The 72,089-nt window shown below is 37.1% G+C and overlaps 1 protein-coding gene across 2 annotated transcripts; it reads right to left on the bottom strand.

Annotated features, from left to right (window-relative positions):
- Positions 1–28,345: 28,345 nt before the first annotated feature.
- Positions 28,346–63,520, bottom strand: LOC149842217 (casein kinase II subunit alpha-2-like). Of its 2 annotated transcripts, XM_089999003.1 has the most exons (11): positions 63,116–63,497; positions 63,010–63,027; positions 62,622–62,751; positions 61,821–62,015; positions 58,518–58,675; positions 44,012–44,102; positions 43,872–43,937; positions 29,315–29,397; positions 28,907–28,970; positions 28,768–28,836; positions 28,346–28,687 (listed from the first exon to the last, which is right to left on the bottom strand). In XM_089999003.1, exons 1-11 carry the CDS (start codon positions 63,418–63,420, stop codon positions 28,628–28,630), a joined length of 1,239 nt encoding a protein of 412 aa, XP_089855129.1. In that variant the 5' UTR covers positions 63,421–63,497; the 3' UTR covers positions 28,346–28,627. The 2 variants fall into 2 exon arrangements, with proteins under 2 accessions (XP_089855129.1, XP_089855130.1); XM_089999004.1 differs by lacking the exon at positions 63,010–63,027 and having other exon boundaries at positions 63,116–63,520.
- Between the last annotated feature and the right edge of the window lie 8,569 nt (positions 63,521–72,089).

Raw genomic sequence — 72,089 nt, 5'->3', positions numbered from 1 at the left:
CCAAGGTGTTTAAGGTCCTGCGCCAATCCAAGAAGCCCAAGACATCTCCCAGTGTGGTTTTTCCTCTTCCAGAGTCCTACGTCAAGGAGTCACCTCTTGGAAGGACTCCTCTTCAAAAAAGACTTCTATTGATTATAATTCTAACATGGAAAACCAAACCAATAAGCACTCCAAGGTGATTGAAAATTTTAGAGCCCATATGTTTTTTTGTTGTACTCTTGTTACCTACATAAATAAAAGAGGTTCCCTCCTCTTTGCGTGAAATAGAGAGAGAATGAGAGTTCATCGTGGATGTAGGTCATGTTAGACCAAACCATGTTAAATCGTGTACCTTTGTGTGCATGTGTGTTGTTCAAGACAAGTTTGTATCATTTTTATGGTATCAAAGCCTAACACTCATCTATTGTTTCTCTTATCAAAGTTCTCCTCTTCCTGGTCGTGTTTCTCATGGCTTCAAGTTTAGTCGCGTCTTCGTCAAATCTCTCATCCCTAATCTAGCCATCCAGTGAAATGCCTTTTTTTCATTGGTGTTGATCAAACTTGATAGACACAAGTATCTATTGTGGATCTTAGATATAGTGTGTCATGTTTTCTCAATATCTTATCAAGTATGTTGATAGATCCTTTCCTGCTCTAAGTTAGTGTATTAAAGAGGAATATGAGATGAAGCTAAATCCAAAATACATGGTATGGAAAATGGTTGATCACTAAGTTGGATATGTGCTACTGTTATTGAGCCTCTGTTGGGACCGATCATTCGTAATTCGTCTGCTCATGAAGCATGGATCACGTTGGAACGTGCTTACTTGTCTCAATCTAGTATTTAAATCCTGCAATTAAAGGACTTGCAGGATGTCAAAAAGGAAGATAAAAATATGGTAGAGTATCTAAACCATATAAAATTTATTATAGATTCCTTGTGTGTTGTTAGTGAACTCATTTTAGATGAAATTTTGGTTCACTACACGTTAGGAATGGCACTGGACCACGGGAAAATGGGGCCCCGCCTTGCCTCGTTTAGATCAGGGATGAAGGACATGAAATGGGAATAGAGGTGGGGATGGAGGTTAAAATCAAAACCCATGTAGGGATGGAGGCGGGGATAAACTTACGCTTTTCCCTGCCCTGCCCCATCTCCATCTCTAGTCCTCGCTTTGCCATGCCCTACCTCGTCCCCAATCCTTCTTTAGGGATGATAGTGGACTGAGAGGAAACAGGTCGGGGCCCCAACCCGCCATGCTCCATTTGGATTGGGGATAGAGAGCATGAAATGGGGATGGAGGTTAAAATCAAAATTTGTGTGGGGATTGTAACGCCCCAAAATCTTAACCCAAGTTTTGAAAATTTATTTTTTAATATATTACAACAGAAACAAGTAATACTATAAGGTTAAGCATTCTGAAACATTACAGTGGAGAGCAAGCCAAATCATTTATTTCATTTTATTATCAAATGAATAATAACATCAGAGTTTAATGACATGTTCTAAAAATGAACTCAAGCTATCCCAAGAACAATAAATCCAAAGTCTCGATCGAAGCCTCATCCCACAGTCACTCATAAACTCTATTCTTCACCTGAAAAATGATAAATTTATAGGAATTAGACTACAACTGTCTAAGTAGGAATTATTGTAGATTTTCTTGCAGGTATATCATGTGTCAAGTATGTGATGTGGGTGTCATGTGTGATTTTCAGCATATACTAAAGCAAGTAAAGCAAACTATGCAACAACAGTAACAGACATATACATAAGCAAGTAAAGCAGACTATGCAACAACAATAACCGACATATACATAAGCAAGTAAAGCAGACTATGCAACAACAGTAACATGTATAATCTTCATGTAACAGTCATAATATGAATTCAATTATCTCACAATTACAATTTCCAAAGCATACTGAAATTTAAGAAAATACATTCTGCAAGAATAGGTAAGACTAGCAATATACTAAGTTTACTCAATGTGATACCTAAACTGTTCTAATTAGTGTTTATCTTTTCTTATCTCGTGGGTACACACGAGCCAAGGCAACCGTAACAGAAAAGAATATTTGGGGTTATATTATTCAAAGGTATTTTATTAACTCGAAAGTTCTAACTGAAACTGAAATCCCAAGGGAGCGGTCAGTGAGCGAGAGAACCTCCCAAGGGCCAAACCAAAACAGGATGCATCCCTAACTTCTGCAGAAGAACATGGAGCTATCACCTAGGACACATTTGTAGTCTGGGTCCCCCCAACTCTAAGGACTGGAGACCAACGAGTCATTTTTGCTCGAAACACAAAACACATGTCTCCGAAGTTTTGTACCACCTACCCTCTCTAAGGTAAGTCTAAATCTGAGTGGGTTGATCTTTTTATTCAATTATTTTCCCAAAGTACAGGGGCATTTTCCCCAACTACCTCCTACTACCATAGTAGTAGGTTCCCAACCTTAGTCATTCTACTAAGGTATATACATATCCCATCCATTTCATATTAATTGCACGAACCCCACTCAGAGTGCTCTGGTGCCTTTAAACCAATCATGCACACAAGCCCTGGTACCTTTAAACCAGTCAGGCCACAGAAATTAAATTTAAGTTTTCCATCTGTTTTATTGCCATAGCACACAAGCTAACAGTCCAAGTACATGCATCAGGTATCTATTTAGTTATGTTGACCCAACTGATTCATCTATGGATCGTACCATGAAATCTCAAGGGTGTTATAACCCATTTATATATATATATCAATTTCATATGCAGCTAAGTAGTAACTTGAATAACCACTTAATATGCATCTAAAAAAGGCATTAAGTATCAGCTTGATATGCAGCCTAGTATGAGGTTGACGCCCGCTTAATATACAGTTATACAGGCATCAGATTAATGTGCAACTTCCTATGAAATAAAATATCATCATAATAGGCAGCTAACTAGGCAGTAAGCATCAGATTAATATGCAATTTCATATGAAACAGAATATCATCATAGCAGGCAGCTAACTTGTCATTTGAAAATATGGAATACATGTAGCTTCATGTGAAATCGAAGATCATTATAATAGGCAGCTAAATTGTCATTGATTACTCATATGAAAATCAAAAGAATGTGCACAGGTCCTAATCCAGCTACAAACATCCATTCTTGTCATTAAGATAACACAATATTTATATTGTTTTTCATTAGCACATACTGCAACAATCTGATGATCAATTAAAACACAAGTGATTCCATCTAATATTTTAGTGTGTACAGGAATCTGTAGTATACTTAACCATGCATCACTTTTCCGGAGAGTACACATTTTACGAGTTTATCGCATAGTCCTAACACAGAACTGGTGCCTTATACAAACATGCTATTCATGTTACCCTATGTACAGAAAATCACAGTGAATGACAGAAATAGAAACAGTATGTGGCATACAGCTTGTGCCCGGAACTTAACATAGAAACATAATTTTGTTATGGATCCATACAGCAATTCAATTTCTACTAATAACCTACCCTGTCTAAGTCATTCAACACTTACATTTACCCCTAATTATCAATTGAGAACATGTAGGGCACTTCCTCAAGTCCTATTTAATTGGCTTCAGGAAGTCCCAACAACCAACCCAACAATCCATGCAACTATATCTTTTTCTTTCAAAGGTCACCTCTTCGTACCATTATAATTTCAAAAGAAATTCCCTAATTGAGTTATGTATTCAGTTTTGATAAGACTGTACCACATCTTTCTGGATATTTACAATAATGCAGTGATTAATTTTAACAAGGAAGAGGAACAACAACAGAATGGTAGCTGCCTTGTACCCAACAAAACAATACTTTTTGCATCGTGGAGTTCAAACAGAATTCGATTACAATCAGTGCATACAAACTTCATTGTCATCGAACCCCATCCATACCAATTTCTGTCAAAATCCCTCCCTCCCATAATCCATGTTAAGATCAGGCTAACGCTGAATAAGAAAAATGTATTTTTTCAATGTCACTCTACCGATTCAAAATATGTGTATGATACAAATTAAGTATTATATGTGAGCAAGCATATCAGCGTGCCTTATGGCATATTTCCTAGACTATTGTTCAAAACTTAGTCCACCTAAATGACTGAGTAACTTCTCATGAGATACTTGAGACAATCATTCTACTGAATCATGGAAACACCAACAGTAAAATTGAAATCTCATAAAGAAACTTTTCACACTGCAATACCGTGCATACGGGACATCCACACCTGCAAAACACTGAAACCCTTTACCTAAATCCCAAGGGTTGGATTTGGGGGTTTTCCTTTTTGTTTCCCATGCACACACCCGAGCACAAATATAGCTACAGGGAAAGTTACAGAGATCCTACGATTGTAGATGGCTACAAGACAGGGCTAGTTATAATTATGAAACTTAGGTTATTCATTGTGCATCTTTCAAAATTGGGATTAGTTGGCCTACTGGATCAGATTGATTACCAAAATGATAAACAAATCATGCTTAGTATATCCTAAAAGCAAGAACTAGATTTTGAAATCTTTGGGTCTTTCCAAAACCCACACACACAGAATGTGTTTTGCACCCTTAGAGAAGAGACTTTCAGTCCTGTGGAAGCTTCCTCAGTCTACAAATATAAATCATCGAACCAGCTTAGTCTACGAAGGAAGATCACCCAAACTTTTTTTTTTCTACAGAAATCCAAAAATGAAATTGTGTTTTAACCAGCATATCTCAAAATCCCAAAAAATTCTAGGTATTAGTTACAAGAGAATACTAGGTAAAGACTATTGTATGGACTCTGATCAATTAATTTAGCCCTTAACATGCTTATTTACCACTCAAATGACACTTCGTCTGTGAGAAATCATTTTATAATGAATAGCAAAGATTAGTCATGCAACACAGGAAGATATCATAATACCAACCCCTAATCTGCCGAACATTCCTCCTTGCAACCCGACACCAATACCCTTAACAGAAGTCTGAAAACAAAACAAAAACACCCCCCTTTTTTTTCAATTAGACACCTAGCAGTCGGAATTTTTACAGTAGCCAAAAATCCCTAATTTCTTGTTTAATTAGAGTTTCCTTTCATGGCAGCCGAAATCCCCAAATCAATTGATTTGGGGTTTTCAGACAACCCACACCGCATACCCGAACACACAATGTACCCTAAAGAAAAGGGACAATAAAACCTACCTCGTCCGGTGTTTTTCTAATGATCGAAGACGGTTGTCGCGAGAGGATGGCCGGCCAACAACGATTTCTCCGCTGCCAAGCTCGGGTCGAGAGGGACAAAGAGGAAAAGACAGAGAGGGAGAGAAGAGGAGAGTGGGAGGAAGAGGATTCGGGGACCCCTTCTTGTAGGAGGGTGCTCAAAAAGGGAGGAACCCTCCCCGGCGGCTGCGCAGTGCCCCCTTCCTTAGCCTTCTCACCTTTACGTTGTGTTAAGGTTCTAAAACAAACCCTAACACTCGTTTTTATATGGTAGGGCTTTTGTTTGTTTGTTTTTTTTACTTCACAGGCTCGTGGGGCGCAGCTTGGGACCGGGTCCGAGACCCATGATCAAACCGTGTGTTGGATATGTGTCTCTCAAGCGATGTGGATCCACGACAGCTTTACAGAGTGGATCTGAAGGTTGGATTTAAATAGATCTAACTATGGATCCACGCATTATGTTTATTATATATATATACATACTATTATACATATATATATGGTTTCTTTGTGGATCCTTACTTGACTTATCCAAATCCGTTCGTGGATCCGAATCTCTTTCTTAGGTGTTAAAGTATTATATTCTTAATACATTTGGTTTATTCTTCAATACAATCGTGTGGGTCTTTCATAGGTTAATATGGATCCATTTACGTTATCCAAAATTTGGCATAACTTAATATGGATCCAGGATCCATTGTGCTTCATAAATCCTTTTAATAAATCTGGATCTAGGAAATCTGAAGTTTTGATCATAGGATTTGGAATTATGGATCCAAATAAATTATTATGGATCCAACTAAATATACATTGATCCTTATAGTTTCGATACAAGAATCCAAACTAATATTTAAGTTTCGATGTCGAAGATCCAAATGCAATATTGTGGATCCGAACATCGCCTAGGCTATACCAATCCCACTAAAGTGTTGTAGGCCCAATATAGAAATTTTCTCATTAAAAATTTGATTTAAACTTCGAGGATCAAATCCATATGACCAAAATCTATTATTAAATATTCAATTTAAGGTTTGTGATCTGATATCTAAGATCTGAATGGAATATCAGAGTTCTGAATAGGATATTAGGGATCCAACATTGAAGATCCAAATAGAATATCAGAGTTCTGAATAGGATATTAGGGATCCAACATTGAAGATCCAAATAGAATATCTGAGCTCCAATTATGAATAAACAATTAAAATAATAAAAATAACCTTGTACCAGCTTAATGGCCTAAATTTCAAGTTTATTTATCTGATAAAATTCACGAGTATTACAGGGATGGAGGGCAGGATTTTGAGATGGGGCGGGGGTGGAGACCTTTTCTCCCGCCCCTTCCTTGTTCCACTGCCATCCCTACTATGCGTTAAATGGCCTCTCGAGAGATAGCGAAAGCTTTGTTACTTCTATTTCCACTTGTGAGTCCTTGCCCAACTTTATAAAAATTTATGAATTACTGTTGAACCAAGAGAAGAGGTTGCAAATGATTAATAAGCAACTCCCTCAATGAGAAACATTCACAACTACCTTCTTTTTTCAAAGAGGGTGTGGGAGAGGTGGTGGATAAGGTAGAGCTAGAGGTCATTCTAGAAGAGGTGTTGGATGATTTTTTAGAAATTTCTAAAATTTTAACAAGGATAATCAAGGTGGACAATCTCAATCATGTCTCCCTCATAAAGTGGGACAAGTAGATTGTCAATTTTGTGTCCATCGTAATCATATTGCTCGCACATGTCATGATATTCTGAAAGTGTTTGTAGTCACGACACTCAATAGTATGCAGAGTTCAATGTAGTACCCGAACATGTGCCACACACTATGTCAAGTTTCACATATAACCAACAAAAATAAATATCAAGATTCAAATAGCATCATGGTAGGGAGCAGCTCACAATTGCCTATATGCAATACATGTAATCTTTCTTTAGAATATGAAAATAAGACTTTTATATTGAAAGATGTTCTACATGTGTTTTCTATTAAGAAGAATCTATTGTCAGTAGTTAAGTTTACAAGAGATAATCATTATTTTTTTTAATTTGATGCTAATGAGTTTTGTATAAAGGATATGTGAAATGGGACTACTCTCCTAAAAGGACCGAGTAAGCAGGACTTTACTCTTAGCCAAATGAGCAGTGTGAAAAAAATCAGACCTATGAGGTTAGTTTTGTTAAAGTTAGTAATAATAAGTTTAGATTTTCTGATAAAGTTTGGCACTGTCAGTTGTGACATTCTAACCTCAAGGTTTTGAAAAATTAGAGAAAAATAAATTTATTGTATTCATGAATAATGATTATGCGTTATGTTCAACATGTGTTATAATTAGCAAAACTCACAAATTGTCATTTGCTAAATCGAAGTCGTCCGCTCAATCTCCTCTAGAGTTGGTTCATGTGGATCTTTGGGGTCCTACCTCAATGTTGTCTCGTGAAAGGTATAGATTTTACCTATTTCTCGATGATTTTTTAAAGTTCTTTTGATTATTTTCATTGGTCGAGAAATCATATATTTTTTAATGTTTCATAAATTTTAAAATTATTATTGAAAAACAAATTAAAAATTAAATTAAGATATTTTATAGTGATGGTGGTGGAGAGTTTGTTATCCAAGAGTTTATTGTGTTTCTTAATGAGTGTGATATCAAATATTGGTTGTCTTGTCCTCACACCCCTGAACAAAATGGTGTGGTAGAGCAAAAATATAGACATGTAGTTGAAACAGGGTTGCCGCTATTATTTTATGCATCATTGAACCATAACTTTGGGGTAGATGCCTTCATAATTGTGATGTATCTGATCAATTAGCTTCCTACACCAAAACTTGGTCAAAAGTCTCCATACGGGCTCCTGCTCGAACATGTATCTAGTTATGAGCACATAAAAGTTGTTGGGTGCACACATGTTACCCCTATCTGGTTCCCTACACCAAGTCCAAACTTGATCCAAAATCTAAGCTCTACATTTTTATTAGGTATGGATCTAACTACAAAGGATACATATGCTATGACCCAATTACCAAGAAAACCTTTATCGCAAGGCATATTATTTTTTATGAAAGAAAATTTTTTATACCAAAAAGAAAGAGCTTATGACGTTCAAGAAGTGTCAAATTGGATCCATAGTCAGAAACCTAGTCTATCTGAGAGTCCTAACGTGACTGACTTTACTAGTAAGAATTACCTCTTAAACCCAATTTATCTACCCAATATTGTCCTCCTACGTAGTCCTGGGACCTCCTATGAAGTCGTGCTACCCTCTCCAACACCTAATATGGCCTATCAATCTCTTCATGAACCTGAAGTCCTAACTCCTACCCAACTGAGTCAGTCAAATGATTCTAATGATCCTTGTGTGCTGCATAGATCTCCATCCTCAAGATTGAACCTTGTTGTTGATCGTGCTAATCAAACACTCACCAAAACCCATTATATGGTTATAAGGTCTCAAGATGAAACATTAAAACCAAGGTTATTTTTTTGCTCCAAATATCTCATTGTTCTCTTGAGCGAAGTAAGTCAAGAATAATAAGAACCACATTTCTTTAGTCAAGTAGTTACCTAAACTAAATGATGTCAAGCCATAGAAGAAGTCAAAACTTTTTACCAAAATTATACTTGGACCCTTGTCCCTCCAGATAAAGCTATCAATCTTGTTGGATGTAAGTGGATCTATAAGATTAATAAGCATGCTGATGGAACCATAATCAGGTATATGGCATGCCTAGTTGACAAAGGTTATAGTGAGCAAGAAGGGATTGACTAATTTGAAATGTTTAGTCCCGTTATAAAACTCACATCAGTCAAAATGGTGTTGTTGATTACAGTTAGTTTGGATTGGCCAGTGCATCGGTTAGACGTAAATAATGTATTCTTTCATAGTATTCTAAAAGAAGTTTACAGGAGTCAACCACCAGGTTTTGAAGACAAGAAATAACCTAATTTTGTGTATAAGCTCAATTGAGCTCTCTATGGGTTAAAACATGCTCCTTGAATGTGGTTTGAAAGGCTTCATTTATATTTAGAGAAATTGGGATTTGTTGAGTCCAAGGTTGATCTATCTTTCTTCGTTTGTCACAATAAGGGTTGTCTTGATATATGTTGATGACATTATTATTACAAGGAATTCATGTGATAATGTTAAATGAATTATTCATAACTTTGCTTTTGAGGTGATTCATAAGTCCTGAGGAATTGTGTTGTGTCAAATAAAATATATTTTGGATCTCTTGCTCAAAACGGGCATGATTGCAAGCCTGTGATCACTTCAGTTGTACTCAATGTTGTCCAGTCTAGACATGGGAGGACACTACTAGAAGACATCACTCAATATCTAAGCATTGTTGGCATCTTACAATATGTAATGTTCACCAAGCCTAATATAGCACACTCAATCAACAAAGATTGTCAGATCATGCAAGAACCAAATCAGAATCATTGACTTCATGTCAAAAGAATATTGAAATACCTCAAGGAAACTTTTAATTTGGGTCTTCAAATCAAGAAGTTTTGTTCTCTTCGCTTGTCTACTTATTCTGATGATGACTAGGCAAGATGCTCAAATGATAGTAAGCAGATACTTGACCTTTATGGGACCAAATTTGTTGTCATAAAGCTCAACCAAACAACATACTGTAGCCAAGTCTATCACAGAAGCAAAATACAAAGTAATTACATGAGACGCTTCTAAGCTCGCTTAGCTCAAACAATTACTCTTAAAATTGGATATTGTTCTAGGTGAAGTGTCTACTCTATGGTGCGACAACTTAGGGGATACATATTTGGTTGTCAATCTCGTGTTTCATTATGCTCGCACAATGCATATTGAAATTGACTACCACTTTGTTCGAGAAAATGTTTCTAAAGGTAAAATTGAAGTTCACTTCATCTCGTCTCAAAATCAAGTTGCAGATATTCTTATAAAGCCTTTATCTAGTCCTAAATTCAATCACTTCATAGACAAGCTCAACCTTATGGAGGTTGGCTTGAGGGTGTGTGTTGAGATTAATGTCTAAGGTGTTCAAGGTCCTGCGTCAATCCAAGAAGGATCCAAGAAGCCCAAGACGTCTCCCAGTGTAGCTTCTTCCCTTCCAGAGTCCTACATTAAGGAGTCACGTCTTAGAAGTACTCCTAATGTAAAGAACTTCACTTCATAAATGACTCCTATTGATTGTAATTCTAATATAGAAAAACAAACCAATAAAAACTCTAAGGTGATTGGAAATTATAGAGTCCCACATAATTTTGGTTGTACTCTTGTTACCTACATAAATAGAAGAGGAGTGAGGGTTCATCATGGATGTAGGTCACGTTAGACTGAACCACGTCAAATTGTGTATCTTTGTGTGCGTGTGTTGTTCAAGACAAGTCTGTATCATTTTCAAGTCTGACAAAAGGTCATGCATAAAAAATTTAAAAATATATAATAGTACAACCATTAAATGCAAAAAATTATAAAGCATTTTTACTGCATTAGTAACAAGATAAAAATGAGATAAACTCAAATGGTCCATACTTTGAGAATATAATGATTTTTTGTTGGGGTATCATGCCGGCTTCTTATTTCAATAAAACAATTTTTTGTTACATAGAATGACATAAGACATGAACAAAACACTCTTCTAAGAAGATTATCGACAATAATCCAAAATGTTTTAACAAAAAAATTATCCTCAATAAATTGGGAGCCCCAGACATACATGGTCAGACATGACATAGTTAGGGATTGCTAGGTTGCATGGTAGTCCGATTGTTGCTGTTTCTCGTTGGCACTGTGGGACGGCTGCAGTGTGGCGTCACCTATGTTTCAGCCTGCAGCTGACCACTTGTCTGCTTTTTGTTTTGTTTCTACTCTCCTGATTCATGCAACTCCAGTTGGTCTTGTAGTTTTCTCAATGCATAGGGAGAGCTTCCAACTTCCATGACCTGTTCCTTTTGTACACTTGCATGCCTTTGATACAATGGGACAAAACACTGTAGATAAGGTCTCAGATTTGTGATAAAGTTCAACTTATCCAGACTGGTAAAGGACAAGGCCACTAAGCGTAGTCACTATCGTCACATCCTCATCAACATTAATGACCATTGTCCTCAACTGTGATCATGATCATTACGAATTTACAGATGGCCAACATCAGCTAATAAAAACTACAGTCATCTTCATCATCTTGGTCATTGTTTCATCGTCATTATGACCATCAACAACATCATGAAGCCATAGTGCATCATGTTATAGCAAGCTAGAATCGTTACAAATATATGGTTGTGCCAAGCCACTCTCTGGGACCCTCGAGGGAGCGCTGCAGGTTATATATTCCTCCCCCCCCCCCACCCACCCACCCACCCACCCACCCACCCACCCACCCACCCACACACACACAAAAACACGCAGGTGCGTGTTCTCGGGTTTGAATGAGTGTCACGTATGTAAGCACGTGGGGCTCATTTTCCCGTGTGTGTCGGCATCACTTAGCATCGGAGTTCGGTGCGTTTGCAAAGACCTAAGTACCCTTTTCCGCCATTAGCGCTATAAAATGACATTTTGAGTAAAGAACAAAAATGTCCTCCTGTCAGAAAGGGTTATCCCTTATAGTTTTGGATCACCCTTTGACGACGCATCATCTGCTATAACAGAAGCTCCTTTTGACGATGCAGCCTTTGATGTCATCTGTTGCCGCGAGAGCACCCTTTGTCGCCGTCTGCTGCCGTCGAAACACCCCATTGTCGCCGTCTGCTGCCGTCGAAACACCCCTTTGTCGTCGTCTGCTGCCATCGGAGCACCCCTTTTTGTCGTCTGTTGCCATCGGAGTGGTTTTAGAGCACCATCGGCTGCATTTATTTTCTACGTATTTCTCCTCCATAATCGGATTAGCAAAACTTATGTCCTTTTGGTGAGTTTTATGTAAACAAATCGATTTGTAAATCTGAATGTTAAATCTTACAACTGGTTGTACTATTCATACTAAATAACACCTATTTTCATACTGAAATAAATCGATTTGTACATATCCATCTTTTAGGCATCGAAAAACAGTTAGCACAATTTCTTCTTATGAAGGCCAAACATTACAACGATATGTACTTATGAAGGCTAAATTTCTACAATGATTTGTAAGTTTGAATTTAACAATGATTTATACATTTAATGCAGTAGCGATTTGTTTTATGCAGCAACGATTTATACATTTGAAGCAGTAGCAATTTACGATTCATGATTTATACATTTAAAGCAATAACGATTTATACATTTATTACAGTAGCAATTTATAATTTACAACAATATATACTTATGAAGGGTTCGATTTATACAACGATTTGTATATTTGAAGCAACGATTTGTACGTTCGATGCAGCAACAATTTATACGTTTGAAGTAGTAGTCATGTGTATTTATGATTTATGAAGTTACCACAATTTGTACTTAAGTTTGTTAAATCGTACTATGATGTTTAGTTAAGAAACCAGAATGTTACAACGATATGTACTTATAAAGGGTGTGATTTATACAACGATTTGTATATTTAAAGCAGCAATGATTTATAAGTTTGATGCAGTAATGATGTGTAATTATAAAATTACCTTGATTTGTACTTAATTTTGCTAAATCGTACTATAATGTTTACTTATAAAACCAAATATTATGACAACTTGCAATGTTGGTGATTGTGTAACGAAAGTGATAATTTGTAATAATATATACTTGGGGAGGCGATTGTAACATATAATGATGTGGTTAAATTTATGTGTTGTCCGTTGAGAACAGGACATCGATTTAAAATTTTGAACTGGCAGGAGAGAAAAGCCACAATATTTTATTTTCTGTCTATAACGGCTCTATCGCACTGGCTTTTTTAGACACATTTTCTCTTATGGAGAGGACAACCGCAATGCCATCGCACAAGTCACCTGTGGTAGCTCTGAGAATCAAGGGCGCCTCCTGTGCCTCCCAACTCCTCAGCCTCCAACCACCACCATCCCTTCTTGTTGATGTTGTGCCTCCCACCCCCCATCCCACGTCCAAAGTTTCTTTTTCTTCCATCTCACCCGTCGCCAATCATCCACCAATCTAATATATATGAGGATTATGTAAAGTACCAAAATATAATGAACATTGAGATTCTGATTTATTATTTACGTTTAAAGCAGAACGATTTATACGTTTGATGTAGTAGCAAATTATACTTGTTGATGATAGCGATTTACGTGACAGCTATTTAATTATAGGTACGACGCATTGAAGCGATTTTCATAGAAATCGCTAAATGAGCAACGATTTGAACACGCAAATGGCCACCTCATGTCGCTACAATATAAATTTCTCATGCACAAGTTTCAATTACATATTATAATTATCTAACAAATCGACACTAGAAAGCACTTAATATTTTACAAATCGGTACACATATTGCATAATATATTATTATACCTAACCCTATACCCTAAACCCTAGACCCTTAATATCTTACTAAACCCTAACCCTAAACCCTTAACCTATATACCCTAACCCTAAACCCTAAACCTAAACCCTAAACTCATAAACCCTAATCCTAAACCCTAAACCCTAAACCCTAAACCCTAATCCTAACCCCCAAACCCTAAACCCTAAAACCTAAACCCTAAACCTAAACCCTAAAGCCTCCTTAAACCCTAAAGCCTAAACCTAAACCCAAAACCTAAACCCTAAACCCTAAACCCTTAATATCTTACTAAACCCTAACGTTAAACCCTAAACCCTTAATGTCTTACTAAACCCTAATGCTAAACCCTAAACCCTTAATATATTATTAAAGCCTAAACCCTAAACCCTTTAACCGTAAACCCTAAACCCTAAACCCTAAACCCTAAACTCTAAACCCTAAACCCTAACCTAAACCCTAAACTTAAACCCTAACCTAAACCTAAACCCTAAAACCTAAACCTAAACCCTAAACCCTAAACCCTAAACTCGAATCCCTAAACTATAAACCTAAACCCTAATTGTAACCCTAAACCCCAAACCCTAAGCCTTAAATCCTAAAACCCTAAACCTTAACTGTAAACCAAAATTACGCACCTGGCACACGTGTTTTGAATACGCAAATTGCCACCTCAAGCACGCAAATTATAACAATGTAAATTCTCGCACACGTTTCAAAATCATAATACAAATATCTTGCAAATCGATATAATATGGCATACATGTTTTGAGATATTGTTTTGGTTGTTAATATCGATTTGTAATATATTATGTTGAATTATCACATATCAATTTGTAAGATATTATATGTTTCCTAGTGTCAATTTGTGAGATATTATTTTGTTTGTTAATATTGATCTATAATATATTATGTTGAATTGTCGTATAGCGATTTGTAAGATATTATGTATTTTCTAGTGTCGATTTGTGAGATATTGTTTTGGTTGTTAGTATCAATTTGTAATATATTATGCTGAATTACCGTATATCAATTTGTAAGACATTATGTTGAATTATCGTATACCGATTTATAATATATTATGTTGAATTGTCGTATATCGATTTGTAAGATTATATGTGTTTTCTAGTGTCGATTTGTATGATATGGTTTTTTTGTTAATATCAATTTATGTATAAGTATAGCACATAAATGCCACTGAACAAATTATTGTAATGCTAGGTGTTCGTAAATAAAAATCAAACAAGCATTTAGCGTTGTGTATAATGAAAATGCCACTGATTTGCTTTTACGAGTTGTGTTCCTATCGTGATTTACACAATGATTGATAAACATCTGAAACGATTTACACAAACATTGATAAACGGATGAAACGGTCTGCATAAACATTGATAAACGGCTGAAACAATTTGCACAAACATTGACCATGCACTTTTACCGTGATTTGTACTCATGCACAGTGCGATTTTTATCCAGATATGGCCGACATAGACATTGTGTAAATCGTTATACCATCGCGATTTACACAATGATGTATGTCTTTTAGACAATCAGCTTTGTCTAAGTGAATGACATGTACCATCGTGATTTACACAATGATGTATAAAGGCTACGTGCTATCACGATTTGCTTTTACGAGCTATGTCTATGTCAACAATATTTCCTAATCACTTTTACGGGCGATTGGGTTTTAGGTTTTAGGTTTTAGGTTTAAGGATTTGGGGTTTTACTTCAACAATACAAATCGAGTTAACTTCTTAAGTACAAATTGATTTCATTCACAAAGACATAGTGTTCTTGTCGTAACTTCGTAACTACAAATCCACATGATTTACAACCACATTCATATACAAAAAATATTAGTATTTAGTTACAATACATCATGACCAATGGTTTGGCTTAGATACAATATATGACCATCATAAAGAAAGAAAACATATATCATCACCAATATGAAACTCACATCCAAATTAGTGATGTGCTTCTAATGCAATCCAGGTGCGGGAATGTGAAAAGTTATTTATGAGAGGACATTTTCATCAAACGCATATCCATCTTTTAGAGACTTCCATTTTTACAGAAGATATAACCAAAACATCAATATCGTTTATCATCGAGTTCATTTCCTACTACAAAGCGATTCTATGTGCAGCTGCAGATACATCCTCTCCAAGAAAACAAGCTCATTAGTAATGACAACTCACTGCACCATTTTCCTCGGACTGAGACTAATAGAGACTTTAGCAATAGTGCACCTTGAGAATATGCTTCACAAACTTCAGCTCAGGCACTGTCCCTTTGAAGAGCCGATGGGCTATATCATAAATCGCTTTTACATATTTGTCATGAAGTATATCGAAGACAAATACCTAAAAGCGATTTATGATGTAGCTCATCGGCTCCTTCAAGGGGACAATGCCTGAGCTTAAGTTTGTGAAGCATATTGTCAAGAGTACACCAATGCTAGAGTCTCTAAGAATCAGCTTCAGTCCAAGAAAATGATACAATGTGCTGCTATTACTAATGAGCTCATTTTCTTGGAGAGAATGTATCCACAGCTATACATAGAATCGCTTTGTAGTAGGAAATGAACTCAATGATGAATGATATGGATGTTTTGGTGATCTCTTCTATAAAAATAAGAGTCTCTAAAAGATAGACATGCGTTTGACGAAAATGTCGAAGAAGGAGAAGAAAAAGAAGATGAAGGCGGAGGAGAAAAAAGAAGAAGAGAAAGTTGTGTAGCCTGAGAAAAGAGGAAGAGAGGTTAAATAGACTAGGGTTTTACACCTAGACAACGGGTCGGGTAGGGTAGGGTAGGGTTTTATATTTTGCAGGGTTTTATGCATGTGTACTCAAATCGACACGATGTTTAGACTTAATAAAGTACAAATCGATTTAAGCAGCTACTGCGACAACAATACATCTTTGTTTATCTTTATGAAAAAAATTGATACTAGAAAACACATAATATCTTACAAATTGATATACATATCGCATAATATATTACAAATTGGTACAAAAATTTAGCATAATAGCTTACAAATTGACTCTACAAAACACATTAAATCTTACAAATTGATGTACATATGGCAAAATATATTACAAATCGATACAAAAAATCAATATAATAGCTTACAAATTGATATTAACAAACAAAACAATATCTCACAAATCGGTAGAATGTTACTATAACCGCAATTTGCGATACATTGCATATACTGAGTGAATGATGATACCGATTGTAGCATATTTGTCATGAAGTATATCGAATATTAGGTAGATATTTTTTCAACTACGAAGTTTGGTTTTTAAGCAACGATTCAACTACAGTTTATGTATAGCGATTTATATATATGAAGGCTAGATGAGACAACAATTTTCACTAATTGCATAAGCACTAAGCAACGGCAATTTACCTACGGTATCAAAATTATAGCTCTATAGGCTAGATGAGATAACGATTTATACATGTGAATGATATATTATTAAACAGAATTCACATGCCATTCCTGTGTTCCATAGCTTTTTGGATGAAGCCATTTTCATGAATGGTGATCCAAAAAAATATTAACAATTTTATTTTTGTGGCTCACGATTCATGAAAATGGCTTCATCCAAAAACTCTTTCTTTGTGAAGAAAATGATACTAGAAAACACATAATATCTTACAAATCAATATACATATCGCATAATATATTACAAATTGATACGGAAATTCAATATAATAGCTTACAAATTGACTCTACAAAATACATAAAATCTTACAAATCGATGTACATATAGCAAAATATATTACAAATCGATACGAAAATTCAATATAATAACTTACAAATTGATATTAACAAACAAAACAAACATATGCCTTTCTCACCACGACACCCTATGCATTTTTTGCCCAAGAATACCTTCTAACACTGAAGTCAAGTTTTAAGGCATAATCATTGTAAAATTTGTATGCAGCTTCCTCATTATTAAACTGTATTCCCTCTACGTGAACAGAGTCAAGTGTACTATCATGTAGACTTGAGGTGCCTCTACCTTTTTCAAGTGCATTGTCATGATCGTCTACCTCATTATCAAATTGCATTTTGTCTGCTGGAATATTCAAGTCAAGAGTGAATATAATGCTTACACCCTTCTTATCATGTGCATCATTAGTGCACATATTCACTTCTTCAGGTGCGTTGATAGTATGAATGTTTGTTGCTCCATGACTTTCCAATGATTGAGATACATCATCTTCACTGCAACTAGTTGATATGCTCAACACTTTCATGAGCAAAATATTAATTTGCGTTAGCCAGCACATATGTTTACTACGATTCATTTAGGATGCATATAACAACGACTACCAATTAGTTAAGCAAGTCAAAGAAATGATTGAATGAATCATAATATCAAAGCAACAACATAATAGCTTACAAATCGATAATAACAAACAAAACCATATCTTATAAATCGACACTAGAAAATACATAATATCTTACAAATCGATATACACAAATTCAGCATAATATATTACAAATCGGCATATGGCAATTCAGCATAATATCCTACAAATCGATATACGACAATTCAGCATAATATATTACAAATCGATATTAACAACCAAAACAATATCTCACAAATCGACACTAGAAAACATATAATATCCTATAAATCGATATACGACAATTCAGCATAATATATTATAAATTGATATTAACAACCAAAACAATATCTCACAAATTGACACTAGGAAACACATAATATCTTATAAATTGATATACGGCAATTCAGCATAATATATTACAAATCGATATTAACAACCAAAACAATATCTCACAAATCGACACTAGAAAACACATAATATCGTACAAATCGATATACGGCAATTCAACATAATATATTACAAATCGATAATAACAAACAAAACAATATCTCACAAATCGATACTAGAAAATACATAATATCTTACAAATCGATATACGGCAATTCAGCATAATATCTTACAAATCGATATACGGCAATTCAACATAGTATATTATAAATCCATATTAACAACTCAAACAATATCTCCTAAATCGATACTAGAAAACACATAATATCTTACAAATCGATATATGATAATTCATCATAATATATTACAAATCGGTATACTGCAATTCAGCATAATATCTTACAAATCGATATATGGAAATTCAGCATAATATATTACAAATCGATATTAACGACCATATCAATATCTTACAAATCGATACTAGAAAACACATAATATCTTATAAATCGATATAGGTCAATTCAACACAATATGTTACAAATTGATATTAACAACCAAAATAATATCTCACAAATCGACACTAGAAAACACATAATATCTTATAAATCAATATATAGCAATTCAGCATAATATATTACAGATCGATATTAACAAATAAAATAATATCTCACAAATCGACACTAGGAAACATATAATATCTTACAAATCGATATATGGCAATTTAGCATAATATATTACAAATCGATATTAATAACCAAAACAATATCTCACAAATTGATATACATGTTACTACAACCATGATTTGTGTTACATTGCATATATTGAGTGAATGGATGATACGGGATGGGGTAGAGGCCCTTGCTCGCATCTGTAACCAAGCATTCTTGTCAACAGATCCCACTGCCTTACAAATATCTTCAAGTTTCCAACCGCCGAAATGATAAAATCTACCTACAATAACAAAACACCTTAATGACACTCACAACGACATATGTTCTTCAACAATAGCATGATGACATGGAAAGGTACTCACCAAGCTTTAATGGCACTTGTTTGAATGTTTGTGCGTCATTGCGTTTTTTCATACTGCCTAACAAAAATGAAGAAGAAGAGAAGATTGTAAAAATAGATGGCCGACAAATCTCCCTATGACGTCCACCAATGATCGAACCAGTCGTTTCGATTTATAGTTATCTCCACGAGGTAAGAACGAACCCGAAAACGTTTTCTATCTAACACAAGGCAAGAACGAGAAGGCAGCCATGTGTTGTAACACAAGCTAAAAACAAAGGCAGAACGTGCAAATCTATTTACGGGGAGTGGGAGGACATTTTTGTCCATCGCATATCTATCTTACGGGAGGACATTTCTGTCAAAAGCATATCTACCTTTTTTATGTTATTTTATTATAAAGTCATCGTGGGCAACATTGGCATATGAATTATTGTGAGTCCCAAAGATATTCCTTTGTACACACTGGAACATGCGAATTTGTGTTCTGGAGAGAACACACAACACCCTCTCTCGAGGGAGGGTCTGAATTTGACTTGCCTTATTAGGCCAAATTTTGTGGAGAAAGAAAGGACTCACTTCAAGTGGGCTATGGGTGATTATTTGAATCAATCAAGTAGCTTCACTACAACTTAATCTGACTAGACTTGATCAGTGTCGGGTAATTGGACAATAGAACTAAAATTTGCTGCTTAAACTCATCTCTTTGACTTATATATATATATATATATATATATATATATATATATATATATATATATATATATATATATATATATATATATATATATATATATATATATATATTAGCTACTAATGAGTAGAAATCTATCTTGAAAAAAATTGTAGATCAAATGTTATGGAGGTGATCTGTATGGTTTGTTTAGTAGGAAACTTGTTTTGTATCATGTGATTATGATAAGTAATTAGGTTTTTTAAAGGGGTCAAAAAATCAATGGCCCTCAATGTACCAAAATTTCATAACCCAAAAGATCAGATATTTACATTAGAAAAGCATGATCCAAGGCTTGATTCTTAGCAAACAAACCATACTGAACACATCTATATTGTTAGACTGAGTCGATACAACTTGCACCTATGATTTCTAGTTCATTAGTTCCTTACCTTTATTAGTAGCAAATATATATATATAGAGAGAGAGAGAGAGATTTCTGATAATAGGATATGCAATCCTATGATCTCAAATCCTCAACGTTCTTGAATCGAGCATCCAAATGTGTCGTAATACACAAAAACTATTAATATATTAGTAATGTGCTTATGTGTTGCACCAAGAGTATGCACTAGCGCACAAAACACAAATGGCAATTAAAAATGCAATACAAGAGTGTAGATTAAATAAATATTTAAAAGTATACAAGGCAAGTCAAGAACATGTGTTTTAACTTGTTAGATAATCAGGGATCGCCCCTAGGCATATTTCATTGGATGCCCATATTTCTCCATGTTTTTTTCATTAGAGGCCCCTCAGCATGAGGCATATGCATGTGCCATGTTTTATTGGAGGCCCTCAGGTGAAATATAAGCGTTATATTTTTTTTTTTATTTAAGGCCCTAGGCGGTGGCCTCAAATATCAAAGAGGCCAGCTGGCCCTGTAAATAATACATGCCAAAGACCAGACTACTTGACCACTACTGTAATTAGAAGCTCGGCAAGCTGAAGACGATTAGTGGATGTTAATTTGTTTCAGCTCGGCATGCTCACTAAACAGTAATAAATATATTCTCGATATATTTTATCACATCATGTAGTCAAGAATAAACAGACGAAGAGCTTGGCTTAGAGCAATTTAGAGTTCAAATCCTATCGCTTTCAGCATTGAAACAGTGTCTTTCTGTAAACGGGTGATCAACTTGAACTTGGATCAATAGATTGTGTTCAAACCTATTACTTTAATTTAGTTTTGACCACCGTGGGTGTCACCCGCGTGGCCAGCAGAGTGGTTGTGAAGGTGCTGAGATAAAGGCAACTGATCAAATCCCACTGGCTTAAGGGTGTGTTCATAGCTTTAAGAGGTGAGCCACATAAGGAAGGATGATTGTGGGGCTCACCTAGGGTTTTTTTTTCTTCGGCAAGGGTTCCTCATCATAAAAAAAAAGACTTTAAAACAATGCATATTTTGTAAATGAGTCAGCTTGTATTTGGCTCGTTATGAGCTCGGCCTGACTTGCCACAAAAAAAAAAAAAGCAAAGCTTGAACACCTTGAGTTTAGTGCATTTGGCTCTTGTTTACCAGCCCCAACTGCAATAGGCGATATAGGTAGTTAAGGCATTGTATTGCCAACCTCATATATATATATATATATATATAGAGAGAGAGAGAGAGAGAGAGAGAGAAGGTGGTAATTGCTAACAACTCTTTTGGCTAACTAACCAGGTTTTTTAAGGGTTTTTTCATATTTTTCTTAAATCTGACCTTACAAATGTGTTCTACATGGTCAATTTACTAGAAATGACACTTGAATAATGGGTTTTTTGTAAAATATGATTTTTAAAGTCTTGACTATTTATAAAAATCTTATATTGTCAATTTTTAAACCTTATAAAAACCTACTTGTGTGTCAGAATTAGATGATCCAAGCGACAATTCCTATAAAATCAAGCATCTAGAACACATCTGCACGTTTAGATTTAAGAAAAACATGGAAAAAGGCTACCAAAAGTCCGATTAGTTGGTGGTTAGCAGGTACTTTGTTCAAGCAGAATGGGTTTAGTCAGACCTTTGATTTGGATTTGACACTATTTCTAGATATGTATCCCTAAACGATAATCGAAATCTGTAACCCAGATTGATTTGGATTTTTCTAATCGTATTATTCTCCAAGAAGAATCATTTGAATCATTATTTTATGTTGGATATATGTTTAGATTCTGCTTGTACTTACGCAGTGTTACCCGACATTTCGCATCTAAATTTAACCCTGATTCAATGGATCTTATTTGTACCACTCACTTTTGCATTGCATGCAGTTTTCATTTAGATTTGAATCGAACATGATTTGACCTACATTGAGATATGTTTGCACCCCTAGTACATGGTTACCAATTATTTGTTAGAATTTAGAGTTAATGAAATCAACTGCACTTAAAAGTGCAAGTTTAAAGGTGAAAGTAAACATCACCAAAAACGAGTGGAGAAGAAAATATTCTTGGCCAGATCATATTTATCCACAAAAATTTATAAAAATGCTATTATCCATTTATCCACCAAGATTCGTTGTGCTGGGTATTATCATGACATCAGTGTTGTTATTCTTAGGAGGGAACAAGATTACATTCTTGTATCTCTGGATGAGAGAGAGAGAGAGAGATTGCTCTCTTTATATGATTATATCCCTAGTCTTTTTTTGGTAATTTTTACTTTGGTACATAATTCAAAAAATGGCTTCACTATACTGTAAAAAATGACGTGTTTTCTTAAAAGCCTCTACAATTTGCCAAAACTCGCTCGATGACCAAAACTGCAAATAGTTGGATTAAAAGGATCATTTTAACTTTCGCATATATGAAATTTTCTAGATATGTAAATTTTCTCTCAAATTTGTGCCTAAGTATTGCATTCAAGATCTGTGATTGACTTTGTCACTAATTTTTGACCTATAAAATAAAGGATTTTAGAAAAATATAAAAAAGAACAAAAAAAATAGACAAAAATATCTTTCCATCGACACATGATTCATTGAAAAATGCTAAATGGGTGTTGAGATACAACCCCGACAACGTTCCTAAAACAACAGTTGAACAAACTTAGTTGCACCTATCCTGATTATTTATACTATTTTCTAAATACTTGCACCAAAAATTTGGGAAAAATAATAAAAAGCACAAAGATAAATCGAGGTGTTAGATTTCAACGCTACAAAGATCACCTTGGTCTGATGACTGATTGGGAAGAAACATGTTCTAGAAAATAGATTATTTAGTTGTTCCTGTTTGCAAAGCATATTTTTGTTCTGGTTTTAGAACTTAAAAAACGAACTGTATAAGGGTTTTCGTTTCTAACTCAAAACAGTAAAGTTATAGGTTTATATCTTAGCTTTCCAATTACTATAAAAACACAGGTTTTAGACATTGAATTGGAGAGATACATATCTAAGAATAGATATTGTTATGTAAAAATATGCGAATATGTGAATTTCCTTATATATATATATTCATATTTTCTCATATATATGTAAAATTCTTCTTATATATGCATATTTCTTCCTAAACATGTGAATTTTCTTATATATATGTAGATTTTCTGTTAAATATATGTAATGTTTCTCCTATATATGTGGATTTCTTTTTAAATATGTGAATTTCCTTCTAAAATATGCAAATATGTGAATTTCCTCGTATATATGTGAATTTTCTTTTATATATATATATATATATATATATATATATATATATATATATATATATATATATTTCTTCTTAAATATATGCGAAGTTTATCATATATGCAGATTTTCTTCTAAACATGTGAATTTTTACATATATATGTAGATTTCTTCTTAAATATATGTGAAGTTCCTCGTATATATGTGAATTTTCATAAACATATGAATTTTCTTTTAAAATATACAAATTGTTTCTTAAATATATGTAAATTTTCTCTTAAATATATGTGAATCGTTTTCCTTTCTATATGTGAAGTTCCTTGTATATAGGTGGATTTCAATGTTTAAGAGAAAATCAGCATATATAAGAGAAACTTCACATATATTTAAGAGAAACTTTACATGTTTAGGAGAAAATCTGATATATATGAGAAAATTCACATGTTTATAAGGAAATCCACATATATAAGAGAAACGTCACATATATATGAGGAAATTCGCATATATATATATATATATATATATATATATATATATATATATATATGAGAAAATTCATATATTTGCATATCTTTTGCAAAATGGTATGTGTTCTCATATTTGTATCTCTTGGATCTGACATAAAAAAATCTTTGTTTTTACAGTTGTTGAAAAGCTGAGACATAGGCCTATAACTTTACCATGAGTCATTATCGAAAACCCATCTAGGGTTCCCGTTTTTGAGTTCTAAGATTAAAACAAAAATATGTTCAGCAGACATGAACAACTGAGCAACTTATCTTTTAGAGGACATTTCTTCTCAATTGTTCATTATATCAATGTGAACTTTGTGGTATTGGAAAGTTAACGCCCCAATCTATCTTTGTCGTTTTTTTATCTTTTTACATTTCTGGCTCAAGTGGCCAAAAAATGGTATGAAATAATCAAGATAGGCACAATTGCGCCTATTTATCTCATGTTTTAAAAATGTTGTTGAGGTTGTATCTCAGCGCCCATTCATATTTTTTTAATAAATCATGTTGTTGTAAAGGTATTTATGTCTAGTTTCTTTATTCTTTTTTTGTGTTTTTCTAAAATCCTTCAATTTCTAGCTCAAAAATTAGTGACAAAGTCTATCACATATCTTGGATGCAATACTTGAGCATATATTTAGGAAAAAATTTGCATATCGAAAGGAAATTCAGACATGAGAGGGTTAAAATGATCTTTTTATATTTAACTATTTGCAATTTTTGTCATCGGACACACTTTGGCAAAATTGTGGGGTCTTTAGGGTCATTTTTACTACACAGTATGATCATTTTTTGATTAAAAAATTCTTCTAATCATTTGAAAATTTTCAAAGAAGTAAGCATGGCTATATCTACAACTAATAGTACACCCATCTTCATGTTTTAGACAGATGGTTCTTGGCCCAAAAAAAATTGCCAGTAAATAAATGGTGGCTTTTTTCAGCATGGGTTTGAAACAAACGGAATTCCAGAATATTTAGGCATGAGGAAGGGATTCTGTTACGTATCCCTCATGTTGTTCAAGGTGATATCTACCTCATACACCGTTGGGTTTAGCCAAATGTATCTCATTGGGTCAATATTACAATCATTATTTTTTTAACTGGGTCTACAAGACTATTATAAACCTAGCAACTATTATGTAGAGTTGAATAGTGATATATTAGAATGTGTTTAAGAGTCAAAACCAATAAAAGGTAAAATAAGTACAATTTAAGATGGTTTGAACATGTTGCATAAAAACCTCTCATGGCGCCCTAACGCTTCGCTTTGCGAATGCTTTTTGCAAAAAATCCAATAATTTTCCCACTCCGTTTGTCGGGCAAACCAACCATTCACATAGAGAGAGTCTATACTAACACTTCTTTCTATCAATGCAATGAAAATTTGTCCTGTCAAATAGAAAGAGAGGCCCAACCCTTCTTTACCACTTTAGGGGATTGGGGTGAAGGGAGGGTTTACATACCACCGTATCAAAGTGGTTTATGATTTCATCTCAGAGGCATTCTTATCGTTTGGTAGATCCAAGTCCATGGCCTATTTCAGGTTCACTCGGAGCTTTGGCGCGCCTGAGAGAAAAGTTGACATTATACAAATAGGAGTTACCAAAAAAGTAAGACCAATAAAGACTTTGAAGAAAGCAGTTAGAAATAACATGGGAGATTGTAAAGTGTGGAAGTTTTAGCTATATATAGACAGGAATGAAGAAACATGACTGGTAAAGCCGACCCGATGGGGCTTGATGATGATGATGATATGTGATGAGGTGCCTCCTCGTCACCCTACTGTTAGTCTTTCATAACATATATTTAATAAAGTTTTTCCTTCTCAAAAGAAACATTTTTTTGCTTAAAAACTAACTTTTGAAAAATAACTACATTTGCTGCTGACCTGGTAAGAAGGTATTACCCTTTTACCCTCCAACTGTTTGAATATACTCTTGATCTTATATGTCAAACTAAGTTTGTGAGGCTTATGAATTATGTGGGTTTGGATTTGATATATATCTCCAACAATTTTTATATAAATACATAAATATATAAAGATGAGAAAATTATTTTGGAAAAAAAATATTAAATAATGGTAAATTTTAAAATGCATAAATGTAAAAACTTATATTAAAAAATTAAGAAAGAATACTTGAAGAAATAACAAATGCATCTACTGCGTTTTACTTTTTAATACTCTGTTACATGAGAAAGGCCTACGAAATTATCTTACGGATTCAGGGGAAGGCAACAACAGCTATCTCATAACATATCTTTTCCTACGAAAATTGTGGTGGACCCACGAGGGTTCCACTTGAAGAGAATAGTGGGAACTGACCCATTTTCATATAAGTCAATTAGTTGAGCCACTGATTATATCGTTCCATACAAAATTCAACATGAATAATTTTTTCAAGATGTTTGAATATGAATAATCAGATGACAAATATTCATGAACCATCAGCCCCTTTAAATACTCCACCATAACATATCCGATATTTTCATACTTGTTTAGGTCTAATATCAATTGTCTACTTGCATTTGCTTCCTTCATAGACTTTATTTTTGACCTCGTGGAAAAAGATCCTAAAAGCCTATCTACAATGAAATCCAAGGAAAAACAGAAAAAAGAATACTCAGGTATCCCAACAGCTAGATCTAACGTTGGAACTGATCTATTCCCATTCCAAGGCAAATACACATTGTGCTTAGATACTTCCACCGATTATAGTTGGGTAATGTAGCATATACCTATGCATCCATCTCCTAGGTGGGAGATCAATTTGGTCATCTGAATCTGTACATGATACAGTCCCTTGTACTAGGCCCACGTAACTTTGCACGTGTGTATGTGTGATGAAGCACGCACCCAGGTGATGGGGAAACTTGTTATTCTCAGAACTGCTGTTCTTGGCCGATGAGCATGTTGAGGGTTGGCACATGGAGATTTGCAAGGCCTACATTCAAGTATTGTGATGCCGACCAAGGTGGTATCCCATGTGGTAGGCGGGGTCCCTTGTCAAGCTGAAGGCCCAGGATCGAATCCCTCTGCCACATGGGGCAGTTGTTGTTCTGGTAGGGTTCCGCTTAACCCCAGCTTGCCTTTCAAAAAAAAAAGTATTGTGATGCCGACCATCTTTGACAATGTACATCGCAACAACCAGATTGTGCTGGTCATGGAAAGCTAATAACAGAATAAAGTTTTCTAATGTCGGGCACACTCAGATCATAACCCCAACCATTTTGTTTGAAATTTACACAAGAAACCACCTCCAGGATCAAAGACATAGTCGGGCTGGCTTTGCCCATGGGATTTGAACCTAGACCACCAGACTAGCGGCCTAGGTCCCATCCCACTAAGCCAAACTCCTTTGGGGCTACATAACCCCAACCATTGAATCTAATTTCATTTTAAGTATCTCAAGAAGTTAAACATGATACATAGACAACATTGTGGAACAAAAATGAACATGCAAACATGAAAAGAGTTTGCCTAAGTAATACAAGAACAACTGCATTAACGAAGCTTCATGCCATGAATCAGTCACAAATCTCATTTTCAGGAAAATATCAGTGAGAGAAACCATCACAATTTTTTAGAAAAGCTTTTCTTAGAAAAAACAAAGTTATCAGTATATAAAATATATAAATAAAAAATGAACGTATGGAAAGACAGGCAAAAAAGTGCTTTATATTAATATTAGATTTAAAACATGATATTTTCAAAATAAACTACATTTTGAAAATATCAAATTTTTTGTATAATATCCTCCTTTAAAATATTGTGATAAAATTGCAATATTTTTCATAATATCAGTAATATTTATGACTATGCTATGAAAGCACCACCAACTTACTCTCCCCCACAGAAGACTTTAAGCTAGATAAGCTCATACAGAACTACTTGGCCCCAAAATGCAATATTTGGTAGTATCGTTTAGAAATCATAGATGGTAAAGTTGTGCAGACAACAGTCGCAGTTTATCTTCCTGAACAAGTTCAATAAAAGCAACCAAATTACTTCTATGAACCAAGTCGAATTGTTTCTAGTGTCAATCTGGAGAGCACGTTCTTCATCACCAGTTCAACCAAGCAATTCTAAAGTCTAATTCACATGTTGAAATAGTACACTTCGTTAAACCGGTTTATAAGATTTTAACACGGTTCTGAGCTCAGAAGTTGCATCATTCCATTCAATTAAATGGGTGCAAATTGAGAATACAAGTGGGATGGACTGATATCTAAACAAAGTAAACATTGCATATCTGGGAACATTGCAAAAGAAAGAGAAAACATTAATGAACAAACCCTCTTAAGGGAAAGAAACATAAAGACATCCCAAAAGAAAAGAGGAAGCATGTTACTGATTGCTCGCTTACACTTTTCTCCCTTTGTCTCTACTGGGTACGAGCTCTGCTGGCTTCTGCATTTCTGACTGGATAAAAATAAGGATGAGCCTACAAAAAACCCACATGATAAGTGAGGACATCATCCAAGATAAGATAAAAAGGAGTAACATGGGATAACTTATGGATACCATGGCTTCTTTTGCTGTTAGTCGCTCCTGGTGATCATATCGAAGCAACCTGTCTAGGAAATCGATAGCCTGTACACCTCAAAAGTCAGAAGGCAAAATGCAATTAAAATAAACGTAAGTAAAGCAACAAAAGATCCACCTCAGGAACAGCCAAGTGTTGATTATCTGAATTAATGAACTTTGTCCACGGCCTTCTAGTATGCCTGCAGCAAACGTTTGCAAGAATGCTAAGCAAAACATAAGTTGGAAAACATAAATCTTAGGCCTGACCACAACTGAAAACTTGAGCTAGTCAGGTCAGGTACCATATCTATTCTGTGCAATCTTGCACCAGCTTAGACAAGCCCATTCACCAGCACAAACTCAGGACTAATTCACAAACATTAGGTTGCTGGATCCCACTAGGTAGCCTGAATCTTTTTGACTGAACTAGGACACTAAATGAAGTCAAGCGGCCTGATCTAAGGCAACGTAAACAGGCTATTATATGTTTCTTTGCAATAATGAAATCTAATACGTAGAGCATAGGAAAAGAGATGTTATCCACCTTCCAACAAGCGCCTCAAGATGGGGGTCAAGTTCCAAGCGATACTTGCTAAGATAAAAATTTAATTCATCTGTTCCAAGCACCTGAAAACCAGGAGAGAAATAAATTAGATGTATTGCGTAAACAGCTGGATGGATTCCACTGTTAACTGATTGATTCAGCCAAAATAACACCAAGATGGTATATTTCTTCTAGTTTGTCAGAGGATTCCACTGGTTTGAAGATCAATTACCAAGGAAATAGAACATGAAGCAACAAAATAAAAAATCAACACTATCCCTGAATTCATTCACAGAATTATCGTCAAACATGAACTTTTTTATGTTTGTGGTGGCAGTCTCTTTCTATGGGTCCATCTGCACCAAGCACTAAGGTCAGTTGCCAGACCTCTCTAGAACTGTGCTTGGGATTTGACAAGGCAAAGCCATTATGTAATGGTTTCTCCATGGATTTTTGCAGTGAATTTGAATCCCCATAACAGGCAAGCTATGTCACCTGGGTACAGGTATGGGTGCGGGTAAGGAGGGTACGACACGGCAATTCCAAAAAATGTGGGTATGGGGACACGACTATATATATATTAAATATCACATAAATACAAAATAAATTCAAAATAAACTGAATATAATCTATATATATGCTATATCTAAAATATATAGTATATACTGAAAATATAATTATAAATTATAAATTGAATACAAACTTGTATGTACGAAGTGTAAAATGGCGTGTCCAAGTGTCAACTCGGGGATACGTGTGTCGACACGGGTATGGAGAAAAAAATGGTTTGTCCGGGTACCATAGCAGGCAAGCAAAACTCTGGCCCAGGAATACTGATAGAGATAAGACAGGCCAGCATGGCAGAAACTAGACAACCAGTTGGTAAAAATCATGGTTCCATGTACATCTCTAAGGAACTGGATCATTAGTGCTAGTTCGTGGTGAACAAAATTTTCAAGCTGTTTTTGGGCAAACAGTGGCAGTTATGTGATCCATAGATCAATGCCACGTACAAAGCTGTAGTGGGACATGAACTATCAAAATCAATCAAACAATTATCATCAAAACACATCAAGGGGAAGGCACTCGGATTCATCAGAAAGGAATGTTATGGATCAATGAATCCACTCTAGGCATTAAAAACTCTGGATGGTTAAGTAACTTTCCAGGTTTCAAGAAAACCTCCAAGTTTGGCGACAGATTACCGAGACAAAATTGCAAAAACAGCTTTCAATTTACATATGAAATGCAATTATTCTTACATGGATTTCTTTCCCTCCAATGATTTCATCTATGGCATAAAAGATCACTATTTTCAGGAACTCATGATTTTTGCAAGGCTAAAATTTAACATGTAAGTTGCCCAACAATTTGTGTAAGGTGCAACTCATTTCTTCGCTAGCAAGCTGTTATTCATCTATGGCATAAAAGATCACTATTTTCAGGAACTCATGATTTTTGCAAGGCTAAAATTTAACATGTAAGTTGCCCAACAATTTGTGTAAGGTGCAACTCACTTCTTCGCTAGCAAGCTGTTATACCTGTAGGGTGAATATACCAACTCTTCTAATGGCTGGAAAAAGGTGGCCAAATTCAAGGATTGGAATGCTACAACCAACAATCAATTGTAGATCATCCCAGTTCTTGCTTGAATGAGAAATAAATTAACAGTTATGAAAATATTAATCATATCATAATTTAGGAGAGGGTGGGAATTTATTCCTGAGATGGCAAGAAAGATCTCCCATGGTTGCCAATGCAGGAAACAAATTTGGGAAGCAGTACAAAAGCATATAGGAGAAATATCACAACAAAAGATAAATAACATAGAAAAGGTGTGATATCAGGAAAAGTACCTTGCAGAAAACCACAACCAGAATTCTGATGAACGAGAAGTCAGCAATAAATATCGGTGGAAATCTAATATCAGGGAGCAAGAAAAACTTGAACTAATTAGTCAACTAGTTCTGATTTAACAGGGAACCTCTTGTGGGTGTTACCCAACTTTGGAGGCAATGTTTTCCCATCCCCCACTTAGGATAGACTGTAATGAAACAAGAACAAGAACGTGTCTCTTATGGGCTTACAAGAACACAATATTCAAAAGCACAAGGACCACTTATGAGTCAATCACATAAACACATGCACATAGGCCACTTAGGGCATGTTTGATGGTTCGTCCCGTGCGTTGCATGGGACGAAAAAGACGTCGAAAACAATTTTTGTAACAAACATTGTACGCGGCGGACGGCGTTCCCCGCGTCCGCCACGTTCGTTAACTTCCGTTATTTTTTATCCACCCCCTGTTACAAAAAGAACAGGAACAGAAGGAACTAAAAAAATAATAATTTGCATTGACGGTCTCTCTCTCTCTCTCTCTCTCTCTCTCTCTCTCTCTCTCTCTCTCTCTCTCTCTCTCTCTGATTTTGCAAAGCAGAGGTTGACGAAAAAATCGGAGAGAAAAGGGGAAGAGGGGATGGTGTTCAAGGGAAGATTCGTCCTTTCGTCCTCTTCTTCCTCCTCCAAAAGTGCCATCAAGTCGGGTGCTTGTCTTCGTCGGTCGGGAGCGGAGTTGTTCCAGCGGTTCACCAGCATCTGCAAGTCGAAAACCATGGAGTTCTTCGCCGAGGAAGACGAATACGAGCAGATTCCGATGATGGTGACGACGATTTTGACTCCAAGGAGGAGCTTATCACAGACCAGAAGGTGGTTGTCATCAAGCCCGACCATCTTCGCCACTCATCGGAAAACCCCCAAATTGGTACCTCCCCACCTCTTGATTCTCTGGTTTCTTGCATTTTTGCGAACATTTCCGCCTTCGAATCAGCTTACCTTCAATTGCAAACAGCGCACACACTGTTTGATGTCGAAAATGTGAAGGCTGCAGATCAGGCAGTCATTGCCCAGCTTCGGAAACTCTCCAAAATCAAGCACTCTTATCGGAATTGTAGTGAATTGTCATCCTTGAATTGGGTTCTGGAGGCAAGAGGCAGAGTATGCTTAGGACCTACGAGATGATGGTGAACCGTCTCCAGTCTGAGATCGATCGGATGGATTCAGAGGCCACGATGCTGATGGAGCAAATCGAGAAGATGGTTAGGAGGAATTCAAGGTTGACAAGGCGATTTGACGATTGGAATTCTAGACAGGTTTCTTTTTTTAGTATTTTTTATCCGGCCTTGCTGGAGGCTACAAGGTTGTGCCATAGTTTCACAAAGGTTTTCATTGAATACATGAAGCGGGCAAGATGGGACTTAGATTCTGCTGCGAATTCAGTTCATCCAGGGATTGATTATGCAAAGAAGAGGCATAATAGATACGCATTCTTGTTGTATGTTTGTCTTGAGATGTTTAGTGGGTTTGATTGCGAAGATTTTTCGGAAACAGAGGTCTCAATGCTTGAGGAGAAGGATCACTTGGTGTGATTTGTTCAGTGTAGCTCAGTTGATGCGCTTGAGGTCTTGCGGAGAAACCAAGAATGTGGGTTCTCTAAATTCTGCCAGAAAAAGTATCTGCAGCTAGTGCATCCTAAGATGGAAGTTTCATTCTTCGGGAATTTGGATCTAAGGGACATGATATTGAATTATGGTTGCTCTAGATGGCCTTTAACTAACCCTCCATTTGAATCCTTTGTGGAGATGGCTTATTCAATATGGTTGCTATACATATCGGCCTCTGCATTTGAACCTGCAATTGGTATTTTTCAGGTCAGGAGATCCACGGTTTTCATGGAAAATGTTGTTGTGAGGTCAGTTTTGGCTGATTCAGGTGATATTGTACTGTGGTTCCTGGGTTTAGGTTTGGCAACACAGTCATTCAATGTCAAGTGTATCTAAATGGAATGACATGAATAGAGTGACTGAAGAGTTAGTTAATCAATGTATCAATTGTAACAAACACGTGTAGGACTGAATTCCTCAGCTTGCTGGTTTGACCAATCAATGAAGCTCTGAGAAAGAGGTTATCATAAAGAGACCATTTCTTTCTCGTGGTATATTTTGCTCATACAGAGACCATTTCATGTGTAAGCATGCTTCCATGTTTCATCTAACTGTATACATTCATGTACAGATCACGTAACACATTTTCAGCTCATGGTTGATGTTCGAATAAATGTGTATCTTATTGTTTTATAAATTTAGTTGAAAGCTGCTGCATTATCATGTATAACCTCCTGAAGGAGCTAGAATCACATTGTCAGTGAATTCTAAAACTAAAGTATGTTTGGACTTGCTTATGCAGCTGTATTTTGATCTTTAGGAGTGGTGATAATCTCCTTCATGTGAAATGGCTAGGGCTATCCAAATATGCTTTGTTCAAAATAGCAATAAAAGGACTAATATAATTTTCTGCTCTCGTGGCCTTTATTTCTCTATTTCATCTTCGGCTATGTAAATCATTGACAAAAATTCATTGTTTTTGTTTTTACTATATGATCTTCACAGTTCAAACAGATATCTGATTACATAGATTTTGTTACATGTGGATTTCCCCAAATTTGTAAGAATAAAATAAATGTTTGACTGGAACATTCCTTGTAGTACTAGATAGATAAAAGCAACCATTGTTTTCTGTAGCACTAGATAGATAAAATTCAGGTTATTCTACTTGGCTCTTTTTTTTAGTGGCTTAGTAAAAGCAACCATTGTGACTGGAATATTTCCTGAATACTAGCATTATCTTTATCAAGTTTTGGAGCTTTGAAGAATTACTATGAGTTTTCAAGAATTGGTATCTAAATGATGTGCTGCATTGCTTAGGCAACTATTGCATATGTAGGTCAAGGGTTCATTCTTTTTTTCATACTCGATTAAACAAGTAAATGCATGGATGGGCACCTGCTTGTCTAACCCCTGCTCTAGTGTCAAACAAATCAGACCTACATAGATGTCACAATGAAATGTGATTCTCTTTCATTGTTCCCATTAGAAATATATGCTGATCTTTTAGGGATTGTACAGTTCAGTTTCAAACTTGTGAAAACAGGGGAACTGCATAACAGACCTCGATTAAAAAGAAACAGAATGCTCTACTCGAACATTATGTGATACATCCTGGCAACTGATAGATTATGCAATTGATTGCTTTATGCTAGGCGCGAGTCTACTTTTATGTAGTTTTCCGATATTTTTTCTCATTTATCAAATTTTAGGTGTCTGTTGATAGCAATTATTTGATTTTACACCAAGCCATTTGAAGACTATAATGATTTTTTGTGGAAGATTGGGAGCACTAGTGGCCCGACTTTCTGGACCTGTTCTCTGCAAAGTCGTAAGACCATGTATGGGGCCTGATGCCTGCCAGGTACATGAAGGTCAAGGAAGATGGTGACCTGATGACAGGGGAGCTGGCGATCGAAGCTCATCTAGAAAACCAACTGTTGTGGTTGGTTGGTGCCATTTAGATGATGACAGAGCAATGAAATGGCGTAAGTAGTTTAAAGCATGATGATGTTGTTTCTATTGGTATGAGCAGTATGAGTAGGACTCCTCAGGTAAGCTCAAGAGGTTGTGTCGCTGCCGGCTCCGGAAAGGAGGGAGCGTACCAGCTGGGTTTGCAGGAGAATGCGACCTGTAGTGGCAGGGGAGCTGATAAGGGGAGTAGCTGTGATGGGATGTCGACGGCCGATGTAGGCGACGCAGGGGCCGTCATCGACCTGGGCAGCTACCCTAACGAGAATGTCCTTGACGTTGAGTTAGGCCTAGAGGGATCCTCCAAGCATGAGGGAGGGAACGTTTCGGGCATCGTCCCCGCCGCCGAAGACGCCCAAGCCAAGGTAGAGGAGGTCGGCGGCCTCTGAGGCACAATGCTCGATGTTCTCATACCACTCGTTTTCGCCATCGATGATGGAGTCGTCGGGCTTGACGATGATAATGATGGACCGGGGCCACTGAATGAAGAGGACGAAGTTGCGCAGGGAGTAGTGCCCGGTGAGGGGGAGGCCCTCACCCTCCTGCAGGGCACGGTCGATGGTGTTGTCGACGTAGGAGGTGGTGTGGTTGTAGACGGAGATGGGGAACACTACTTGGGGAAGAAGGGTTTTGTTGTTACAGCATCATCGAGGATCTTCGCATTGATCGACGGCAGTCGGGTGCTTCTTCGGAGTTTCGTCATATATGGAATCGGCCAGAATTATCCATGTCCAAGTTGTTCACACATCGTTATCAAACAACGGACATTTGGAACATAGCATCTGAGTACGATCTAAACAAACGTTGGACTTGGAACAGTTGTTACGGAACGAACAGACCCAATGTTTTGTTCTGTCTTTTTTGTTCATTTCATCCAACCCTGAACAAGACATCAAACATACCCCTAGGGGCCAAGAACACAATAAAAATATAAAGATTTGTATAACTAAAATGCTTGAGAAAGCATTATATTTACAAGAAGAGAATACCCTTATTTATACACAAATAGAGCTCCTTGAGAGCCCTTGGGACACTCCCCAAGGGCTAGAAATTGAGACGTTGGGGAGGTCCCAACGACTCTATGGGCTAAAGACCTTTATGCCCTCAATCAAAAACTAAAATCCTAGTTTACTAAAAATAATAAGAAAAGATTGGTGTGCCCCTAATGGGCACAACCTATTACAAGAATGTGAAAAGACTAAAATACCCCTATTGGGTATTTAACTATTACAATGATATATATATATATATGCATATCTTAACATTCTCCTTCAAACTCACAGTGCCACACCCGAGAGTTTGCCAAGGAGAAAATGAAATCTTAGTAACGGAATGGTGAAGAAGTCCGCCAATTGATACTCAGATGGTACATATAACAATGTAATGCTCTTCTTCAAGAATTCTTCTATCACATAATGCAATCCATTTCGATGTGTTTGGTCCGCTCATGAAATGTTTGATTGCTGGTAATGTAAACTGCACTTTTGTTGTCACAACACAATCTTGAAAGTTCTACTATGTAAACTCTCAACTCTTCTAAGAGTTGTCTCAGCTATACTAACCCAGAGGTAGTGGTTGTCATAGCCCGGTACTCTTACTTCTGTAGAAGACAAGAACACATTTTGTTGCTTCTTCCATTTTCACAAAATCAATGAATCCCCTATAAAAACATAAAAAATCCGTAGTTAAGTGATGATCATTCACATCTCCTCTTCAATCAGAGTCTGAATATGCAATAACTTCTAATGGGGAAGATGACAAAAAATAAACCATAACAAATAGTTTCTAATATATCTAATAATCCTCATTACAACACTCATGTATTGTATTAGGAGCATGCTAAAATTGATTAGCGGAGTGAATAGCATGTGCAATATCAGGGCGAGTAATAGAAAGATAAGATAAAGCTCCAAACATTTGATTGTATGGAGTTGGATCCTTTAAAGGTTCTTTATCATCTTTCTTCATTTTGACATTGATAACCTCTGGAGTGTCAACATGTTTTCATTAGAAAGCCCTGATCATTCTATGATCTCTCTTGCATACCTAGTATATGACAAATAATAACCACAAGGTGAGTAAGTCATTTCAATTCCAAGAAAAAAATGTAAGAAACCAAGATCTATCGTATCAAAATTAGCTTTGAGAACTTCTTTGATATGACTAACTCCCTGATTATCACATCTTGTGATAATCATGTCATCTACACAGAAAAGTAATATTAGCATGTCTATATTAGAAGACTTAACAAACAACACATTGTCAGTAATAACAAGATTTAAAGCCAAATTGTGTTATCACACCACTGAATCGATCATACCAAGTCTTAGGGGCTTGTTTTAAACCGTACAAAGCCTTATACAACCGAAGAACCTTTCCATATGCCAACCCTAATCATGATGGGGGTTCCATGTAAACTTTTTTATTAAGTTCACCATTCAAAAAAATATTTTAACATTCATTTAAAAGATAGGTCGTTTTTTAATCGATGCTATAGAAACAAGAGTTCTAACATTGGTCATATGAGCAACTGTAGCAAATGTTTCATCATAGTTTATTTCGTACTCTTGACTATAACATTTGGCTACAAGTCTAGCTTTATATCTCTAATGTACCATCACTCTTGGTTTTAATTTTATAAACCCATCTACATTCTATTGTTTTCTTTTCCTTGGGTAATATTTGAATTTCTCAAGTTTTTGCCTTTTTTAATGCTTCTAATTCATCATTCATAGTGTTAATCCCAGTGTTATTAAAAGCACGCCTCAAGGTGCAAAAAGCGCGTCTTGCCTCAAGGCGAGGGGCTTTGTGCCTTGAGGCGCAAGCATAAGGCGCAAAAGCCTTGAAGCGCACGCCTCATACGCCTTGAGGTGCACGCCTCAAGGTGAGGCGTACGTGCCTCACTGCAAGCTGCATATTTTTTCACCAGTTCTTTATTACAACCAGCAGAGAACATTTGTTGAACTTATGCCATGATATATTGTCATTCAAACATTGTCTACCTTATCATTTAAGTTTAAATGCATGTGCTCAAGAACTCTATTTGATAGTAGTTTCCTATATATATGCACAATTATCTTATATTTTATAAAATGCTCTAGATATGAAGTTAGATTATCAATTACAAGCTAAAATTCTGAAGCATGTCAAACGTATATAGTTAACTAACAAATATCAACAAGTATATAGTTACACTGCTATTGCCAAGCATAGACCATACAACGATCGGATCATAAGATGGATAAATTGGGTCGACCTACATAAAAACCTGGTTGAGCACATGCATTTTGGTCCATTTTTGGATTTATTTATTTTTTTTAAATTTGCCCATTTGAAATGGGCTGCTGAATTTAAAAAAAAATATTAGGGGGCGCTGCCCAAAGGAGTCATATGACACAAATCTACTTAGATCTTTGGAGATCCTCATGAATTTTCTAATACTAGATGAATCTGTCTTGATTTTGAGAATATCTTTCTAAGACACATGGAGGATGATCTTCGATACGAGTATAAGTTTGAACTTCATTACGTGAATGGTCTATGTTATCAAGACCTTCATTCCCATTCGCATGTGCATCATGAGTGTCCTCATTGTCACTCTCATGCACATCATGAATGTCATTACTATCATAATCAACACATTTATCATGCTCATTAGCAAGATAAAAAAGAAACGAGTAATTGTAATGCACTTTGGTCTTATCTTTATCAAACTCATTTTTGTATTCAAGAAACATGGCATTTCTTGAAACATATAGCATGTCCTTTTTTATTTCATAACATTTATACCCTTTTTGGTTTTCGGCATATCTCAAGAAAACACAAGGAATAGCTTTAGCGAAAAGTTTGTCATTCTTGTTGGTAAGGACGAAGTATTTACAACAAAAAACTCTTAACCTTTTATAATCAGGAGTTTTGAATAATTCTTCAATAGAGGAAAGATTTTCAATAATATTTGAAGGCATTCTATTTATTAAATAGACTGTCGTAAGGGCGGCTTCAGCCTAAAAATATTTTAGGAACATTCCTTGATATAAGTATCCTAGTAGTCTCAACAATAATGTTTATGTTTCCTTTTGACCAACCCATTTTGTTGAAGGGTATAGGGACAAGATTTTTGATAAAATAATTTTAAGTAAATCAAGATAATTTTTTAATTTATTTGATAAGAATTCTCCTCTGAAATCGAATCTAAAAATTAAAATGTTGGCTTTAAATTGAGTTTTTGCAAAATGATGAAATTTTTAAAAACAATCAAATACTTTAGATTTGTGTTTAAGAAAATATTTCCAAGTGTGTCTACTATAATCATCCACAAAAATAACATAGCATGATACTCTTCCATTGGACACAACCGGAAACGGTCCTCATACATCAGAAAGCACTAACTCAAATGGTTCTTTAGATATAAAATGACTTGGTCCAAATGACAAGGATTTCATTTTATCAAAAATACAATCTTCACAAACTAAATTCTTTTCTTTATAATTTGCAAGAAATGGAAACAAATGAAATTTTAACATACTAGGATGTCCTAGTCTTTTGTGTTAATTTTCTATATCTTTCTTTCAAACAAAATTACAAAAAATATGGTTTGATAATTCAAGATTATCCATTACATAGAGATCTCTCCTTTTATGGTCTCGCCCAATCGGCTTCCCGAACTGAAGATCCTGTATCAAACAACCATTAGGTAAGAAAGAAATTTGAGAAACAGATAGGAGATTTAAATTCAATTTTGGCACTATACTAACATTTGGTATATGAAAATTTTGATGTTTTCGTAAAGTTCCAAAACTTTTGGTTTTTAAAGGAGTTTTATCGACGGTTAAAAATAAGAATCATTTGGGTTAGTATGACATTTGGATAGTACGGACTCATTTGAAGTCATATAGACTCATTTGAAGTCATATGAAAGGAAGCTCCGAAATCAAGAATCCAAAAAGTCTAAATGGGATCAATGCACATTGATACAGCCGCACCGGAGAGAGAAGAGACTTGATTTTTTAACTACTTCCATGAGTTGCGCTAGAGACATTGAGCCCACGCTTTCACCATTTCTTTCAAAAGATGGTATCACGAATGCCACATTTTTTCATCTCTTTGATCTTCTTTCTCATTTTTGGGCAAAAAGGCTTGATGTGACCCGGCTCATAACAAAAATGGCATCAATTTGTTCTAATATTTATAGTCTTTTCTTCCATGATCATTTGAGCTTCTTCCATAATCATTGCCTCTCCCAAAGTGGGGGGGCTTGTAGACCCTTGTGTGGTTTCCGAGCTTTGACATAACAAGCACCGATTATTCATCTTTAGTAGAGGAAGGTCTCTTCGATTTATTTTCTTCCATGGTTAATTCTTCAAGTGTTTTCACTATGGTAGGTACTCCTCTAAGAAGGACCGATTTGGTCCCTTCAAATTCAGGTCAAAGCTCATTTACAAATTGGTAGAAATACTTCATTTTGATTTGATTTTCATAGAGTTCTACATCTTGAGGACAATGTCACTTAGGATCTAAAAAAGTCAATTCATCCCAAAGAAGAGAAAGAGCATGTAGTATTCTCTAATGCTCATTTCTCCTCGGATCATGGTTCTAATTTTCTTTCGCACATTACATATATGAGCTATGTCATTTAGACAATACATATCCTTAATATATTTTCATGCATCACTAGTAAAATCAAATTTCGCCAAACTTGAGCACTTTTTGATATCAACACTATTGATGAGTCATCCAAGAATCTTTGTATGACCCATCCTCCATTCTTTCTATCTTTTCTCATATTTTGCAACGACTTTAGACATTTCATCTTCTTTAAGTGCTACTTCTTTGTTATTCTCAATCTTGGTGAACATAAACTTAGGCTCTCTTTCGTACCATCAACCAAACCCCATAAACCCTTTTCTCATATTGTGTTTTAGTATGGATGCCCACATCACATAGTTTGTATCATCAAGTCTCATGGGAATGGAGATGATAACTTATCTTTCATTCTCCATTTTTTTACAAGGAATAGAGAGAGCTAGAGAGAAGAGAAAAGAAAAAGATAGCAAGAAATTTTTTGAAGAGGTTTGATGGTGCTCTTCCCGAGGCAATGAACCAATGTATCAATGCTCCACTAATCTCACGATCCTCCTCCTGATCTTCACGAACAAATCACAACCCAAGAACACCAATGCTTTGATACCATGTAATGAAACAAGAATGTGCCTCTTATAGGCTTACAAGAACACAATATTCAAAAGCACAAGGACCACTTATGGGTCAATCACATAAACACATGCACATAGGCCACTTAGGGGCTAAGAACATAATAAAAATATATAGATTTGTATAAGATAAATGCGTGAGAAAGCATTACATTTACAAGAGGGGAATAACCCTATTTATACACAACTAGAGCCCCTTGAGAGCCCTTGGGACACTCCCCAATGGCTAGAAATAGAGTTGTTGCCCTCAATCAAAAACTAAAATCTTAGTTTACTAAAAATAATAATAAAATTGTTGTTCCCCTAATGGGCACAACCTAAGTCACAGGGACTCGGCAAACTGGGTGCCGCACCCGCGTCGACGCGACGCGGGTGCACCACCCGGTGCAGTCAACTGGACCCTGGGTGCGGTCAACGCACCCAAGGTCATTTGTGTCCATTTTTTGAACCAAAAAAAAATTTTGCTCCCAAGTTTGACTCCTGTCGTCGCCACCCGAATGGGTCAAAGAGAACGGAAAAGAACGAGGAGGGGAGGTGCTCAGCATCTCCCTCCCTAGCAGACCCAGAGCCACCATGATGGTGGCTCTGGTCCATCGACCTGAGAACAGGAGGGTCGAGGGAGAAGGAGAAGAGAGAAGAAGACTCAGGGGAAGGGGGGTTTACCTGAGAAGGCCACGGAGGGCGCTGAAGTCGCCGGCGAACAGGGTGCCTGCTGGAGGAGGGTCGACTGTCGAAAAAACGTTGTGAGAGAGAGGGAGAAACGAGCGGTGGGGCTCGTCGGGGTTCCGGCGACTGAGGGAGCTCGAGAGGGAGGGAAACCAAGGGGGAGGAGAGGGTAGCAGAGAGAGGGACGAGCACAGGGGGGCGGGCGGGCTATCGGTCGACGCTCCGGAGAGTCGTCGGCTGGCGGCTGGAGGTCGGACGGGAGGAGAGACCAGGGCAGTCGGCGGAGGTGGGGAGGGTTTTCTCATGGTTTTCTCGAATGAGAAAACCCTAACCCCTCTATTGCTTTATAAAAGCACGGGGTGGGGTATCCAGTTTGGGGTGGGGTAACCCGGGTCCAACCCATTTTTTTTAAATCATGGGTTTTACAGGGGTAGGGTTTTCCAAAACATCACGATCACCCGGTGGAAATCCATATAAGGGGGGAAGGAGGAGAGAGTGATATCGTCGAAGAGATCGGAGTCTGCATGACTGACTGGTAAGAAGTTGGAACCCTAAGGAGGCAGAGACGAGCGCCTCATCGACCGGGCAGCGTGCCACTCGAATTTGCCTCCTTTCATGGTGGGTGTCATGCAATCGACTGGGACCAAGCCCAGCAGGCCCTCCGACAAGGGTTGTTCCATTTCTCTGGGGTTTTCAACCCTGAACTCGCCTTGAGCCCTCGTCTCGACGAGGAATCGGAATGCCCTCGAGCTCGTCGTGCACCGGACGAGTCCGGCAATGGCCATCACTGATGTTGAGGAGCGCCTCGTCGGAGTCCCTGTCTACGCTCTATTCAATTCGAACGAGAATTTCGTGTTGGTTTCAGGCGCAATTCGTGTTGAGAAATTAGTAATACTGAAACTGGGTTAAGATGGCATTTATGGTTGGCAGTGGGGCGGGGCGGGGGACAAGGTCTCCACCCTCGCCCCACCCCGCCTCAAGATTAGAACCTCCATCCCCGCCTCCATCCCCGGCAGGAATGGATTTTAACCTCCACCCTCGCCTTCATCCCCGTCCCATGTCCTCCATCCCCGTTTCAAATGGGGATGAGGCAGGGATCGTGGCGGGGACGGGGCGGGACGGGGAAAAGGGTACGTCCATCCCCGCCTCCATCCCCGTTTCATACCCTTCATCCTCGGTCCAAACGTCCCCCGGTCCACTACCATCCCTAATGGCATTGTAATGGTGAACTTACTTGGATTTATTTTTTCTTTCAAATTAATCTGATGGTTTGATTAGAGAATGAGGGAGATAAAAGAATTCATAAAAAAATATGATGGGGGTAAGTTAACTTTTAAAACATAAAAATTATATATATATAATTTTTTATATTTTTGCCGCACCCAGGTTTTTTTAAAGTGCCGCACCCCTGCACCAGCACCCATGTGACATAGGGCACAACCTATTACAAGACTATGAAAAGATTAAAATACCCCTATTGGGTATTTAACTATTACAATGATAAATATATATATAATGTATATATACATTATATATATAATATATATTTATATGCATACATGTATATGCAAATATGCATATCTTAGCATAGACAAATGTGATGCTTATGTGCCATAGATAGTGAACTGTAAACCCATTTTAGTATAAGTAAAGCAATGTGGAGGTGTCAAAAGATGTGGGAATCTCCAACAACCTACTTCTGACTCCTGGTAGACCACTTTATGAAGGCCTTGAGTCAAAGCTATCTGCAAGCTCACTCACATCCACATCATTGTTAAATCAACCGGTAAAAATGAGATATTATTCATAGAAGATCTTAGAAACGATTTCAAGGCTCACAATGGAAGTCTATCTCACAGAGCATCACATTTGCTTCCTTTCATGTCCTCTGTGGACTAAAATTGAACTGGATCTGTTGGAAAAAGATTCCCTATTGGTCCCTTTAGAGAAAGAGCTCCCTTAGAGCCAGTTTGATCAAGTATAACTAAAGAGGTTGTCATGAACGCTAGCACTATTTTTAATTGATATGATGGATTTCCATTAACGTAAGAACTGGAAATATGACTTATGGAATCTAATCAATGTGTACATATATGTTCATCTATTAATTTTGGGAAAACCATATGTGCACGCTAAAGAATTGGCTGCTTGTTAATTTCATATACAATTGGAATTAAAGTAGTGAAATCCTTAATTCATATTGGTGTAGTGACAGCCAGGAATTGATTAACCTGACAAAGCCAAATTAAAAAGGAAACAGAGTATCCAGACCTTGGCTATTTTCACCAGTTGATCATAATTATCATGTCCATAGAAGAAAGGCTCCTTACGAAATATCTGCAAGTGAATTGCATCAAGATGTTCAAAAAAAAAAGACATAGAGGGGTCATCAAGTGTTGAGAATTGCTTACCATCCCTGCAAACATACAACCCAGACTCCACAAATCCAATGAATAATCATAATCTTGCAAATCCACAAGGAGTTCAGGGCCTTTGAAGTATCTGTTATAATTTCAAAAACCATTTTCGAAAAACAAAAAAAATAACAGTTACAATGTCATCATTACAGCATCAGTGAACAGAAACAAAGCACAAGAAAGCATCTCATTCAGAAAAGAAACTGGCACTGAATTTTTTTTTCTCTTGGCTCAGATATCTGCTTATCAAACATAAGTTGCATTATCCATGTAGGAGGTGGACTTTATAGATTTGGTCCGACACTTGACCTGAATTAACTGCAGTAAGAGGCGCCTTCACCCTTGAGACTAACAAAGGCCATGATTTTACAGACAATGGATCCATCTCTCAAGATGGCACTTCACCAGGCACCACTAGAAAACATGATACATATCATTCGCGGCTAAGATGACATCTAGATCACCAGGACTCTCCAGACCTATTTAAATATATGTTTATTGTTTATAGATAATAGATAGAGATCATACGCATAAATATCTAAAAAATGATATGAATCATATGATCTATATTAGATCCATGAGTTGCATTTGATTCAACTAATGGGCAATCGTGATTGGGTGTTGTAGTTTTTTTAACCCATGTTATTTCCTATTCTTGGACCCTTTGTTGAGCAAAATTCAGTTAAAATTATGATGGTCACATAATTTAAAACAAAAAATACATATATAGGGGGGAAAAACTCCTCCCTCCTCCCCTTCGCTCCACCTCCCCCCACCCCTTCCCCTCCCAAAGAACTATAAACATATACAGAGATTAAACATCCAAACCCTTGCCAAAATGAACCAACAGTGGACATTAGATAGGACATGGCACGATAGGCAGTGCAGGTCTAACATGTCCTATTTTGGATGCTAAATGTTTAGTCAAAAGCAACAATCTTATAGTTTAATAAACAAACATCGAGCAATAATAATTTACTTTTCTCATTCCATGAGAAAAACCAAGAGGTCACACCCAATTGCATGACTAAAATTAACACATATCCTTCATGTATATAATGAAATTGAGATTTAGCTCATCCCCAGAATTATTGAACTATGTTGTCTAATGTTTTACAGCTATACATATTGTTCTTATGATCATCATAACTAAATTTATTAGACTAACTAATAATAAATTGATAATGTGATTATACATGCATACATACGTAGATACACATATGTGTGCTTGTGTGTGTGTGTGTCAAGTGCCTGTGTCCTAACTTTTCAAAGTTACATGGTGTTCTGCATGGATCCACGATGTAGCACACTCCCATACAAGTATCCTGATGACACGTGGCATCACTGTGAAATCATGCCCACTATATCTTGCCATTATTCTACCACTTTGTTCTCCACAATACTTGCATCTACGTTTTTTATACAGCAACTTCACTGAAGAACAGAAATTTTTTTTTACTTTTTGGCAGAAATGCAGGAAAGGGACTGAGGACCGACGAGAAAATTAAGAGAAAAAATAAATTCAAGAAAAACATTAAGAAATGAAAATATATGATATTGAAAAAATGAAAAATAAAATGAAGCAAAACTTAAAAGATTCAAAAAGGAAAAACTGAAGCTGATAATGATCGTCAAATGTCAAGTTTATTAGCAATGCATAACAGCTAAACTAATAGTCCAAAAATATTACAATTTAATAACTACCAACAAGGCTTGAACCAGACAAGAGCCACTAGATAAATTATTCCTTTCAAAATCAAATAACTAAATTCAATTTTGAGCAAGTTAAGTAAAGTAAAATTAAGACATGATCACAGTTGTCAGCCAAGGGAGCGATTTGGAAAGCGAAAGCAGGAAGTGAGGCACTTCTAAAATTTCAAAAAACGAGAAGCGCGGAACGACTTTGAATCGTACGGAAAATCATCTCGGAAATGAGAAGAGAAGCCAACCGGAAGTGACCTAGGAATCGAACCGAATGCGAACCAGGATTCAAAGGAAAAACGAAGAGGGAAGCAACCTAGGATTTGAGTGGGAAGCGAAAGGAAAGCGAATATGAATAGAAAGGGAAGCGAAAATGTAATTATATTTTTCCTAATTTACCAAAATATACACATGAGTAGACAACATTAAAGTTGATCTATTAATCTCCAAACTGAATCATGTATGCACGTCAAACCATTTAACAAATGCATCCTGTTGCAAGCATTTAATAAATAATACATCAAGAAAAATTCATAATTCATATTCTTGTTGCAACCATTTAACAAATTCATCATGTTGCAAGCATTTAATAAATAATACATCCATGAAAAATTATAATTCAATATTAAAAAATGATAATTGCTATCAGCATCCAAATTTTCAATAATAGAACATTAAATTCGCTTAGAGAACAATCATTATCCGATATACACAAAGTATACACTATCAAAGTTGTTTGATTTTATCTCAAAATACAGAAAATAATAGAAGGAAAAAAAAAGGATCCATACAACTAAGTATTTTTTACAATATAATATGACGATCTAAACAGAGCACAAGCAAAACTAAGCAAGAAAGAGCGCATTAGTACCTAGCATGAACTATACCAACTATTTTAGTCAAACAACAACAACTACGCCTTCATCCCAAAACAATTGGGGTCAGCGATATGAACCAAGAAAGAAAATCATTTTGGGTCTTCCACATGAATCCTTCTCCTCCAATCATTTCTATCCAATGCCATGTCCTCGGTGAGGTTCAAAGCATTCATATCCTTTCCTATCATCTTCATCCAAGTCTTCTTAGGCCTACCCCGACCTCTTTTAACTAATATATTTTCCCATTTCTCCGTCCTTCTAATTGGAGCATCATTAGGCCTTCGTCGAATATGTCCAAACCACCGTAAATGATTCTCTCTCATCTTATTTTCAATGGATGCAACGCCTACCTTCTTACGTATCTCCTCGTTTCGAATCTTATCTTTTATTGTATTTTCACACATCCATCTAAGCATACGCATCTCAGCTACACTCATTTTTTGAATATGATGTCTCTTGGCAGCCCAACATTCTGTACCATATAGTAAAGCGGGCCTAATTGTCGTCCTATAAAAGTTTCCCTTCAACCGCAATGGCATTCTACGATCGCACAACACTTCAGTTGCACTTTTCCATTTCATCCACCCAACATTTATCCTATGATTTACATCTCCATCAATTTCTCCATACTTTTGAATGATAGATCCCAAATATTTGAAACAGTCATCCACCGGTATTTCTAGCTCACCAAGCTTCACTACACTCCCATCACTACTTCGTTGCTTACTAAACCGACATTCCATATATTTTGTCTTACTCTTACTCAACTTAAAACCTCTTGCTTTCAATGTCTGTCTCCATAATTCCAACTTTGCATTAACCCCAACTCTAGACTCATCAATCAAAACAATATCATCAGCAAACAACATACACCACGGCACATTTTCTTGAATTGATCTCGTAAGCGCATCCATCACTATAGCAAATAGGAAAGGGATTAATGCAGATCCTTGATGTAACCCAACCGTTATAGGAAAATTGGTTGTCACCCCTCCACAAGTGCGGACATTGGTTACTACTCCTTCGTACATATCTTTAATTATATTAATGTACTTGAGATAAACACCTTTCTTCATCATTGTCCACCAGAGAACATCCCTAGGTACTCTATTGTATGCCTTCTCCAAATCAATAAAAACCATATGCAAATCTTTGTTCCTCTCTTTATATCTCTCAATAAGTTGTCTAAGAAGATGTATAGCTTTCATAGTTGATCTTCGAGGCATAAAACCAAATTGATTCTCCGATATCATGGCAACCTTCCTCAACCTATACTCAATCACCCTCTCCCAAAGTTTCATAGTATGACTCATGAGTTTTATACCACGATAGTTTGTGCAATCTTGTATATCACCCTTGTTCTTATATAAAGGCACCAAAGTACTCCTCTTGTACTCATTAGGCATCTTATTTGTCCGCCAAATCTTGTTAAAGATTTGTCAACCATTCTAAACCTTTCTCACCCAAGCATTTCCAAGCCTCGATAGGTATACCATCTGGGTCAACTGCCCTTCTTGATTTCATTTTCTTTAAAGCCTCTGCAATTTCTTTCTTTTGAATCTTGCGCATGAAGTCACGATTCATCTCGTGAAAAGGAATGGAGAAGTCTCCAAGATCCTGAGCATGACTTCCATTAAATAGCTTATCAAAATAATCTTTTCATCTCTCCTTAATCTCCTCATCTTTGACTAGAACCCTTTGTGTTTCATCTATGATACATCTAACCATACTCAGATCCCTCGATTTTCTATCTCTCATCTTTGCAAGCCTATAAATATCATTTTCGCCCTCTTTGGTATCCAACTTGTCATAACCTCCTTATATACCTTATCCATCGCATTTTGAACTACTTTTTTAGCTTCCTTCTCTGCTATCATATACTTTTCCAAATTCTTATTATCATGACTCTTACTTAGATTTCTATAACACTCTCTTTTAACCTTAATAACTAATTTGACATCCTCGTTCCACCATGATGTATCCTTACCTAGTGGTGCACCGCCTTTAGACTCACCCAATACCTCCTTAGCCATCCGTTATCTTATTCAACATTGATTTTGAATCCTCCTTGAGACACCAATCAGCTTCCTTAACTACCTCTCTACAAACATTCCTTGTTTAGCTCCTTTCAGTGCCCACCACTTAATTCAAGAGGAGGCGTAACCGTCGGTCACCTCTCGTTAAAAGGGGATGAAGAGGGGTCTCGCTCCCTTCATTCTGAAGAATCTTTTCCCTCTGCCACTCGTGACCTCCCCTCTATTTCAATTTCGTGCACGCTAACAGGGGCACCGTCGTCGGTAAGCTTCCCGACCACCTGCTGTCGTCGTCGCCAGCAACCAATGTCGTCGGCGACCTCCTTCTCACAACAAGCGAGGAACCGACGCCAGAAAACCTTCTCTCGCTGCAGCAACCTCCTCCAGTCGTCGGAAAAAGGTAGGATCTTGTGCTTTTTCTGTAGGTATCGAGTGACATCGGTATGTGATTGGGTCTATCACGGGAAGGGAACCGAGTGTCTGACGCGATTCTTGGCTGCCGGAGAACCCAAATCTATGAGTTGAGGGTTTCGGTAGCTACGAGATCTGAGCCGTAAGAACCATGGAAGTATTTCTTGATCGGTGGGAATTGGGTTTGCATACTATGTTGGATATCTGAGAAACCCCGAATCCATCTTCTAATTTGGGAATTTCTGGTGTTGTGGGAAGAAACCACAACCGATCTTGCAAATTGGGGATTTTTGGTGTTGTGGAAAGAAACCACAATCGACATTGCAAATTGGGGATTTCCGGTGGACATGCAACTATATTCGATTAATGAGTGTTGGTATTTTTCTCGAACTTCCAAATGAGAGCATTTTGATTTTTCTCTTAGGGGCAGATGTTCAAAAATCTTGGAATCAAATGTACCTGTCTGATTGCCCTGTGTTGGGGTTACGGTTGAATACTTGATGTTAGTAAATTTGTGTTCGATTTACGCTGAGAAATGCAGTATGCCTATGTTAAATCATGTTATCGGATTTTGTATTTGCTTCCTTTAACAGTACATTAGCATGTTTACTTAAATTCCGGATTAGCCACCTATGTATGTTTCATTTAGCCAAACCTACTATGTTAAGTTAATCTCTGTTAGCCAAATGGGTCTGTTGTTAGCTTATTGTGCATCGGTATCATTTATGTTCATTTTAACACCTGTTAGTAGATCTTTTGTGTATGTTTCATTAAATAGTACATAGCATGTTTATGTAACCTCTTATTAGCCTAATCTGCGTTTGACTCATTTAGTAAAACATACCATGTTTTAGGTGAATTTCTGTTAGCCGAATGGGTCTATTCATTATGAAAATGATAAACCGACTTATGTTAGCAGGTTGAGTCTGGTTCATTATGTACAATATGGCTGTGAAGTTTACACACCACACTAAGTAGTTGACAAGGGAAAACTCATGAATGAGGATACATATCTGACTTGGAGATTTAAATATGGCAAATGCCACAAACATAAAAACAATGTAAACCTATGGTTTATATGATGGTCTGTCAACAGTTTAAATACTTGAGTAATATGTTAATTTCATGGATTGTATCAAATATGTTTTCCTGTTAGTTGGTTGACTGTGATAAGATTTGATTATACGATATCTAGAGTTCTGTCATCAAATCTGATTTCTATATTATTATGTTGACTGATATCCAAGATAACTATGTCATTTTACTACCTATATCAAATTTGTTTCAATGTTGGTTTAACAACTGATATCAAACTTGAATACATGTGATCATGTATAATCTTATACAAGTTGTATGCATGATATTGTGTGAAACAAAAAAAAATGTTGCAGTCTAATAAGCTTCTTCCTTATAAATTCTTACACTGCTTTTTGTCAGAAAATGTGTGATGTGAATTGCTCATATGCAGCACATTATCTGTGTTTGAGGAATGAGAATGTTATGTTAGTTTCAAATATATGAAGGTGCACTTAGTGACATATAGAAATGTGCTTTGCCTAAAGGGGCAATATGAATGGATTACCCGATGAGGGTACTTAGACTATTAGCTTGTGCTATGGCAATCAAATGATGAAAACTTAATTGTAAATTTTGTGTGCTTGACTGGTTTAAAGGCACCAGAACATTTTAAGTGGGTTTATGAAATCAATATTACAAAGGATTGAGACTGTTTTATAAACCTTGATAAAATGACTAAGGTTGTGATCAATTGCTAAGGTAGTAGAAGGAAGTGGGGAAATGCCCTGAACTTCAGAACAATAATTAAACAATGAAACAAGTTTTTGAGGCTTACCTTGGAGAGGGTAGGTGGTACAAAACTTCGAAGACTTGTGTTGTGTTTCAAGCGTGAAGCGGCTCGTTGGTCCCCGTCCTCGGAGTTAGGGACCAGGACTACCTATGTGTCCTAGGTGGTAGTTCCATGTCTTCTGCAGAAGTTAGGGATGCATCCTTTTTTAAGTTGATCCCTTGGGAGATTCTCTCCGGTATTGGTCGCTCCCTTGGGGATTCAGTCTCAGTTAGAATGTTCAGGTTAATAAAATACTCTTAAATAATATACCCCCGAACATTCTCTTCTGAGATAGTCACCTGTGCCCATGTGTACCCGCGGGGTAAGATAATTTAAAACACAGTTTAGTGCAGTTAGGTATCACAGTGAGTGGAAATACTGAAGAGATATGTTTATGTTCTTTAACATGCTTTATATTCTGATCTTGTGACGATATAAAATTGTGAAATGTGTAGATATGAGGTAGTTGAAGAATTATCTGAGAGTTGTACAGGTTATTGTTATGATTGTTGCAATATACATCTCACTTATTAATGTTACACTATGTTATTATTATGATTGTTGCATACTATACCTCTCTTGCTTATTCATGCTGCACACTATGTTTTACCTACTAAATTATGGTTGTTGTATAACTGTTCGCATACTCAAGTATATGAATGTTGGCTTCTGTTACATAAATTGCCTACTTGTTTAGACATATGTTGAGAATCACCTTTGACACCCACATCACATGTTAGATTCATGACATACCTGCATTAAAAGTTACAGTTTTCCTACTTAGACGTGGTAGTCTAATTTCTATAACTTTCACCATTTTCAGATAAACGAGTAGACTTATGAGCGGTTGCGGGATGAGGCATTGGATCGAGATTGTTGATTTACTGTTCCAGTGATTCCTTGGGTTTATGGTAATTTAAATGTTCATATCATAATGAAATGAAATACATGTGTTGAGTTTCTCTCAAATGTAATGTTCCGAAATACTTAACACTATATTGGTTATTCTTTCCGTTGTTATAATAAAAAAAAAATCCACATAAATCTGGGTTAAAATTTTGAAGCGTTACAGTCAGAGCTCGCCAAAGGTCGCCGGAGAGGAGGAAGCGAGAGAGAGAGAGAGGGTAGAGTTTGGAAATCAAAAAACACAAGCCCTACTCGGTTTTTGTTTTTAATATTTCACAAGAACCAAAAATTACTACTTTACCTTTTTAAAAAACAAAGTCTTATTTTTTCTGTAAAAAAAAAAATTATTCCCCATTAACAAGAAGCGAGCTTCCCCATTAATGGGAAGCGCAATTCCCACTAATGAGAAGCGATCTTCCCATTTAAAATGGTCGCTTCTCCATGCATTTTGGAAGCGCCGCATTTTAAGCTTCTGAAACACGTTTCGGGGAAGCGTGCTTCCCCGAGTCATATAGTGTTTCCGGTAACCCTGGACATGATAGAATGATAATTGACATAGTTACATAAAAATGTAAGACCTAATAGACTGATACTTGACATACACAACAACTACGACTTCATCCCAAAACAATTGGGGTCGGCGATATGAACCAACAAAGAAAATCATTCTGGGTCTTCCACATGAATCCTTCTCCTCCAATCATTTCTATCCAATACCATGTCCTCGGTGAGGTTCAAAGCATTCATATCCTTTCCTATCATCTCCATCCAAATCTTCCTAGGCCTACCCCGACCTTTTTTAACTAATATATTTTCTCATTTCTCCATCCTTCTAACTGGAGCATCATTAGACCTTCGTCGAATATGTCCAAACCACCGTAAACGATTCTCTCTCATCTTATTTTCAATGGGTGCAACGCCTACCTTCTTATGTATCTCCTCGTTTCGAATCTTATCTTTTATTGTATTTTCACACATCCATCTAAGCATACGCATCTCAGCTACACTCATTTTTTGAATATGATGTCTCTTGGCAGCCCAACATTCCGTACCATATAGTAAAGTGGGCCTAATAGTCGTCCTATAAAACTTTTCCTTCAACTGCAATGGCATTTTACGATCGCACAACACTCCAGTTGCACTTTTCCATTTCATCCACCCAACCTTTATCCTATGATTTACATCTCCATCAATTTCTCCATACTTTTGAATGATAGATCCCAAATATTTGAAACAATCATCCACCGGTATTTTTTGCTCACCAAGCTTCACTACACTCCCATCACTACTTTGTTGCTTACTAAATCGACATTCCATATATTCTTCTTACTCTTACTCAACTTAAAACCTCTTGCTTCCAATGTCCGTCTCCATAATTCTAACTTAGCATTAACCCCAGCTCTAAACTCATCAATCAAAACAATATCATCAGCAAACAACATACACCATGGCACATTTTCTTGAATTGATCTCGTAAGCTCATCCATCACTATAGCAAATAGGAAAGGGCTTAAAGCAGATCCTTGATGTAACTCAACCGTTATAGGAAAATTGGTTGTCACCCCTCCACAAGTGCGGACATTGGTTACTGCTCCTTTCTACATATCCTTAATTATACTAATGTACTTGACAGAAACACATTTCTTCATCATTGTCCACCAGAGAACGTCCCTAGGTACTCTATCGTATGCCTTCTCCAAATCAATAAAAACCATAAGGAAATCTTTGTTCCTCTCTCTATTTCTCTCAATAAGTTGTCTAAGAAGATGTATAGCTTCCATAGTTGATCTTCCAAGCATAAAACCAAATTGATTCTCCGATATCATGACAACCTTCCTCAACCTAGACTCAATCACCCTCTCCCAAATTTTCATAGTATAACTTATGAGTTTTATACCACGATAGTTTTACAATCTTGTATGTGATATTCTTATATACAGGCACCAATCTTGTATAGTATGACTGATACTTGACACACTTACATAAAAATGTAAGACTTAATCTTCTTCAAATGGCGAAGTACCGCAGTCTGAAGATAATAGTCAGTGTTATCAGTATCATATTGTATCTTATGATACAGTAGGCCATATCGCTCTATCAGCCCTCAGACTGATACAACACTGCATCAAGTATGGCCAGGTTTCATTTATTGGGCCGTATCAGTCCCTAGCATAGGATATGATGTATTGTACTATATCAAGTGATATACCCATTTTACTACCATTTTGACATGATTGACAAAGTTCAGTAGATCTGAATGTATTATATTTAATTAGTAAATATTTTTTTGTTAGTTATCACATCATTTAGAATGTTTTAGTAATGCATATCTATGTCTAAACTGACCATAATGCTTAAATTTGATATCTTTTTTTATTGCATTCTATGTTTTTTCCTAGATTTTTTCCTGATTTTTTGTGTACTACCATACACCTGTATCCTTTACCTTTCTTGTATTGTTTTCAATATGTTTTTTACAATATTGATAATAGTCAAAAAGTCATAATCAAAGTAAGATATTAAAAATATAGATATATAGACCAAGATACTAGTAAATGGATGCATGTATACATACATACATACATATATGTGTGTGAACAAAAGCATGAACATATGTTGGCTTTAATTTGGTATCATTCTTTGAGCAAACCATACTTTCTAGCAGAGCAGACATTTCTCAAAGGATTTATTAATTGTGTTGTGGATCTGAAGGTATAGATCTGATCTGATGGTCCTTTCAGTGAAGGACGTGCATGAGATCAAGACATCTTGATGTGTATACCGGTCTTAACTCTTAACAGAAACTAAACACACACCTGCATGTATGTATTTCCCTATAAATAAAGCCAATAACCAGTTGGTCAACCCAATGAGCCATCTGATTCGTTTCCCTAGGAAAGATGCCTAATATTTACAACCCTTTGGTAGTTAAAAGTCGAGATACTGCAAAGACTGACAGTCCTGGTCAACCTGTTGTACAAACCAGGTTAGGTGCTGATCCAAGTCAATTTACACAAGTCACTGGATTGGCTCACCAGGTTTTTAAACCATAATAACTAGAGTAATAAGTTATAGAAGCATCTATTTGATGCTGTCCAGACATTCATACCAAGTCCCATGGCACTTCTTTTGTGTCATCTTATATCTTGCTCGGTTGGCTCAGATTTTTTTACAATGCTCACAATGATCCATGACCATCATCTGAAAGTCCTTCATTTGGTGTTGATGGATGGCGCCTTCATTATCAATTTGGCTAGACAGAAAAATCATTTTTCTAAACATTCCTGTGAAAGTCGCTGCAAATTCTGCTCCCATTGAGAGGTCACAGATTAGTATTGCCAAATGGAAAAAAATAACCTTAGACAAGTTAGCAATTCTCAAGCTTTTTCTATCTTGTTGTATGGCATCTTCACACCAAATTACCATGTTGCCTACTATTTTGGATCACGTGTCATGCATTAGATTATCATGCTCATCCTTGAGTGTGGCTCTAGCATCAGTGCACATGTGCACATCCTAAGATATATAACACAATTTGTGTAGAAAATGTCACTATAATCAAAACAATTTCCTCTTCTATCAGATTATATCCAAGAGGACAGTCTCTACCTCCCAGGTCAAGTCCACCTCCAACCAAAATTAAGAATGATCATCTTCTCCGTGATTTAATATTCAGAATTCATCAAGGAAATCTTTCAAGAAGCTACAATCTAGATGTCTTAAGGAGTCAACTGGAGACTTTCATCTGATTAAGGATAAGCATAAATAGACTGAAGATTCATTACTATTATGGTATTAAAGATATAGTTTCTTACCAACGGGGTGTTGAGTGCCTAACCAATACCCCAAAAACTCCAAGGGTGATTAAGGTGTGTAAAGTTAAGTCATTAAGCCACTAGGATCCTAACAACCCACCACGCGCCACAACCGATATCCTCGGCAGCCCACTTTAGGATGGCTTTCACTGCAGCCTCGACTCCAAGTAGCCCTTTCCATCGTTTGGCAGCTCTCACTCAGGTCCAAGTAGCCCTTTTCCTAGGTCGCCCGGTCTGGGATTCGAACTCGAGATGTGGTGGTTGTTTTAATACCAAATGTTAGGTATTAACACAGGGGCTCCGCTTGTTTGGTAGGAGCTGTTAGTGCTAGAGTTACCGGAAGCTTCTTAGATAAGTGGGAAGTCTGCTTCCTAGAAACTCACTTCGGAAGCACGATACTCCTCGCTTCCAAAACTTTATGATTCTCCCACGTTTCTCCTATGCTTTTCACATGCTTTATCTATTCTTCTTATATATTCTCTCACTCTACTTTTCATATTTTTTATGTGTTTCCTCTCATGCTTCTCACTCACTTCCATGTACTCTCTAAATTGGCAGTCATCATTTTTAGATTCTGTTAAAGATTTAATTCTTACACTAAAAAATCATGAAATATAAGAATAATCACTTTTATTTTAGTTTTTACTTGCATTCTATTTCGATTCCCATTAAATTCTTATATTGTTGCTTTTTTATTTCTCGCTTCCCGTTTCCTATACATTTCAAAATGCATCGCTTCTTGCTTCTTGCTTCTTGCTTCTTGCTTCTTGCTTCTTGCTTCTTGCTTCTTGCTTCCGCTTCCTGTATCGTTTCTCGCTTCCGTTTCCTATTCTGGCAACCTTGGTTAGTGCCCGTCACCTTGTGTTGGGGTGTTGCAAGTTCAAAACACAATGGTACATTGTATAACTGGTGGGGATCTGCCTAACCCCAGCTTGCCTATTGGAAAAAAAAAAGATATAGTTTCTTGAAATTCATAGATCTTTGATGATTCATGGACTTGCAGCATCAGTTTCTACTGCAGTGTGGCTATAGAGGAAATAGTACAGGGACTGTCCCTGGAACAGATGATTAAGATGTTGATATGCATGTTCAAAAATGGCATCATATATCACGTTTTCATAATCTAATGGCAATATGGGAGAGTGTAAAAACAAAATAACACTGTCTACTGATGCACTGTTGACATTAGCAATCTGTACCCTTATTTGATATGAAATAAAAGATCATATTGTTCATATAAGCATGACAGAAGCATATATAATGTACAATTAAATCTACTGATTTGGTTTCATGATGGAAATATAATTGATTCTTTAATGCCTTAGATTGGATAGACTTTTTACCAGTTCAAAATTTCTTTACTCTTAAATGCATGATACTGACATATCCATAGATCATTGTGGTGAAGATATTTTCCCTCCATTTACCCCAACGACATTTAATTTGTTGAAGTGCAACTGGAAATGAAGCATAGATATTTTGTTACTAACTTCCTCAATCTAGAGTTTCGCATGGACTAGAAGAAGATATATGTTGTCATGGCACAATTATGCTATAGATTCGGTTTCTTATGATCATTTTGAAGATGCCAGTTAAAGAGTTGACACATTGTTTGTTTGTTAATTCCAAATTTGGTTACATTAAGGTGTACCATTTGATGGTCTTACCGTGGGTGTTGGTTGAGAACATAATTTATCCCACTCATAATTAAGTTGTCCAGATTCTGACCTTGCATAGCTTATACAGTTCATTCCATTAGTTTAGAAGTTTACCAAATCAATTCACATGGATGCAGCACTTAGATTGTTTATTTACTTTGGAGGCAGATAGCACCACGAAAGTAAACAAAATAATCAATAGATCAGGAAAGAATGTCTGAGCTGCATAATATTACTGGTAGATGACATTTGCAAAGGTACCAAACAACCATGCTCTCATACAAGGAAGTGGTCGAGAGTCGAGACAAGGTTGACCCTTTGAAGAAGTACCAAAAGTTTGCAATCAGATCAAGTCATGATGTTATACAACTTGAACCAAATGTGATAACTTTGATGGATATGCCTATCCCTAAGAACCATGCCTTCTGCATGGTTAACCATCTGTAAAGGAGCCAAGCAATTGACAAACAAGGAGGGGAAAAATAGGTTAGCTAAGTTCGAAGATGTTTTATCTAAGAAAAAGACCAAAAACATGTACTTATATTTGTAACCAAAAACGAAAAAGACCATACAGGAGGTTATGTACTTACATTTGTAACACCCAAAACAAGACCATATAGGAGCCCTCAACTCTTATTATGTAGAGCATAAAGTCATCATGGAAAATGGCAGTAACTTCCAATAATTAGGGTCTATTATGCATTTAGTGGTATGAGTTTAGAAATTCTAGGGACTTAAAACTCATAGAGGAAGAATACATGTACTAGATGATACTACTAAGGAGGCTTCCTGTCATAAAGATCAAACAGTAAGATGAAGACCTTACATGGGAATTAAAAACAACATTGAATGGGTTGATTTCCTAAGAAAAGTAAATAAATGATGTGAGAAATATATGATTTTCTTCTAGTAAACAATGTGCCCAAAGGTTGTCGATATTTTATCAGAATGTCTTTGCATGAGTTGGCATTTCTCTGAAATTGTTTGGTTCAAGAAATAAATAAAATTCAGCAACATTAGCAAAACTCAAGCTAAGATATCCTTAAAGTTGAAATTAGAATTTAAAAACCCACACATTATAAATTTTTATGCATCAAATGGAACCAAAGTATTTATAAATATAGCAAACTACACAGACAACTTTAGCAATCAAAATGAAAACCATATCCACATAACAAACAAGGACCACACGAATTGAAAAATCCAAACGACCATGTGCAAGCAAGCAATAGAAAGTGAGTCCAGTGTCCACCTTGAAGCAACTCGGACATTGTATTCTTTTCCTGGATGATAAAACTCAGCAAGCCCCCAATCAATTAGACGAAGCTTACGTTGCTCATGATCAATCATGACATTATGTGGCTTCACATCTCGATGCATAATACCTTGTGAGTGACAGTAGTCCAATGCCTACACGAGAACACGTATAAACTCAAATAACAATACTCTAAACAGAAATTAGAGAAAAAAAGATCTGTACAGAATTCATGGTCAATATTGCAAACTTCAATATAGCACTAAAATGACAGGGAATACTTGCAGTACCAACTTCAAAATGACTATTCTGAGGTTATAATATTTGTTAAAAAACACTATAACAAACGAGGGAAGAGAGGACTTATGATGTCCTCAAAGAAATTTAGTATGAGGATGGGATCATCACGGGAAGCAGGGAAGCAAGGGTAAAATTGTTTTAACAAAAGACAGATAGTGTAACAAACAAGAAGCGGATTCAATGTGTAACTTCAGACATTGTAAAAGCGGCAAAAAGAAGAGGCAACTCAATATGTCATTTTATTGCATGGACATGAGACATTTTCTGCCATCTCTTCACAAACTCCTCATCCCTGGCAATAGAACTACTACTGCTTTCTCTGGTGTACATCTTCATCCATTTCCCATGGCAAAACAAACAATAGTTTTGCTTTAGCATGGTTGAAATTTGAAACTTTTCATGTAAAAATGATCTCATGAGAAAGTACTTCCTCATTAAACTGACAGGACATTAGAGTAGGAATAAGGCCACATTAGATTGCATTGAACGAGAAAGCTGTCTCTTCCTCCTCAAACAGTTTTCTCATAACAATTAGTCAGACAACATGAGGCCTGGCAACTTTTTGGGAGAAAGTTGACACTCTCCAAAGAATTATGTCCTGTGTTTGATGGGGCTTGGAGAAAGAACAAGCCCCACCATTTTCTTAACAAATTTCTCCATTGGACCATACAATGGCCCCTGAAGGGGAAAAAATACCAACTAGAAAATTTAGAATGTCCATGGTAATATCATAGGGGGATATAGTTCCAAATCTCGTGACACAAAAATCATGTTGCAAGCCTCATAACACTGCAGCGAGTTCCTAAGAATCATGCTTACATAGATCTTCTACACTTTTCTTTTTTAATATCTAATAAAACCGAAAGGTTTTTTTAATGTTTTCCTAAGTTTCTTATGTTCACCGAAAAATATATGTCTCATTTTCTATCAAAGATTTCACAAACTACAGTCTTCAGTTTTTGCTTGAGCATTTACTAGAGCATCTGGTTTCTATTGGTGGGATGTCATCTTCACAAGCGCACAGCCATTTACCTACAAATATTAAAGCATGTCATATCTCTTTCTAGCTAATAAAAATAGATGAAGCCATCAGATACTGTGACTGCTTATTCTAGCAATTTCTAGATGAATATCTGATTTCCTGACAATTGCCAACGTTATGCACAATTATTTTTCCTTCTTTCACATACAAAAGCACCTTCCAGATTGATGCTGTAACTAATACCAACTAATGGACACAATGATCACTCTTCCAAGCACTTATAAAGAAGCAAGTCCTTTGAAGATTCTGCAAAATATGGAAATTAAGAAAAGAAAATGCTTAACATATTATTTACCCATGAACAACTAGCAAGAGAAGTACTTATTTTGTCATTAGAAGGGAAAAAATAAGTAGACTGAGACACCTTGGTGGAATAACTGGATATACACTTCCAAGTCATACCCACTTCAGCCATAACCCAATAATAATCTTTGCAAGAAAATCAATGAGCCAATTTGGAGTTTGTCAAGTCGGCGAAACATTTATACCTAGCTTAAATTGAAAAGATGATCCTTTCAAAAAAAATAAAATAAAAAGATGAAAAACAACTGAAGTAATAGTTACCCATTAAGCTTCTCTCTGCCTCTCCAAAGACCTCTTTGTGCATCACATTATATTTTAATAGCAATACTTTCATGAATTATTGATTTTAAACCTTTTTAGTAATTTAAAATATAGTTAGTCTGGGCACGAGGCCCAAGATACCTGTGTCCTATAAAGTCTGGACCAGCCTTGGGCCAGCACTTTGAGGCCCAGCCCTGCCCAGCCCACTTGGATTGTTGTTGCTCACAAGCAGGAAAATCTACTTATGACCCTTCAATGGGCTGGGCAACCTGGTCAAATCAAACCTGGGTCGGCTGACCTGTGGTATACCCCTCGCAAAAGGGCAAGCAACCTGGCGCCATCCATGGCCTGACCTATCTGGGTTGGCCTGCATTAGATCCTCGAGCCCAACTTAACACATTCAAATGAACGGGCCAATTGGCTTGTTCAGAAACAAGTCAAGCTGGGCCTAACTGACCCATTGCTAAACCCTACATGTTATGTCATAAGAATACTCCATTTTGGGGCCTGTACCATGTTCCCTTATATACTAGTCATATTCAAAACTTCATAGAAAGGGACTTATCCATGTATCTGCGGCTGCATCCATGTGACATAACCTAATGTAGTTGGTCTCTTACAATTCCCAACTCACAACAAAAGACATGTGGTGACTAGTTTCATACTTGCACTTCAGCCAAAATATGTTTATCTTATCATTGACAGATCATTTCTAAATACAGTGGTTGCTTAATGTTAAAGGATTTGGCAAACAAATACAGTAATTTGTGATGTCTATCCACTCGCTTGGCTAGCTCCATCTCTAACACTTTAAGAAAATTTTTAGTAGTGTGCTTCACAAAAAGTGGTGTTTGAAATAGGTCAACAGGAGCACAACACCTACAAAGGCTTTCATCCCGTCCTTTATCAATTTGAGTGACATGACAGGTGCACCATAAAATAAATTATTAGTCATAAGCATGGATTGGATGTTTCAATCGGCAAAGGCTACCAAGTGGGACCAGATACAGGCAATTCAAATGTCACCCAATAAAAAGGCAAAAAGTGAAACTTCCAATAAGCAAAACCAAGGTATCGATCATTAAAAACGGCTTTTGTCAAGCAGTGGTTGATAATATTTCATGGTCAACCTATCAATTATGTAAAACACTAAAATAATTCTACAAATTTCAAACATCAAGATTGTTTGTTTTGCGACGAAATTTTAGAGGTTAAGACATCTGTTGAAACATTTAAAAATAAATGGAGTTTGAAGATAGCTTTCAGACAGCATATAAGAAACAACCTCTAACACCTATTCAAATCCCCATGCGAAGCACAGGAGCAAAAAAAAAATCATCAATTGCCATTTTCACAGAAACACTGCAACAAATATATGGAAAACATAGGCTTGCCTTCAGCAGCTCAAAAATATAATATCGTGTATCATAGTCAGATAATGTTGGATAAAGAACTTTGAAGTCAGCATTGTTGACATATTCAAATATTAGACTGGGGGTCTTTGACTGCTGATCTCTAACAATATCATGCAATTTCACAACGTTTGGCCCACCACAAAGGTTCTGCAAAATCTTTATCTCCCTCTTTATCTGCATCCACAAGATTAACCAGAGAGAGATGAGGAAATGCTAAGTAACAAAAAGAACCATAGCAAGGCCATAAAATATATGAACAACGATGGTATTTGGCGTGCTTAATAAAACTTAACACTTGTAGAAGAAAACAAAGCAGAAAAGCTGATTCACAGAAGGAACTGACGCTCGACTGACATGGAGATGTAATTTGAGGCAAATCAATTACATGTACATAGTATCCGATGCAAATTGATACTTGTTAGTTGTTACACCCTTCCAACAAAGGGTTCGCTGTATCACCTATCATGCCCATTGGTGAATTATAGTATTCTGAGCATCCCATAGTCCACCTCTGTCCTTCTTAAAGAACTTCGAGCAAGCCAAAATAAAAAGATACGGACAACAACTGTATTGAATTACGAATACAAAATAAATGTCAAGCCAAACGAATAATGTTCTGGCAAGTAGTTCTATCAAGGAATAACACAACGTCAAGAGAAGAGAGACTTCTAAATTCATACTTTGAAGACACAGGACATTACGAGAGTCCTGCGTAATCATGAATGACATTAAGAACGGAAAACATATATACACAAATAAACCATAAACGCCAATCTTTACCTTCTTCTTCTTCACAGGCTTAAGGATCTTAATGATGCAACGCTCGTTGTTCGTACAATGAACACCTTCGAAAACTTCGCTGTATTTGCCCCTTCCTACCTTCCGAACCACCTCATACTCGTCTTGATCCCTGCAAGAAAGAACTCCAGCGCTGAATTCAACCCAACTCTTCCCAAAATATCAACAAAAAAACGCTCTAAACTCTAAATTCAACCCAATCCCTTCAATCATCCCCTCAAAACCCCCCAACATTTCACCTATTTCAACAAAGAATCCTCAAAAATCCACGTAAAACTTCGATCTTAAAACCCTAACTCCAACAACAAGAAAAAAGACGAAGTCACCCTAATTCCCTCAAAAATTTCATCGAGAAAACTAGATCTTACACCTGCTTAACCAAATATGCCTGCAGATCAACGATCTTATCAGAATGATACTCAAAGATGACAAAATCCAACCACAAGCGAAAGAGAGAGAGAGAGAGAGGGGCTGACCCCCACTGGACGGTGAGGTTCTCGTAGTCCCAGTAGTCCTTGGGGCGGAGGACGTTGACGTCGGCGTAAACCCTAGATTTGGAAGTGGCGCCGGGCCGCCGGACGGACTTTCCGATCTTCTGCGCCAGGGTTTCCGGTGGGGGAGGGCGTCGGCGGCAGGCGGGATCGGGGAGGGCGATTGGGGCTCCGCAGCGGATCTCCCGACAATCGGCGGAGGGTCGGCCTGCGAGCAGCGGGGCGGCGAGCGGCAGAGAGCGGTGCTGGACGAATCGGCGGAGGATGTGATGGAGGGGACCCTCGGCCATTAAAGGGCCGACCACGACGGAGACCGAGACCGAGACCGAGACGCCACCACCACCATCGAGTCCTCTCTTCGTCTCCTAATCGGAAAACCCAACAAGGCGATAGCGTCTTCCGCTGATGCCTTCATTTAAAATGGGTCGGATGTACGACCCAGATCCGAACTGAAACTTTAGTTAAATTTCATAAAACTCCCTTTAAAACATTTTTTTTTTAATATAATTTTGAAGAACAAGATAAACAAGAATAAAACAGGTCCTGTTTTAACTATGAAGCCGCGGTTTCTCCAAATAAAAATCAAGAAAAAACTATGAAGCCAAAAAAACGTCGAAACGTTTAAAACGTGAAAAACTATGCTAAAAAACAACAGTCACCTTCTGGATAAAATTCTAACGTGGAATTGCAATTTTATTGGATCTCAAGCGTTTGATAAAATTGGAATTGCAATTTTATTGGATCTCAATCGGGTGCCACCTATTCTTATTTTTTATTTTTTTATTTTGATGATGAGGAACCTTCGCCGAGCGTGGCAAACGTCTGGTGGGGGCTCACAACCACCCTGCCTGATGTCGCCCACCTCTAAAAGCTAGAAACACTTATATCATTTACAAACATAGTTATAAATATTTGCAATATTTTGAAAACATTGCAAGAAACACAGTCTTTTGGTTATCTTTTTGAACAATCAAAACATAGCAATATTATAATTTTAACAAAAATATCATGATTTTGTCATAATGTTTATATTTTTATGGGCTAAGACATGTTACTTAATTTTATTAAATATTTTATATAGTCTTGTATAACTTTTGATGAAATATATGAATATACAAATATGACCTTATGTTCATGAACTATTGTTTTGGTATTGCATACAATTATGATCTTATATTAGTTTCTATCGGTTTTAGTTGCAGGATAAGTTCATTTATAAACTTATACAATCAATTTGGACACGAGAAAAACCCCAACCTCGTAACCTTGAATATACTACTGCTTTTGATATCTTGAGTGAGTTAGGGTGATGTTAAAAACCTACCATTTGCACGATATTTCAAAGAGAGTCTCATTATGTGAAGAAAGGATTTTAATCTTGATTTCACTTAAATTGCTAAAAAATAAAAGCCTAAAGTTACTTTCATACTTAAGATTCATATAAATTATCATTTTTTACCTTTTCCTTTGAAAAAGTGAGTATTGTTTATTTTATTTTATTTGAAAGAAGTATTGCTTATTTTATTACACTGTGAACAGTTTAATCATTCTACTATACATGACTTGTATTGTTTTTTCTAGCTAAGCAAAGAGAAATCTCAAATCACCAACCTGATGGCACGTTGCAAGCATCCAATTGGTAAAACCAATGAGATTTACACTATTTACTAAAAGACGGTGCATTTTTTCTCTTGTGCATTTTAAACACGTCCCATCTCGTTAGTAGCTTTCAAGATAAGATTGATTATATAAACTTTGGTCTTAAACAAAAAATGTGTCAAATATTGAAATTGTATGTTTATATACTAGGTGAGTAAAGCTTTTATCATACTTGTAACGGTGACTAGCTTGAGTGCATTATATTAATAACAGACATTTAATACAACTTTCAATGTAGTCTCAGTTAGCATATTAATAAATATATTGAGTCAAAGTCATAATTTGTCAAACAAGTTTTTTGTAAATCTTGTTTTAGTACATATTGTAATTATTATGTTTATTAAATTTTATTTTTTGTATCCCCATCTCTATAACTTTTATAATCTTATTTTAATTAAAAAATATTATCTAAATGTTCTCATATATTCATTTTAAATATTGATTTAATCATGGAGATTTTACTTGCATATTTAAATTGACATATGATATGTATTATGTATAAAAGTGTATAGCTTCTCTCGTAAGTATGATTATTTCTCATAAAAAAAGAGATGAGATTGTTTTTCATAAAATAAGGTAATAAAATTCTACACTTAATCACAATCATATGTGAATATGTCATACTATATTGATAATACTTATTATTATAGTATTTGAATTTTGTAAAGTTTTTAGGTTGTTTTCAGTATCTTGACTTACCAAGTTTTCTAATAATTTTAATTTTTATGTATGTTTTATTTTTATTGTTTTTAGGTGCTCCTAGGTTCAGGTTTTAAGGTTTAGGTGGGCTTGGGTTAGGTTTGGTTAAGTCAAAGTCAAGTTGGTTTAATTGGTTCAAGTATGGTTTTGTTAGGATTTAAAGAAAATTCGAGTTCTTCTAAAGTACAACACAATAAATGCTGAAAAATTATGAGGTGGCTAAGGACACTCAGGAAAGCTTGGTTTAAAATTAGGTTCAAGGGATTCGGGGTTGCAGAGATGAATTCTGGAAAGTTCAGGGTCTGTTCGAGAACTAGATGTTGTTCAATTTCTAATAGACTCTGAGAAAGTAAGAAATTTATTTAAAAAATAAATTAAAAAAATATATAAAATAGGATTAGTCTAGGGATAGGTTAAAGAGGGTCTGGTAAAAATTTTGGGGTCTAGGTTTAGTTTGAGAAATAAAAATAGGCAAAGTAAAGACACAAGTTTGGGTCAAGTCTGTTTTAGGATTAGGATTTGGGCATAATAGGTTTTAGTGTCAGAATTAATTCTCCTTAATGGAAAAGAATTAAGATTCAGTTTTTGGTGGGTAGGTTAAGGACATGTATAGGTAACTAGGGTTAATTTTTCAAGTATGAACTAGGTAGGGTTTAGGAGAAAATTATTTTTAAGTTGAGTTATTTTCAAAAAATCACGCAATCAAATATTGTTTTCAGGTTGGTGTTTAAGAGGAGTTTAGACTTAAGGAGAGTTTAGGAAGTGGGTTCTAAGAATTTACATGGTTTGGGGTTGATGTTCTAAGGCTTGGAGAAAGGTACGGTGCATCTGACCAAGCTCAAAAATCATGTTGGAGTTGGTGCGGTCAACATGAACACTACGTAGAATTGATTATACGTAGTACTAAGGCAATTCCAGACCTTGGAGGGCTAAGACTACCTTACATATCCAGCATATAAGAATAAAATAGGGTGAACGAGTTAAGAGAGGTAGGAACTCACAGGGACAAGAAAGAAGGGAAGAAGGCCTAGGGACCAAGGGGAAGAAGGGAGAGAGAGAGAGAGAGATCTAGAAGGGGGTGATTTCTTGAAAGAAAGAGAAGGAAATCCTTGATTCTATTTTTTTATTATATCTAACACACTACAAGAGTCCCTTTTATTGGCCAAAAGAGCATTACAAATAACAATACATAATTAAAATAAAGCACAACTAATAAAGTCTATTTAAAACATAATATCAATAACAAAGCATATTAAAATACCTAAGTTTAAACTTATGAAAACTCTTTCCCAAGCAAGATAAACAAGACCCAACTCCAAAACTCACTTGGGCTTACCAAGGCCCATTAAGGAGAGACCCCAAGGGGCCACACGAGTTTCATGGAGAGACTTGAATTCTCTTTGATGGCGCTAAGGAGGTGACCCACAAGCCTTCTTTAGAGCTTGTACAGGGGATGCCCTATGTGACCTCCTACAATTAATGCTCCCAAGAAGGGGCGTCCAAGGGTGGGTCCCACATGGTTGATGTGGCTGCTTGATGAAGTAGTTGCATGGATGATGTTGTCACACTTGGCAAGGGTCGTACTTGGCTAAGGTGCATTGCATTATTTAGAGCTCAGATAACGAATCCGGATTGGCCATCGGAGGATCCGTTTGCTTCTTATGGACCCTAGGAGATGGATCAGGCTCACCCGAGACTGGATCCATATCACTTGGATTGGGAGCTAAGTCTGCAAAAATTGGGACCACATCAATTTTTGTTCTTTTTTACATATATTTTTTTATGTTTTTCTAATTAACTTATTTTTATCATTGAGAAGTTAGAAAATTTTGTAAATTTCTCCGGGTTTTAAGCTTTTGTCACTATGTTAACAAGATGTACCAAGTTTCCTACCATTAACGGTCGTTTGTTACATGCCCACAGATGTGATGCAACAATTGCACGAAAGCCCCTTCTTAGGTGAAAAAAAATACTTCATTTTAGAAGGGAAAGGTCAGTTATGATACATCTTTCATGCGAAAGGTGGCTTTTCACCTGAAAGGAAGTGGGCCACATGCACTTTTTGGGCACTGATGGGAAACAACCTTCGTATGAAAGCAATTGACAAACACTTATCAAGGCAGGAAAAGTGTCATCTTTCATAGGAAATGAGTTGAAACAAACTAGCCTTAGAGACGTAATGTTTTTGGTTGCATGTAGTTGCTTGTATCTCAAGGATGAAGCATTTAAAATAGGACCACCATGGTGGTAAATGTGGTCAGTGGGGTCCTATGTCAAGCTGAAGGCCCATGATCAAATCATGCTGGTGCATGGGGGTTGTTGCTTTTTCATTGTTGGGGTGCGTAAGGTTAGGTGGTCATGCTCTAAACCCAGAGTTTTACCTTATAGGAAGGTTGTTCCCTTGCGACTTACAGTGTACTGTTGCGCTTAGAGTCTGTCTTGTTTTGGTTGAGTCTGATGTAAGTTGCCCGGTTCAGGTGAATCAATACCCCGAAGGGGCAGCCCGTATACTTAAATTGTAATGGCCTGCGGGCAAAATTGTGAATGAAGTAAATGTGTTGAGCTTTCTTTTGTTCACCCTCGTTGTGATTGCTTCTTGTGATTGCAATTTCTCTCCCTCTATTCTCTCTTGCACTCTGATTACAAGCTTCCGCGATCGGCAAGCGAGCTGACGAGTAGGCTTGCGGCGGTGAGGAAGGACCGTCGCGCCGCGTTGGCCCATTGAAAGAAATAGGCTCGTGACAAGTGGTACCAGAGCTCATTCTTGTGCTGGGGAAGGGACTCCGGAGTCGGTGTCGACAGACATGCCGACAGGCTGCGATTTATGAGCAAGACATCATGGTGCCTTATCAAAACTTGCGCAACACCAAAGGCAAGGCAGTTGTTAAAGCTGAGGAGATGGGTTCACCTCGGGGCCAAGAAGAGTTGGTTGCAACTGTTAACAAGCTAGTGGAAGAAGTGACTTCGCATGATGAAGCGATTTCACGCGCATGTGAATCATTCAATTGACTGAATGATGTGGTGGAAAGCCTGCAAGAGCAGGTAACCTTATTAATGGGGCAGGTCACTTCGTTGACGACTATAGTGGCCGACTTGCAGACTGAAGTAGGGGAGCATCAGTTGAAGAACCCTACGTTGCAGCGGACGGTGACCCTAAATGGCGGAAATGGTGAGAGGCCATCAAGGATTGATGTGCCAAGACCTGCAAAATTCAATGGTTCTCGTGACAGCAAGGCCATTGAGAACTTCTTGTTCCAAGTAGAAGACTACTTGGATATCCAGAATGTGACCCTCGAAGATCTGAGGATTAAGGCTGCAGCGGCCTTACTTGATGGTGATGCTATCGCTTGGTGGAGGCGGAAGCGCAATGACATTGAGAGGGGTCAATGTGTGATAGACACCTTTGATGACTTCAAAATGGAGTTGTGCAACTACTTTATGCAAAGAAATGCGCAGAGACAGGCTTACCGGATGGTTCGTGAGCTCAAACACACTAGTTCGCTGCAAGACTATGTCAGAAGCTTATGCTAGAGATACCTAACATGCCAAAAGACGACATGCTCAACTGGTTCATTATGGGACTTCAGCCATGGGCACAGTCTGAAGTGGAAAGGAGCAACCCCTGTATTTTGGAAGATGCATATGTGGCGGCTGAGCGCTTAGTTAACACTCAGCGCAAGCCTTTCACCCCATCAACCAAAGTGGGGAAGAAGCCTGACCACGGAGGCAAGAAGGATGAGCAGCGCAATGATAAAGGTGAGGCGTCGACACGCCATCAATCCGAAAAGAAACAGAACTTCACGAAGCATAACAACAACAACAATGGTGTGGTTGTAACATGTTGGTTCTACGGCGATAGACATATCGTCAGACAGTGCCCAAAGTGCCTTGTAAAGGACAACGGGCAAGCCAATGCTGCACGGGAAGAATGCAGCGATACTGAATGCAGTGACACTGAGACCATGCAACCAAGGATGGGGGTCATGCGATCGATTAACGCAGCTAGAAGTTATGCAGCTAAGAACATGCAGGTCAGTAAGGAACTTATGTACGTAGAAGTCATTATGAATGGAAAGTCTACTTCAGCAATGGTAGACTTGGGGGCCACACACAACTTTGTCTCGCGGGAAGAGGCAGAGCGGTTGGGCTTGAAAACTGGGCCAAAGCAGAGGACTATTAAAATAGTAAACTCTGAGGTTAAGTTCATCCTTGGTGAAGCAAGAGATGTGGCTACTCAAGTGGGGAGTTGGATCGGCAAAGTCAACTTCTCTGTGGTGCCCCTGGACGATTTCAAGGTGATTCTGTATATGGAGTTTCTGCGAAGCCAGAATGTTATAATGCTGCCAAAGTTTAACACGTTGACGATCATGGCGTCAGACCTGTCACACACAGTGTAGTGCCTTACGCAGAAAGGCAAGTCTTCCATGTTATCGACAATGCAACTGAAGAAGGGTGTCAAGCATAGGGAGCATACATTCTTAGTTGCAGTGCATGCAAATGAAGAGAAGGTAAAAGCAGCAGTGCCGCCAACCCTAGCTCCAATATTGGAGGAGTTTCGGGGGGTGATGCCCCGGGAATTGTCAAAAAGTCTTCCGCCAAGACATGAGGTCGACCACAAGATTGAGTTGACCCCAGGAGCGAAGCCTCCTGCAATGGTTCTATACTGTATGGGGCCAACTGAGCTAAAGGAGCTGCGCAGGCAGCTAGACAAAATATTGGACGCAGGCATTGTTCGTCCATCAAAAGCCCCATTTGGTGTCCCGATCCTTTTTCAGATGAAACATGATGGCTCTAAACGGTTATGTGTGGATTACCGTGCTTTGAACAAGGTCACAGTGAATAACAAGTACCTATTGTCATTGATAGAGGACTTGTTCGATCAGCTAGGCAGTGTTCGTATTTTTTCCAAGCTAGATCTGTGATCGGGTTACTGGCAGGTGAGGATTGCCGAAGGTGATGAGCCGAAAGCAACTTGCGTCACCCGCTATAGTGCTTACGAATTTCTAGTAATGTCATTCGGGTTGACAAATGCTTCAGTCACGTTCACAATTTTAATGAACCAGATCTTCTACCCTTACTTAGACAAGTTTGTGGTAGTCTACCTGGATGATATCGTGATCTACAACAACAACATGGAGGAACATGTCGGGCACTTGCGAACAGTGTTTCAGGTGCTGAAGGAGAATGACCTCTGTGTCAAACGAGAGAAGTGTCTCTTCGGACAAGAAGAGATCAGTTTCCTTGGCCACGTTGTGTGGCGTAGTGTGCTACGTATGGATGGGCAGAAGATAAGGGTCATCCAGGAATGGGTTCCGCCAAGTAAAGTGCCAGAATTGTGGTCATTCCTCGGTTTGGCAAACTATTATCGATGTTTCATCGAAGGTTATTCCCTCATTGCTACGCCCTTCACAGATTTGTTAAAGAAGAATCGGGTATGGCTTTGACAGGAGCATGCCAAGATGCCTTCGATGGCTTGAAGAAAGCCTGAGTGAGGGAGCCAGTGCTGCGACTGCGTGATCATTCGAGACCCTTTGAAGTCCACACTGATGCCTCAGACTTTTCCATTGGCAGAGTTATTATGCAAGATGGTCATCCGATCGCATATGAGAGTCGCAAGCTGAAGGATGCACAGAGGCATTACACAGTGCATGAACGTGAGATGTCCGCCATTGTGTGTTGCCTCAGGACCTGACAGCATTACCTTTTGGGTGCCGAGTTCGTCGTCAAGACGGACAATGTGGCCACGAGCTATTTTCAGACATAAAAAAAGTTGACGCCTAAACAAGCTCGATGGCAGATGTTTTTGGCTGAGTTCGACTTTGCCTTGGAGTACAAGGTTGGAAAGATCAATGTTGTGGCGGATGCTCTGAGCCGTAGGGCTGAACTGTCAGCTGCGCGCGCGGAGTCTTCTGAAGTGCATTTGGAGGGTGCATTGCTGTGCTGCATCCGCGAGGGTACGCAGCAGGATTCGACCGCACAACACCTTGTTTCTCTGGTGCAGACAGAGAAGACTCGGCGATTTTGGCTACAGGATGGCCTCCTCGTAATAAAAGAGGGATGCATCTTTGTACCACGGTGGGGAAGCCTTCGCCGAGAGCTACTCAAGGAGTGCCATGATACACTATGGGTCGGCCATCCTGCTCAGGAGCGGACCTTAGCACTCCTTGAGTGCGGCTACTATTGGCCGCAGATGAGAGATGATGTTGAGGGGTATGTGCAGACATGCCTCATCTGCCAGCAAGATAAGGGGACAAACCAGAAGGCTGTCAGTCTCCTTGAGCCTCTACCAATTTCAGAACATCCTTGGGATAGCATCTTCATGGACTTTATTGTTAGTCTGCTGAAGGTAGAGGGCCTCAGTTCTATTTTGGTCGTGGTGGATCGTTTCTCAAAGTATGTCACCTTCATCCCAGCTTCCAAGGAGTGCCCTGCAGAGTTGTTCATAAAGCATGTGGTGAAGCACTGGGGCAAGTTCTGGCGTGAAGTATTTCAGCTACTTGACTTTGATTTGCTGTTTTCAACAAGCTTCTATCCACAGACAGATGGGCAGACAAAGCGCATCAACGAGATACTGGAGCAGTACCTTAGGCACTTTGTTAGT

This window comes from Nuphar pumila, chromosome 3 (genome assembly GCF_984573655.1).
Source record: "Nuphar pumila chromosome 3, dmNupPumi1.hap1.1, whole genome shotgun sequence".
NCBI lineage: Eukaryota > Viridiplantae > Streptophyta > Magnoliopsida > Nymphaeales > Nymphaeaceae > Nuphar > Nuphar pumila.
The sequence above is the reverse complement of the archived record's forward strand: the minus strand, read 5'-3'. Positions and strand labels throughout refer to the sequence as shown.

Coding starts and splice junctions, on each gene's coding strand:
- LOC149842217 (XM_089999003.1), bottom strand. CDS start 63,420: ATGGCCGAGGGTCCCCTCCATCACATCCTCCGCCGATTCGTCCAGCAC. Junction 58,676..61,820: donor ATATTTTTGAGCTGCTGAAG/GCAAGCCTATGT, acceptor GTTCTCGTGTAG/GCATTGGACTACTGTCACTC. Junction 28,837..28,906: donor AACACTTGGCTGTTCCTGAG/GTGGATCTTTTG, acceptor TGAGGTGTACAG/GCTATCGATTTCCTAGACAG.